Source organism: Leguminivora glycinivorella, chromosome 14 (assembly GCF_023078275.1).
Source record: "Leguminivora glycinivorella isolate SPB_JAAS2020 chromosome 14, LegGlyc_1.1, whole genome shotgun sequence".
NCBI classification, from domain to species: Eukaryota; Metazoa; Arthropoda; class Insecta; order Lepidoptera; family Tortricidae; genus Leguminivora; species Leguminivora glycinivorella.
The window spans coordinates 675,379-747,467 of NC_062984.1; the positions used below are offsets into that span (position 1 = coordinate 675,379).

General features: G+C 37.9%; 2 protein-coding genes and 1 long non-coding RNA gene across 3 annotated transcripts; all 3 read right to left on the reverse strand.

The window, feature by feature from the left end:
* Positions 1-14,396: 14,396 nt before the first annotated feature.
* On the reverse strand, positions 14,397-16,428 carry LOC125233479 (glutaconyl-CoA decarboxylase subunit gamma-like). The gene is made up of 2 exons (XM_048139518.1): positions 16,419-16,428; positions 14,397-14,797 (listed from the first exon to the last, which is right to left on the reverse strand). The coding sequence occupies exons 1-2, from the start codon at positions 16,426-16,428 to the stop codon at positions 14,397-14,399; spliced, it is 411 nt and encodes a 136-aa protein (XP_047995475.1).
* A 480-nt stretch (positions 16,429-16,908) lies between these two features.
* On the reverse strand, positions 16,909-18,030 carry LOC125233641. The gene is made up of 2 exons (XR_007177872.1): positions 17,617-18,030; positions 16,909-17,242 (listed from the first exon to the last, which is right to left on the reverse strand). It is a non-coding gene; the product is annotated as an uncharacterized LOC125233641 (long non-coding RNA).
* A 36,679-nt stretch (positions 18,031-54,709) lies between these two features.
* On the reverse strand, positions 54,710-56,060 carry LOC125233481. Its single transcript, XM_048139519.1, has 2 exons — positions 55,134-56,060; positions 54,710-54,745 (listed from the first exon to the last, which is right to left on the reverse strand). Exons 1-2 carry the CDS (start codon positions 56,058-56,060, stop codon positions 54,710-54,712), a joined length of 963 nt encoding a protein of 320 aa, XP_047995476.1.
* Positions 56,061-72,089: the final 16,029 nt, after the last annotated feature.

The following is a 72,089-nucleotide window of genomic DNA, read 5'->3' on the forward strand; positions in this document are numbered from 1 at the left end:
GTCTCGTTGAGCTCTGGCTGCCTTACTTACCGGCAGGAACACAACATTGAGTAAGGTCTAGTGCTACTTGACTGCGGTCTTTTGTAAAGCGGAGGTACTTCCCCAGTTAGACTCTGCTCTACCTTAGAGTATATTCAATTTAGTATTAGAGTTATCAGTCAAGAAATTCAAATGCAGCGCCATCTATTATTAGTTTCGACAACTTTTCATGTGACTTTCCATGCCTAAAGGTTCGCACAAGTTCAAGTCGCGTAAATTACTTAGTAAATTTTGCCGAGAGACGGCGCTAAATACAATAATGCTCATTAGAGTACCTATACTGCTAGCCAAAGACATATATAACTCCGTATAGACAGATAAAGTCTAAGAAAAAAACGTACCTCAGTACCACACAGAAGAAGGGCTCAGCTAGATGGCGCTAATATTAATATTTGATATTTTAAAACATATCAAGCTAAGAATATGGGCCAAATTGTCAAAACGGAGGTTCAAAAGTCTACGTCGAGAGATGGCAGTCTATGCACTGTGATTACACATTTTACTTTGAGTCTATTGGCTTCGTGCGAAGTGCATGGAGGGGGTAAGCAAAGCGATCGTAGTGCTTGCGGTGGTGAAAATCGACACTGATTGTGGTTGTCATCTTTCAAAACTCATAAAATATAATACAATGTGTAATGTTTGATATGGGGCACCAATGTTGTTTCGTTGTTAATTGTAAAAATAATGGCATAAATAGTCGTTGCACGTTCTATGCGTTTCTTAGAGCACACTGGAAATTGGATCAAAGAAGTAAATGGATAGCTACCGTAAAAAGAAAACGTAAGTGACATGTCAAAACAAAACATTATAATAAATTATATTTAAGCTTTGTTTACCTAATATTGTTCAATACGCTGTTAGTATTTTTCCTACCGTAAAAGATTATGCTTAAAGATTCAGGCCTAGCCTGGGAATAGGCCCGTGTCGGATATTTCTGCGGCCGCGGACATGACTAGGTACTTACGTTTAGATTTGTTTTACATGGCATTAACGGGACGGAGGTTTAGCGAATACCATATCACTCGCTCGTAGAACTTCTACCATTACTCCTATGTTCTTCAAGATTCCTTACATGCCCTGCCAGCACCAATTTATTGCCTCTTTCTGTGGTCTGGGGTTGGAAGTTTATACCGTGAGTAATGCTTTGGAAACTGATTTTTATTATTATATCCATGTCTTTATAATCTATCTACCTAAATTACACTTGAAATAGTTGCTCTTGTTATTCTATTTATTTAAAATTAACGAAAAATCGCTAAAATATATGTTTGTTTACATGTCATTTTTTGACATTTTCCACTTCAAGTTCACATGGTAGTGGGCGTAATTGTCGTGCACGTAGCCAATAATACGCGATCTTCTTTGCTTCTTAGCACACCTCGGACACTGGCGATCAAATATATTGAAAGAGGCGCATTCCTAGCACACAGTCTTAGCTCGTGTAGGTGAACGTACTATGCTTGTATGAGTGAAATATGACAGGTCGCATGTTCGTGTTATTGACAGGCGGTAACTGTGAGGTAACCGAGAGGGGGTTGGCGGCACTTTCAGCGGGGAGCGGGGGTGGCCATACTGTACGATAGTACTCTTTATTATTAGATCAGTCAATGAATGCTCAAAAGGGGGGTCTAGGTGGAATGGCCGAAAGCAGAAAGTTTCACTACGGGATGTTGTTAGGGGTAGTCAGGAGACATACATACTAAAAGTCCTCGGACTTTGGACGTGAGCTCGAAGAGGGGTGATGAAAAAGGTCCCATTTTTTGGTTTTTTGCTCATATTTCAAAAACTATGCGTCATACGAAATTTTGGTTTACTACACTTCGAAAGCTTATAAAATTGTCTATAACTTTGATCTAGAAACTTTTTTTCTATTCTTAACCATTATCTAGGTATGAGCTCCTAAAAACTGTTAATTTTTTAAAAATAGTTTTCCCCCCACTTTTTGCTTCATACATTGCTCCATATCTTGAAAAATATTTATCTTAGACAAATGTTTTCTTAAAAATCTTGTAGATCATTCAAATACCTTTCATAATATGTAGACATTATGCTTCTGTGTCATGTACTGTTGAACAATTATACGACTTTAAAACGAAATTAAACAACAAATGTATGTGATAAACGTGTAAAATATGTATTTCATGAACATGATTGTATTACGATGCTGTATAAATGCATTCACACAACAGGTAACAATACAATTAGCTGTACATAAAGGCCTTCTCACACCCACATCTACCACTACTATAATCTGTAGTGCACCGGCAAAATATTAACTTCAGTATTTCTTCCGAAGCAGCTGGTACCTACTTTGGTTTGCACAGGAATCAGTAAGTTGCTTTCGTTCCGTGCCCATCCCCATTCATCATCCTCCTTGCGTTATCCCGGCATTTGCCACGGCTCATGGGAACCTGGGGTCCACTTTGACAACTAATCCCAAGATTTGGCGTAGGCACTAGTTTTACGAAAGCGACTGCCTTCTGACTTTCCAACCCGAAACTAGGACTTATTGGAATTAGTCCGGTTTCCTCACGATGTTTTCCTTCACCGAACAGTGACTGGCAAATATCAAATGACATTTCGCACATAAGTTCAGAAAAAAGTCATTGGTAAGAGCCGGGTTTGAACCCGCTACCTCCGGACCGAAAGTCAACGACACCCCCAGGATAAAGGAAGACACTGATAATAACGGCGGGGAGGATATTGTCTAAGATACAGTTGTCACATCTGATCCAGATGAGATGGAAGAAACAGTTTCAATTTGTTTAATTTATTTGGGACAACAAACACAGTAACACACAAGGTTATAAATGTTATAATAGAGAATTGCAGAGTTGACAGTAGTAAGGTTTGAGACCAATTTCGCTTTCAGAAACGACCTGTAGGTACACACTCCGGCCAAAGAACTCTTTAAAAAATAAGAATCCTTACACTGCCTGCAATAACAAAATTTCGTAGGCGTTGCATCTTCTGCTTTAAAATTGGTTGTTAAAAAATGTCACTTTTGTATTTTACTTAAGTTGTATACATATGAATCATATGATATTATTATCTGCAGAAACAAATTATTTCTTTGCTATGGGTCTGGTTTTATATTAGCTCAGGAAATATCATTTCTTTATTTATTATCACAATACACTATTTCTTGCATATTAATACATTTCATACATAATAATGCAGCTTTGTTTGCGATTAAAGAGCTTTTTGTTCTAAGATCCAAATACATACGAAATATATTTATTAATTTTATCGTAAAATAATGCAAAGTAATATTAGTATTTATTACCAAAATGCACGGGGTTTAAGGTCAAAAACAATTGAATTTCTTCGCAACGTTCTAAGGTTTGACTACGATTTTGTTTGTATTACGGAAACCTGGCTCCTGCCAGGAATATTTAACTCTGAGCTTTTTGATTCCCGCTACTCGGTATACCGGACTGATCGTGATTATGACAGAGTAGGTATGACAAGGGGAGGCGGGACGCTCATAGCCGTACATCGTAAATTCAAAGCAGAATTATGCGATATTCGCCCATTTGTTGATTTACCAGACGCTGACGTAACCTGGATTGATGTGCTTGTCTCTCAAGGACCCACTAGTAAAAGAATGAGATTATTTAATTGTTATTTTCCTCAGAGTAAGAATCAGATAGAGTCCCAATTATCTTTTTTTGAGTTCTTATCTAACATTTACAGTGACTTTCCTAATGATTATTTCGTTGTTTTAGGCGATTTTAACATACCGGGGGCATCTTGGATACCAATTAATCCTAGCCAGGGAAAGCTCAAGTTAGAGTTTCCTAATTATGATATTTTAACGACTCAATTGTCTGCGTTTATGTGTTTTACAGACTGGTATCAATTTAACAATATTCCCAATCAGAATGACAGACAATTAGATTTAGTTTTATCAAATATTAACTGTAGTGTTTCAAACGTTGAAGCCCTGGTACCTGTAGACAATCATCACCCGGTCTTCTGTGTGAAGACTTGCATAGGGTCGAGTGATAACTACTTAAAACCTGCGAGTCGCATAGTACGGCGTTTCTTTGCAGCTGACTACGACATTGTTAACTCCGAATTGGATAAAGTGGATTGGGAACTCTGTCTTCCACGTGATAACATTGAAAAAGCCGTCGATAGTTTCTATGACATTCTTAATAGAATTATAGATGATTTGATCCCCACTAAAATAGTAACGTCTAGTCAAGATAAATTCCCCTTATGGTACTCCCGTCCTTTAATTAAAATGATTAAGAAAAAAAATAAGACTCATAAAAAATGGAAAATCTATGGACGAATCGCGGATTATGTAGCGTTTTCAAAATTACGTACAAAAATTAAATCTATGGAAACGTCATGCTATAAATTATTTATCTCACGTACTGAAAATAACATTCGCTATAACTCAAAATCGTTTTGGTCATATCTGAAGTCTAAAATGAATGTAAACGGGATTCCTGATACCCTTTCTTTAGATAACCGGGTTGGGAGTAGTGGCAAAGAAGTCGCTGATTTATTTAATACTTACTTTCAATCAGTTTTCGTGGAAAATGTTACTTCTCAGCCACTTTTCCAATCTGCTCAGATCGTCCCAAGTACTTCCTTTTCGGATTGTCTCATAAGTAACGTTACCATCACCACTTCTCTAATTGAAAGCTACCTTAAGAGGTTAGTGACCTCAAAAGGATGTGGACCAGATGGCATTCATCCACTATTTTTAAAGAACTGTCGGACAAGGTTAGCTTTTCCATTATGTCTCCTTTTTAATTTGTCTTTAAGAACCGGGACATTACCATGTTGTTGGAAGAGATCGATCGTAGTCCCAATTTATAAAAGTGGGAATAAACATGATATAAAAAACTACCGCGGTATCTCTAAGTTGTCGATTATTCCTAAACTTTTCGAGAAAATTATTTACGATTCACTTTATTACGCAGTCCGACCAATGTTGATAAATCAGCAACATGGTTTTATCAATAGACGTTCTACTGAATCCAATTTATGTCAGTTGGTCGATTTTGCGACTAATGCTATGGATAAGGGTTATCAAATAGATGTTATTTATACCGACTATTCCAAAGCATTCGATAAGATCTCGCATTCCATGCTTATTCAAAAATTACAAACTTTTGGAATACACGGCAATCTGTTGAGATGGCTTACTTCATACCTACGCGACAGAACCCAAGCAGTGGCTATAAAGGGACACATTTCTAGTTTTGTTCCAGTTTATTCCGGCGTCCCTCAGGGGTCCCATTTGGGCCCGCTATTGTTTAATATTTATATTAATGACGTTGTCGATTGCTTCAAATTTTCTAATTTATTATTATATGCCGACGATACTAAAATCTATTCTATTATAAAATCAAGAGATGACTGTAATAAACTACAAGCTGATCTGGACAGACTGAGTGCATACTGTAATATGAATGAATTGTATTTAAATCTAGATAAGTGCTGTGCTATTTCATTTTCGAGAAAACGCAATAAGATAAGTTATGATTATTCTTTAAACAAAAAAAATTTAAGGGTTGTATCCCAAGTAAAAGATCTGGGGTTACTTCTCGATAACGAACTACAGTTTATTTCTCATATTGACAACATTTCAGCGAAAGCTTATAGAATGATGGGATTTATTTTCCGGCAAAGCAAAGATTTTACGGACCCTAAAACTTTACAACTATTATATAACGCATTTGTTAGGTCGAACTTAGAATACGCCACTACAGTCTGGAATCCTCACTTCAATGTTCACATTAATACAATTGAAAAAATTCAAAATAAATTTATCAGGAGAATGAAATATAAATTTAAATCTTTTCGCACTGATGATTTAGAGTCCCTACAAACACGTCGTGAAATTCGTGATCAGATGTTCTTATACAAAGTTCTACATGGCCTTATTGATTCACCCGATCTTTTATCTAAAATTTCTATTCGATGTCCCGATAGGCGAACACGCTCCACTAACCTCTTTTCTATTAATTTTGGGCGTACTACATATGCAAGAAATAGATTCTTAGCTAGAGCTTGCAGTACTTATAATGAGAAATTTTCTGATATTGATATTTTCCATTTATCGTTACCACAGTTTGTTTCTGCAATAAAACGTAAAGTTAAAAATTAAAATTATGTCTTTAGTAAGTACTTATTTCCTAAAGTTAACAATATAATTTTCTATAATTTTGTTGTAGCTTGTACTTGAGTTTTGCATGTGCTAAATTTAAATTGTTACAATGTCAACTTCTGAGCAACATAACTGTTATTATTCATTAGTGGAAACTGTGTGGCTTGTGAATGTGTAATCTGATTTTACTAGATGTATTGTTTTGCCTGTTTGTTTCCCAAAGGTTTAAATAAATAAATAAATAAATAAATTACGGAACCCTCGGTGGGCGAGTCCGACTCGCACTTGGCCGGTTTTTATCAGTTCAACACACAAATAAATGCCCTTACCGGGATTAGAACCCAGGAGGACCATCGTCTTAGCAGGCAGGATCACTACCGACTAGGCCAGACCGTCCATTTTGGCATCGCCTGTTAATAATTACGTAAACATTTTGCTCAAATTGAGTTGTTGCCATTATATTTTATCAGGCGCTTCCCAAATCCACGCAGACAAAGTCATGTAAAAAGCGAGTATAAAATGGCAGAATTCTAGATGTTATTAATTATTAAATTCATATTAAAATAGCTGTAAGATGAAATTATTGGAATTTTATTATTAAACAGGCATAAGGTATTTGATTTTATCTAAATTAATGAATATTTGAAAGATTATTAAATATCTTGTATTGTGTTTATAATTATAATTATGTGTTGTGTGTCTGACTAAGTTAAATCAGTTGAAAGATTATTAAATATCTTGTATTGTGTTTATAATTATAATTATGTGTTGTGTGTTAATTTAAAAGGTCGTGTCGCTTTACTATGTATTTTTTCACTCATCATTATCCTCCTTGCGTTATCCCGGAATTTGTCACGGCTCATGGGAGCCTGGGGTCCGCTTTGACATCTAATCCCAAGATTTGGCTACTAGTTTTACGAAAACGACTGCCATATGACCTTCCAAACCGAAGGGTAACTAGGCCTTATAGGAATGAGGCCGGTTTCCTCACGATGTTTTCCTTTATCGAAAAGCGACTGGCAAATATCAAATGACATTTCGCACATAAGTTTCAAAAAACTCATTGGTACGAGCTGGGCTTCGAACCCGCGACCTCCGGATCGTAAGTCGCACGCTCTTACCATGTATTTTTTCAAGATCATTATTGTATTTTCTTTTTGTCCGCCGTGATTCTTTCAAATCTTATTTGATGGTTTCATCAGCGCTGGAAGTCACCAGCAACATCCTAAGTTGAGACCATTTCGTGGCACTTAATTCCTTCTATGTTTCTGTTAGAATGTAGCACGGAAAGCTGATAAGTACGTGCGACTTTCGTTCCGGAAGTCGTGGGTTCGAACCCCGGCTCGCACCAATGAGTTTTTCGGAATTTATGTGCGAAATGTCGTTTGATATTTGCCAGTCGCTTTTCGGTGAAGGAAAAAATCGTGAGGAAAACCGGGCTAACTCCAATAAGGTCGAGTTTACCCTTCGGGTTGGAAGCAGTCGCTTCCGTAAAAACTAGTGCCTTCGCCAAATCTTGGGATTAGTTATCAAAGCGGGCCCCAGGCTCCCATAACGCAAGGACGATGATAATGTTTCACGACCGGTCTGGCCTATCGTGTAGTGACCCTGCCTGCTAGCCGCGGTCCCGGGTTCGAATCCCGGTAAGGGCATTTATTTGTGTGATGAGCACAGATATTTATTCCTGACTCATGGATGTTTTCTATGTTTATAAGTATTTGTATATTATATATATCGTTGTCTGAGTACCCACAACGCAAGCCTTCTTGAGCTTACCGTGCGTGGGACTCGGTCAATCTGTGTAAGAACGTCCTATAATATTTATTTATTATTTATATTAAATATGTTTCTGTTAGAATATGAAAATCTTGTCTGTTTCCAAAAATAAATATATTCTATTTTATTCTAACTAATGGTAAGTACACAGTACGCGTGTTAATTAACTACCGAGTTAGCTAATAAGGAAACGGATGGACGGGCCCATAACCTGTAGCTAATGACGCCCTGCGCTTATTAGTTACGGGATTACCGTGAATCACGGAACGTAGCGACGGCTATACGTGGAGTAAATTATACTACATGCACATGTTCTTCACACTCCTTGCGTTATCTCGGGATTTTGCTCGATTCATAGTAGCCTGGGGCACACCTCGGACACTGGCGATCAAATATATTGAAAGAGGCTCATTATTAGCACACAGTCTTAGCTCGTGTAGTGAACGCGTACTACGAGTATGCTTGTATGAGTGAAATATGACAGGTCGACTGTTCGTGTTTTTGACTGGCGGTAACTGTGAGGTAACCGAGGGGGGGTGGACGGCACTTTCAGCGGGAAGCGGGAGTGGCCATACTGTACGATAGTACTCTTAATTATACTGTGCCTGGGGTCCGCTTTGACAACTAATATTAAGATTTGGTGTAGACACTAGTTTTTAAGCCCCGACGCAAAAACGATGGGGTGTTATAAGTTTGACGTGTCTGTCTGTCTGTGTATGTGTCTGTCTGGTACATCGTAGCTCCCAAACGGATGAACGGATTAAGATTTAGTTTATTTTTGTTTGAAAGATAAGTAAGTCTCTTAGCCATGTTTCATGAAAATCGATCCACTATGTCGGGATTTTTTTCAAAATTTTAATCAAATCAAATCAAATCAAATCGTTTATTTGCAAGAATACAGTCAAGTAGATGGTATCAAACAAATGTAAAGTGCAGTGTATTCAGCCAGCTAGAGGGCATGCAAAATCTTATAGAAAACTAGTTTCATACAGCGTTCCTTATAACTATGACTAGAATTTATGACTATCATGCAGCATGCATAATAGATAATCAAACGAACTTACCTGTAAGTGATGTTCGATGACTATTAAACGATGTGATTCGCCCGAGTGATTACACTATACTTTACATGTAGTAGCACGCGAATGTGCTGCCATCGTACACAATTTTAGAGTAACATTTTTAACAAAAAAATATCTCGCCTAAATTGGGGGTATTTCATACACGTTTCTTATAAAAAAGGCCATCAAATACGTGTGCTATTTCGTGACCAATTGGGTAGAATCTGGAGCTTGACCAGTTCGGGTCAGGGAGGGTTGTAATCACTCGGGCGAATCACATCGTTTAATAGTCATCGAACATCACTTACAGGTAAGTTCGTTTGATTATCTATTAAACTTCTGTGATTCGCCCTTCGTGATTACACTATACTTTACATGTAGATGTTTAGAGTTACACGAAATAGCAGATTAAATGAAACATGTATGTTTGAAAAATATAAATAAAACAAACGTTTACGTCAGTTTAACTGTAATCAACAGACACTAAGTGTCAATTATTATTACCATGTAATATTGTACGAGCAAATACTTCGGACGAGTCCGCCAGAACATCTCTATTATAGAACCTAGCGAACGTCAAGGAATTATCTGACCAACCGGCGGTCTTCTTAATCAGTTCTATATTAACCCCGAGCCGGTTGGCTGCTGACGTACTTGCGTGTCTCGTACTATGCGATTTGAAGATCGATGTATCAATACCACTCTCGAGCAAAGTGGTTTTGATCCATCGACTCAAGGTCTGTGAACACACTTTTCTAAATGGTTTTTTAAAACTTGTAAAAAGAAAATCACAATCGCTTGGGCGATTGGTAGATGAGACAACCAAATAACGTTCTAAAGTCCTTGCAGGACAAATTGACTGATTTTCATCGAAATAAGGCAGAATCAGTTTTGGCTGAATGCGATTAACTGCGGATGTCTTAATCTTATCTGTAATGTTGATAATATATTTCTTATTACATTTATGAATATTACTTAGCTTGATTAACGATAAGGTTTGCACACGGTGTGCCGTAACTAATGCCAAAATAGTTATTAACTTCCTAGAAAGATGCTCGTAAGAAAGGCTTTCATTTGGATACCAACAACTTAAATGATTAAGAACGATTGAAGGGTCCCAAGTAAAATCATATCGTGGATTTGGAGACCGCAGTTTGTATACTCCCGTCATAAAACGTTTCACAGTTGGATTATTTATAACATTATTATTCAATATTAATGACAAAACTGCTTTCGCAGTATTAATTGATCCAAATTGACAACCTTGATTAAAAAGTAATGTGAAATAATCTAATACTTCTGCTACGCCGACATCAAAAATATCATAACATTTTTCCTTACAAAATATATACCATTTCTTTAAATAACAATTATATTGCTTAAGTGTGGTTTCTGTAAGTGACGCTAGCATGATGTCTGCCGCTTCTGCAGGAGTGCCTTGCCTCATGAACGCCGCCCGGACAACACTCCGGCAACCAGGGTAAGGCTCCTGTGCAGCTTGTGTTCGACACTGTAAGGGGAGGACAATAAATTTGGTTTAGGTGGGAGTTCTATTCGTTCAGAAATCAATAATCTCTCAAAAAGAGGAAACCAGGGTTGTGTAGGCCATAGTGGCACAACAACAATGCCCTCCGCTTTATCTGTTATTATCTTTTGCAACATCCTAAGTATTAGACAAAATGGTGGAAAGGCGTAAAAGAAATACGACGACCAAGATATGGTAAACGCGTCGATATTGTACGCGTCAGGATCACGATGCCACGAAACAAATCTAGTACATTTTTTGTTTATTCGACTCGCAAAGAGGTCAATCTCTGGACTTTTGTTTAAAAAATTACAAATTTTCCGAAAGGCACTGTCGGCTAGCTCCCACTCAATGTCTGCATGTTTCCGGCGTGATTCTGCATCTGCTATATCGTTGTTTTCTGAACGAACGTACGAAGCAAATATATGTATATCGCGTTCCTCGCACCATTGCCATATCTGTCGGCTTAATTCACTCAGATGTGGGAATCGAACACCACCCATGTGATTGATATATGAAATCGCAGTGGTATTGTCTATCCTTAGCAAAATCTCACAATTTTTGTAATCTTTAGCAAATATTTTTAAACCAAAAAACGCGGCAGTTAACTCTAGACAATTAATGTGTTGCCCAAGCTCATGACTGGCCCACTGACCACTGGCTGTCATATCTGAGCAACTTGCTCCCCAGCCTGTTAGCGACGCATCAGAAAATATCTCTAACTAGCTTTTACCCGCGGCTTCGCCCGCGTAATAAAAGTATTCATTAAGATTTTCATTTGGATCCGTAGGGACCGTAGGTTTCTCTGTAGGTATATTTATCTGCGATTATTTCGATTGCACATAATACTTTTGCTTGCAATGATTGTAGAAATATTACACCACAGCGTAGGTAATTCTATATATACGCTGGGGAAACCTTTATAAACATCCCACATAGCCCGTATTTAGACACTATGATCGGTGGGTAAAAAGTACTTTTTTCTATTATCCCTTACAATTTTTTACATTTTGCTTATACTTATCGCAAACGTAATCTTCAAGCAAGCAAACAACGATCGTCTTAGAGCACATTGATTGTAAGAGACCGCCGACCGATTATCCGTATCCCTCTAACGATACCCATATTATCCGTATCCGTATCGCTATCGCTATCGCTATCGCTATCGCTATCGCTAACGCTATCGCTAACGCTATCGCTATCGCTATCGCTATCGCTATCCCTATCGCTATCCCTATCGCTATCCCTATCGCTATCCCTATCCCTATCCCTTATCAAGATGTTTAATGATATAACACTTTAAGTTCTCGCGCTTTGTACACATATTTAAAGTCACATACAGGTCGAACACGATTAATTAACATTATTTTTACCTTTTTTCCCAACGTTTCGGCCAGGTTGCACTGGCCGTGGTCGCGCGGAAGACTGACGTCCCAGCAAAATGTCACCGGAGATGTAAACAACACAAAACTACCCGATATTAATTTATATAAATGTTCGGGGTAGACAAATAAATATAATCTACCCGCTTTTAGTTAATGTTTATTTCCCACCATGTTTATTTTAAAGGTAAAAATAATGTTAATTAATCGCGTTCGACCTGTATGTGACTTTAAATATATGTTTAATGATTTCTTATCAAGTGCTAAAATATAAAGTTTCATGGTTTTATCATTTAAAATTAAGAAATCCCATACAAACTTTCAACCTCTTTTTCAACCCCTTCATCCCTTTTTTTCGAAATAAAAAGTAGCCTATGTTCTGTCTCAGGGTCTAAAGATTGTCTGTTCCAAATTTCATCAAAATCGGTTGCGTGGTTTAAGCGGGAAAGCGTAACAGACAGACAGACAGACAGACAGACAGACAGACAGACAGACAGACAGACAGACAGAGTTACTTTCGCATTTATAATATTAGTATGGATGGATTGATAATTTCCTGTCTTGATCGGATTACTACATGTTTCTATATTATATATCCACCAATCTAGATCATCATCTAAGCTACCCGGAATGCTAATGTATTGATCATAGTCATCATTTTTACTTAAATAAAGAAATTTGATTCTTTCCAATCTCTTAGTATACAACCAGCCGTATGGTACTGCCGGACAAACAGAAACTAATAATCCTATCAAATGTGCGAAATTACGAAGTTTACATCTTCGAATGGATTTAAAGTATAAAAGTTCGTCTTTAATCCTCTCTCGTTTTTCGCATGGAATATTAATTGTCAAATTTGCAGAATTGAAACTAAACCCAAGAAAATTTGCCGTTCGACTTGGTGTACCTATTGATTTATCAACATTTATTGTAAATCCTAATGATTCTAACAAGTCTTTCGTTACATTAAAGTTATGTAAGCAGTTAGAATACGTGTCACCGAAGAGTAACAAGTCGTCTAAGTAAACGACTGATAAAAAACCTTGATTGCGCAAGAACTGCACAACAGGACGCATTAACTTCGTGAATATGTACGGAGCAATATTTATGTATCAGCATCCGATGCTAGCGGCGCGAGGTCCGGGTGTGCGGCCGCGGCGGCGGCGCTCGGCGGTCGCTCGCGCGGCGGGACGGCGGCGGCGGTCTGCGCCCGCCACGCGTGTAGCTCGTCCTCGCTGGCGTCTGGCGACTCTGGCGAGGCGGCGGCCGCGACGCCGACGACGGCTGCCCCCTCCAGTTTAAAGCCCTCGATGTCGACGGTCCTGCTCCTGCCTGTTGGTGCTTGGGCGTCCATTTAGGCTTTGTGACAGTCGGTCTCAATTCTGCTCCGGTTTTAGTCATTGCTTTTATTGACTTCAGACTTTCTTGTAATTCTTTACCAAAAAGCAAACTATCGCGCTTTAAGTCCTTAATATTATCCTTGATCTCCTTATTTAAACTAGGCACCAAGAAATTACGCCTGCTCTGAGTCTCTGAAAAATGTAAGTGACATAATAGTCTACCTGTATCGCTCAGTGACTTTATGATCCCCTGTTTGTTGTTGTCTAAAGTTGAATCTGTTGTCAAGATATTCGACAATGTATTGGCAACTCCTGTTATAATAGTCGAGAGCAACTTTTGTTTGTCACTTAGAATATTATCCCGTTTTAAAACATTATCATTACACGCCACCTTAATCTCGGGATTGAGAATAGGAGCTTGCGCTAATTTTAAATTTTCTGGTATTTCGTAACGTTTTAAAATATCATTCTTAATATCGTCCTTCATACCATTAACTAGAATGTCGGACCATCTCGTCGAGATATCGTCGTGAATGCAAGGACCAAATGTTTCTTCTTTTACGGGCTCATCGCCCAACAAACATAATAAGAGCGTGCGCAGACAGAGAGCGGTCTGCGTTCTGTCAGAGTTCCGCGTTCTGGTGACCGTTGACCGCTCAAGAGCTCCAACGCACACAGGCGGCGTTCAAATTCTCGCGTTCTAGTTTCGTTTGTGTCTTTGTACATGCAACATGTCACAGGAAAGTTCGTTTTCCTATGAAGAATTATTGCTCAAAAATTCCACCTATTAAATTCTGCTTACAGATAAACAGCGATTCAATATTTTTATTCGCATGTCGATGAATAGTTTCATTAATTGAGAAAAATAAAGGCTGGCTGTATTTTTAGGACATTGTAATTATTTATTAAGGATAAAATAAACATAATCAGCATTACGTCGTGTACTATCCGTAGATTCGACCTCAGAAATCCTTCTTTTTCCTAACCAATTCATTATTTTTTCTGTGTTTGCAACCTCGGACATCCCCGCGTTCCGGCGTTCTCTGTCTCGGCGGGAAAAGAACGCTAGAACGCGGCGTTCCGCTTTGACCGCCGCGGGCAGACTGCCCGCTGTGTGCGTTGCTGCTACAGACTCGGTACATTCTAAAGAACGCTGAACGCTGAACGCGGAACGCAGAACTCCAGACCGCTCTCTGTCTGCGCACGCTCTAAACCGGGATCAAGCGCGGTCACAATCGGCGTAGATTCTTGTAAACCAATTTGTTCACCGGTCACCTGTGTGGTGGTAGCTGCGGATGTAGGCGCGGGAGCGGGCGCAGCCGGCGTGGTGGTCGCGGCCGCGGGCGCGCACGCCGGCGCGGCGGCGGCGGCGGGTGCGGGAGGGGGCGCGGGGGCCGGCGCGTCCACCGCGCGGGGCCCGGCGGCGCTTCTATTCTGTATGACCACCGATCGCAGCCCGCCAGCAGCAGGCAGCGCACCCGACGTTGAAGCACCGACCTCATCATCGGTTAAGTCGTATACAGTATTGTTGGTCAATCGGGATTCTGTAACAATACGGTCAAATACCCTTCACAATGCTGCTCTAATTTCAGCAACAAAAAATAAGTGTCCATTATCTTTGACCCTTATCTCTAGACATAATGTTTTCAATCAGAGACCAACGCTTATACTGGTCAGATATCATAAGCGGCTCGGTGATCTTTGTGAATTGCCCATTTGGTAGGGTAATAGGTAGTGTTTCTACCGCCTACTTCCTCGATGTTGGATGTTATACTATAACTACGTACGTATCTACATACGTATCTACATATCTATATACCTACGTATAGTACACATATAAGCCGTAATTAATGTTCTTAGACATAGGCAGTCGTGCTACAGTCTCGCGGACTGTAGTCTAGACTGATAGCATTGACAATTTGCCGCAACCAGGTATTTTACCTATAGTATTCCGGCATAGCCTCACGGACTGATGCTCTAGGAATATATGTGCTTCCCTTTTACACAGCGATCAACCTCTCGGATTGAACTGAAGGTATAAATTAGGGTCGGTAATAGCCTTACAGACTATACTCATTGCACAATGTATCTATTTAATAAAACAAAGCTGGCATGTACATAGGACACATTCTATCAAATGATTAGACGAAGATAACTGAAAATCTTACCTTCATATTGCGAATCCTCTAGCAAGGGATCGGGCTCACCGATATCTTGGTCCGCATACTCATATTCATTATCTGTATTGAGGACGTACTAGGGCTATAACTACGATGACGGCACCTGCGACGAATCTTCAATCTTTTCCTCTCGAGACTTCGGATTTTTCTTTCCAAGTAATCTTCCTCATCTTCCTCACGATGTTTGCGTTTTCCCATTTTATCCGCAAACACAAAACACTACACTAAACTTAGTAAAAACACAATTATTTCACTAACAAAGGAAAAGTACGTGCACGATGGCCGCCACACAAAACGTGTATGAAATACCCCCAATTTAGGCGAGATATTTTTTTGTTAAAAATGTTACTCTAAAATTGTGTACGATGGCAGCACATTCGCGTGCTACTACATGTAAAGTATAGTGTAATCACGAAGGGCGAATCACAGAAGTTTAATAAACATCCTACAATTACTTATACTTAATTAATACATGTGCGGCATATAGTTTAAATATTCTTTTATAGAGTAAAAAGCATTTTGCACCAAAAATTCCAATAAATATTTCCTAAATAGCGGCATTTCAGATTCCCTACCTGCCTGTTGTTACCTAGTTATACTCTCACTAAACATTCTGTATACTTATAACATGTAAAATGGTGCAATAAAGAATATTTACTTACTTACTTACTTACTTATTCCCTTATTGAGTTAGGTAACTTATTGTAAATTTTAGGCGCCATCCCGTAAACACTCTTTGCACGCAAGGCTGTTTTGGATTGCTGATATGCAATTTTATGTCGCTGCCGCGCACTATTGTAAGCAGGGAATTGATTTATATTTAATTTTACATACATTACTATTTCAAAAATATATAAACACGGTACAGTTAATATTTTCAAATTGACAAAATATTGTTTACATGAGTCAAGTATCTTTAGCCCACATGCAGAGCGCAAACATTTTTTCTGAGCCTTAAATACCAATTCCCTATCAGTTGAGTTACCCCAGAACATGATACCATAGCGCAGTGTAGATGTTACATATGCGTGATAAGCAGTAAGTACTTGAGTGCGATTTACGATTTTATTCAAATTATACAATGCATACGAAAAACTATTTAACTTCTTACAAATAATGTCAATTTGGGTTTCCCATGTCAACTTATTGTCTAGATTTAATCCTAAAAATTTTGCACAATCGGTTTCCTCAATTAAACGATTATTATATGTCACAGTAAGATTATTAATCATATCATTTTAATTTTTTTGTTAGATTATTACGAAAGCGACTGCCATTTGATTTTCTAAACTATAGGGTAACTAGACCTAGGTGGGGTCATACAGTTACACGGTTTTTATTTAGTTTCATTGTATCTTAATTTTCCTAGTATTTATTCGTTACCTTTGCCAAGTTTCTTAGGCTTTTCACTACCCTTGTATTGTCACGATTAGGGTCTGAATTACTAGCTAAAAGAGAGAAATGAGTAATCCAAATTCGTGCAAAAAATATTAATTTATTTAAATGACGGAAACGGAGACGAAGTTCGGAAACGAGAAATTTAATTATTAAATTTTGAGCTAATTTAGGTCGTAGGTTCTAGTTTTAATAAATTCACACAAAATCCTGTCTACACTGCGGTTAGGTACTCTCGCCTGGTTTGTGCCGTCGGTGGGGGGACGCTCCTCTGGAAATGCAGCCGACCGTAGGTACTCAGGGGCTGTCCGAGGGCTCGGCAAGGGTGGTCTGCTCTGCCTGGCGAGAGTAGCGATGGTGGTGATGTGGCTGAGGTGTGGTCTACACACCAAATGTCAGCCCGAACCTTGGACCCTGGAACGCGTCATCCAAAACCATGAGAAAACAGTCCGGCTGCATGATTTGTGAACATCCTCGGCAAGCGGAAGGAAGAGAAAGCACCTAATATGTAGCAGTGATGTCGTGGATGTTCACAATCAGAATCGGAGATTACATTTTGGAAGGATGATGCAGCAGTTTACATTTTTAAAATGAGGGTGGAAATAAATTCTGATGCAATACCGTTACAACGAAATGATTGTGCAAAATAGTTTACAGTATTTAGTATTTAATAGGTTGATGTTTGAGGAAGATATTTTAAGCACTAAAAATACTAAAATTACAACACAAAGTCTTTTAATCTAATAAGCAAAATTAACTACATCTGAGTTATTAAATGTACCACTTACCCAATTTGGGGTTTATTACACTCGCGTTACTATAAAAATATTAACGTTGAGCACTTCGACGAACGTTTAGAGACGACAAAATATTTAATTGGTTACATGTCGAAACGATACATGTATAAAGACCGATATTAATGTGCCGTGCGTTCTGTATCGAATGAAGATCGGAAATGGTCGCGCGGCTAAGCGCCGCTGTGATATATGTAGGTGTCACCAGATGTGACAAACAAAAGGACTAGTTGCCGGGGCGCTAAAATGTTGCACGCGATATTATTCTGGGAGCGCTAAAACGGCGCCGACGAACACTGTTGCACTTTGTTTAAAATAGATGTATATTGTAAATAGTTATAAGTATTAGCTTGTAAAATATATAGTTTTAAGAGGTACATTTATTTATGATTTTATTTATTTGAGTGATAATAGTTTCATGTAACGTATAACGTTACAGTATCCACCTTCATATTTACCACTCATTGCTTTCATCCCTCCGCATTACATGTCCATACCAAGATCGATTTAATACGGGACTGAGAAAGCCCATACAAAAAAGCGTACCCCTGAAATGTATGGGCCTTTTAGGCTTAAAACTAGATGGCGCTGTTCGCAGCCTGGAAGTGGCCAAAATAATATTTTCCCCAAATATTTTTGCGTGTTTTCTATGTTTTATAGGAACAAATGACATATCGTCACTACTTTGAAAAAATCTCGTATCTCACGCTGCTTCTCAAAGTTAAAACGCAGTTTATATGCATTCCATACATACTTACTACAATTTTCTTTTCATTGACAGACGAAGATACAAGTTTTTTTAAAGTAGTGACGATATTTCTTTTGCACACATTATTGAAAAAAAAATGTAGTCATCATCAGTGTCGTTATGGTGGCGCTAAAAGATCGAGGTAGGATTCTTAGTATGAAGCAAGGACCATTTAATACTAGACTGATATAGCCCATACAAAAAAGCGTACCCCTGAAAAAAGCTTAGGTTTTGCTTTAAAACTAGATGGCGTTGTTTCGTAACCCGGGAGTGGAAAAAAACATATTTTCACACATATTTTTACTTGTTTTTATATTATACTATGAATAATTATCAAAAAACTTTATTTTAATATCACAAAATATTGGCTCAAAACACAATTTTTACAAATTATATTTTTTGGTCGGCCTCGACGTAGTTGTGATCGCTTCGCTGGCTAAGTTTGTTCGCATGTTGTCTAATTATTGCCAAATAAAATGACTAGATGACGTTGGTGGACTAGGAAAATGTCACATCCGTTTCGTTGTTCATTAATATAATATACTTAGTGATAATAAACCTATATGTTGAGCTCAAATACGTTCAACAAAACGCAATCATTGTGCCAACAGATGTGACATCTGACATCCATGTCACATCACAAATGTCATTGTATGATTTATTGAATATTCATAATATATGGATATTAAATATTTTAGAATCGCAGCAGCAATGCGAGTAGAGATACAGAATTAATAACTGTATAAATTAATAATTGTATGACCAATGACCTCACATAAAATTACCAGTTTAGGTGACAGAAGGCGAATCCAATTTGTAAACATTAAATGTGCTAAGGAAAAGAATCTTTCCGATTTTCAACGGGACACGGCTGAAGGGGCGAGCTGGTTTCGACTGCGCCCATGCATCTCAATTGTCCAGAAAGTTCATTCGAAGATCATTTTGCTTATAATAATCTGAGTAATCACAGTGAATGGTTTGACAGTATTTCAGCTAACATGTAGAGAGACTTGCTAGCTTCGTCTTGGACACAACGCGGATAGTTAGGCCGCCAGGTGTGGCACTTTGGATTACGTTTTTATAATAAATTAATGATAGTTTGTATTGTTTTGGTAATATATTTTCTACTCGTATACTACTCGTTTGGTACTCGCATAAACCTAAACTGAGATAATAAATGAATAAAAGGAAATAATTAGTGAAACTCTGACATAAGTAATAATTAATGAGACTAAATGCGTTTTCACATTATCCGATCCGATATCGGATGTAGGACTGATACCCCATACATTACAGGCGCTATCTTGGATTTTTTCCATTTAAATCCTTCCGACATCCGATATCGGATCGGATAATGTGAAAACGGACTAAGACAATAGATACCTTGTTAGTGTTATATACCTATGCCTATGTATATCCAACCAAAAACATTCTGTAAATAATTCTGTTTATCTCTAAAAAGTAATGAAATCTACATAAAGTTCCTTACTGCGATTTCTTTATTATTATAGTTAACTACCCTTAAATTCGCGTTAAATTCGAAAATCTCTCCACAAACTTCCATCCTCCATTCTAAGGAAGTGGGGGGATATAAAAAGAGACAAAAAGTAGCCTATGTCACTTTCCATCCCTTCAACTATCTCCACTTAAAAAATCACGTCAATACGTCGCTCCGTTTTGCCGTGAAAGATGGACTAACAAACAGACACACACACTTTCCCATTTATAATATTAGTATGGATGTTGTGTGACTTGGCCGTTGAAGTGTAGCGGTGCTGGCGACAGATTGGTGCAATGGTGTCATGGAGCACCTGGTTATAAACTTCTTTATACCCTTGTGTATAAAGAAGTTTATAAGTTTCATATTCGATGGTCCGAGCTAAGGTTCGTAAAGCCATGAAGCCGAGCTGATAATCATTGTCGCTAAACGCCGATCGAAACGCAGTCTGAAGTGGGTGATAAACGTACGATACGAGCAGGGTGGCTAGCCGAATGGCACAATCGCTCACGAAACGCTCACGAAACGAAGCGCTAGTAGATATCTATCTCTATCGCGCTTGCGTATTGGCGCGACAGAGCCAGCGGCGTATCGCTTTCGTTTGGCGTCGGAGAAATGCCATTCGGCTACGGGGCCAGGTATGCGTACTTATGGCTCGACGACCTTTTTCGATTGTGTGTCACCGTAAGTACGCGTAAAAACCGCTGCGCATAGTAGTCGACCATCCAACGCGTACTTGCTCGTACGCCTATCACCCACTTGACGTCGCGCCAACACTTTATGGAAAAAGCGAGTTTTCGACAACTACCAATAAGATTTTAGAGATTCAAAAATCTTCAATAATACTCAACTGTTTCGGTCGCACTCGTTCAAATATAGGATAGGATTGGTATGAGCGAGACGGTCAGGAGATTGATTGTCAACATGATATCTATCATAAACACCGTTCGAAATGGCCTCATTAAAATCGTCGTCGAAATCACGGTGTCAGCGTGCATACGCTGACGTCACCGCCGGCCAGTCTACTGCAACTAGCCGGGTCAATGCACCAACTACAAAGGGATGTGAAGTACGGGCACCTGCCAAGGAAAATACTTCCCGCACCAATGTGGATGAAGAGGGCTTCACATTGGTGGAAAAGAAGAGCAAGGCGCGCAGAGCGGCTCGCAAGACTATGTGTGGCTCTGCGGAACCGGTGAATTCTGGTCTACGGATTGCCACACCGAGTAGGGCGCTCTACGTGTCTCGCCTGCATTACTCCGCCATGGCTGACGAGGTGGTGGACTACGTTCGTCGGAAGACTGGCTACACGCTGAGGGTGCAACAGCTGCAGTCGCGTCACTACGTGCACTTCAGCTCGTTCGTTGTGCGCGTGCCGCGGCCGCTGCAGGACACCATCGCGAGCGCAGACTTCTGGCCGAAAGGTGTGGTTTTTCGGCGGTTCCGGGGCAACCTGCCAAATCCCACACCGGGGCAAACGACGCAACGGAGCCACGCTGTGACGTCATCGCCCAAATCAATTGTTTAATTTTATTTTTAATTTTGTTCTATTTATTTTCTCTCTTTTTTGTTAAAATCTAAGTTTCGTGACGCATTGGTTTTACTGTAATGTCATGTAAACATGTTTTTACTAATAAATAAATAAATAAATAAATAAAATCTAAATTTTAAATATATTGAAAGTAATATTACTAATCATTGACGTCACGCTCAAAATGAAAGAGATAGAAAATTTGACAGTATGGTACTCTTTTGCATGATTGTCATAATTCAAAATGAGAACGATGGCTTGCGTTGTAAACAGGGACTGAAACATGACACGGGCCCCTAGCGTCATCTATATACTTTTCACTGTATCACTTGTAATGCCGTTGAACTACCGCGTGCGTATTTTTAAAAAAAAACGACATTTTTATTCAAATGACACTCTTAGTGACATCTAGTGACATAGATTTACGGCTGCCAATGGGGTACGGTATTTAGTATGGACTCTGCTGGTCCTTTATAATCGTCCTTGGTATGAAGTATGTAAATAATTCTTGCTCCTTGCCCATACCATGCCAATCTACATTTTCCCACCGTCTCTGTCACTGGCGCTACTCTCATAAGGTATATAATTATATACAATATCTGGGCGACCGAGCTTCGCTCGGTTCTATTTTATTATAACAAAAAAAAACTTATAAATACAAAAACAAAAAAAAAAACAAAAACTTAATTTCTGGCCGGGATTCGACACCCTGACACCTGCGATCTATCTGCGAACATTAGACCGACCTCGTACGACTGAGCTAAGCGGAATCGATGCGCGCGCGGCGAAATTAACGACCATATTTTACGTTTACTAACGCGAAAGAAAAGCTCATGAAAACTCGAAAATTCGCGTTTTCCGGGATCTAAGGCTACGCTAGATCGATTTTTCACCCCCGAAAACCCCCACATAACAAATTTCAGCGAAATCGTTAGAGCGGTTTCCGAGATCGTCGGTATATATATATATATATAAATAAATATACAAGAATTGCTCGTTTAAAAGTATAAGATATACGTAAAGAATATTCTCAGGTATAAAAAAGAAATAATGAACCTCTAACCGCTGGTAATCCTACCACGAGCCGGTAATGAAATAGCTTATATTTATTAAGTTTATTAACGTGGTAACGAGCTGTATAAGGTTTCCGTGCTGGTTGATGTTTATTACTGGTTCTCTTATTGTCTGTTAGCACGACGATAAGATGGCGACCTAATGTAATGCAAAATTGTATATCAAACACAGACACACGGCTACCAAAGATGATCAAGTATAAGTAAGTATGGGGATATTTGATTATTATGATTCTGGCCTGGACCTTTGAGTTGAATTAAAATAAATTATATGTTTTAATTTTAAGAAGAATAAGAAAATATTTATTGACACACAAATAATAACCTAACCACAAAATTAAAATTTTGAAAAACCCCCGACCGCGACATAGTGGACCGATTTTCATGAAACATGGCTAAGAACACTCCTGACTAAGTCAGCTTTCAGACAAAAAGAACTAAATCAAAATCGGTTCATCCGTTTGAGAGCTACGATGCCAGAGACAGACACACACACAGACAAACAGACACGTCAAACTTATAACACCCCGTCGTTTTTGCGTCGGGGGTTAATAAATTATATGTATTAATTTTAAGAAGACCTCAAAATTTTAGACTATTCTAACACTACTACAAAATCTAGGTCACAAAATGATCGGTGTAGACCTTCAATCACGACCGCACGTCAAGCGTTGTCCATCAATCAGCAGGATGGTCTGCGGTCGGTTTTACACGACACGACACGGATACGACACGACACCGAGTTTTACTCATCTACGAGTATGTTTTATAAATCACGACAGCACGCCAAGCGTTCTACGTTAATCAGTAACATGGTATGCGGTCGTTTTTACACGGCACGATACGGTCACGACACGACGCCGTGTTCTACTCGACTTTAGTACGACATATTTTTAACCGCCGCCCCCAAATCTCAAGGAAGGTGGTTCTCAATTTGTTGTTTTTTTTAAATGTTTGTTCTGCGATATCTCCGTCGTTACTGGACCGATTTTGATTTTTTTATTGAATGTATACGCATAAATACTGGTCCCATTTTTATCAGAACCCAGTTCTGATTATGGGATCCTGGAGAAATCGAGGGAACTCCTCAAATCTGAAAGGCAGACATATGTAGATTGCTTCCTGATATTTGTTATTGTTTTAATCCTAAGGCACACCAGAGGTGCAAAAGGGCCTTCACAAACTCGCGCCACGCCTTCCTATCTTCAGCAACCCTTCGTGGCCTCGCTCTAGCTCAAACCGGCCGCTCGAAGCTCATTGTCGATGGACCACTTCCATGAGTGAATACCCCACTAATCCCCTTATTCATAAACGATACAATTATATTATGAATGAGGGGGTAAATCAATAGGTATATCGATTATGAGCGATCGTGTCGTACTGTGTAATGAGTATCCAGCATTTATAAAGCGTAGCTCGGCAGTTGCGGTCCTGTAATTGATGACGTAACGCAAAGCCCAGACATCGATACAGGCGACATCTGTGAAGCAAATTAGACCTATTTGGAGCTGGCCGGGCGGATTCTCTTTGTCTGTTTTCAGTACAATATTGAGTGGTCTACCTATAACAGCTGTAACGTAGGTAGAATCAGAATTTCAGCAGGCCAAAGGTCATCATTTCTGCTGGGAAATATTTTATGACATAAAAACACCTCTCGGGGCAGAGGTAGGCCAAAGAAAAGATGGCGGGATGACCTCGACGCATTTTGCAGCGACTGGCCAGAGCAGGCGGCAAATCGTGATGAGTGGCGGAAGAAAGGGGAGGCCTTTGCCCAGCAGTGGGACACAATTATAGGCTAGGAAAAAAAAAAAACACCTCTTATCTAATGATAACACCGATAAATTCTTTGTCCGGTTTAATTTATCGCCCGAGTATGTCCGTTTTCACATTAGCCGATCCGATATCGGATGTTGGAAAGATTTCAATGGACATCCGATATCGGATCGGATTATGTGAAAACGCAATGTTTATAGAGATTGATGCAAAAATTGAATATTTCATTTTCAGAAACTTCACAACATAATTAATTGAATGATCCGTTAAACTATAAAATGGCTATGCGGCGTTGCGGTACCCCGTTCGGGTTAAATTGATTTACCGTGTAGCGATAAAACGGGTACGATGGGTCGGACATGGTTCCTTGGGTAGGCTAGTTGCTGTAATATCATTAATAAGGCGTTAATAGGGTTATCATTAATAGGGTTTAATGATAACCCTATTAACGCCTTATTAATGATTAATGATCTTAAGGCGCCTATACAAACGCTGGTAGCCTAGCGGTAAGTACGTATGACCTTCGTTCCGGAGGTCGCGGGTTTAAACCCCGGCTCGCACCAATGAGTTTTTCGGAATTCATGTGTGAAATGTCATGATATTTGCCTGTCGCTTTTCGGTGAAGGAAAACATCGTGAGGAAACCGGACTAATTCCAATAAGGTCTAGTTTACCCTTCGGGTTGGAAGATGGCAGTCGCTTTCGTAAAAACTAGTGCCTACGCCAAATCTTGGGATTAGTTGTCAGAGCGGACCCCAGGCTCCCATGAGCCGTGGCAAATGCCAGGATAACACAAGGAGGATGACGATGACAAACAATTGAGTGCACGCTCATATTGTGCGTGCCGCGGGGCGGGGCGTGCGGCGTGCATGTCAAACAATTGAAGCTCACACAAGTGTCCTGAGTCGACGCTGCATGGAGTGGACGCTCGCCCGCCCCGCCAAACGCTCCGCTCAGAGCATCCGCTCCGGCCTTCCATTTAGTTGTATGGAGATTCCCCTCGTCTATCCTACTCTAAATATTACCAATACCAAGGACCATTGTAACACGGGACAGACAAAGCCCATACAAAATAGCGTACCCCTGAAATGTATGGGCCTTTTAGGCTTAAAACTAGATGGCGCTGTTCGCAGCCTGGAAGTGGCCAAAATCATATTTTCCTCAAATATTTTTGCGTGTTTCTATTTTTTAGAAGAACAGATATGACATGCTTCTTTATTTTTAACCGCCTTCCAAATCTCAAGGGAAGGGGTTCTCAATTCGTCTGTATTTTTATTTTTTTATTTTTTTAAATGTTTGTTCCTCGATATCTTCGTCGTTACTGGACCGATTTTGAATATTTTTTTTTTATTGAATGTATATCCATACAGATTAGTCGCATTTTTCTCAGAACCCAGTTATGATAATGGGATCCTGGAGAAATCGAGGGAACTCCTCAAATCTGAAAGGCATACATATAGTGATTTTTGTGTTTTTAAAGGAACAGCATACATTTACGTACGGAACAGTGACATTTGGTGCAGTGGAACTCCTGATGATGGTCAGAATGGAACTCCTCAAATCTGAACGGCACACTTAATAGTGACTTTGGTATTTTTATAAGAACAGCATGCACTTACGTCCAGAACAGTGACATTTGGTGCAGTGGAACTGCTGATGATGGTCAGAACGGAACTCCTCAAATCTGAACGGCACACTTATAGTGACTTTGGTATTTTTATAAGAACAGCATGCACTTACGTCCAGAACAGTGACATTTGGTGCAGTGGAACTGCTGATGAAGAGTGAGCCGCCCCTGGTTAGAGTTCCGTTCTGATAATCATTCTCATCTGTAAGTACTTCAGAATCATCCAAATTTCAAAATTGGTTCAGAAATGACGGAGATATCGAATAACAAACATTAAAAAATATACAGACGAATTGATAACATAATCCAACATTTGAAAGTATTTATCACCAGAACCCCAAAGGAAGGCGGTTTTTTTTTCTTAAAAATTATAATATCATAATATTAACGTCAATACACATTTTGAAAAAATAAATTTGTAGGCATTATCAGTGTGGTTATGATAGTATTTAATAGGTGGCGCTAAAAATATGAGGTACGATACTTAGTATGGAAACTGTAAATCCTCTATAATAAAATTAATTATCCTTGCCAATACCATATGGACGTCCTCGCAGGTACCATGTCTGACTGACCCTTAATGATCCTTCTCTTTGACTACCTTTACCCAAGTGAACAAGCCTGTCTTGTCTTTCATTGTCCCAGAACAAAAATCGGCTGATGTACATTTAGGGTCAACGAAAATAAATCTTTAATACCCTAAATGGGCCATTTTTTTTGTAACATGGGTATTTTTTACACGATTCAAACTCAGAATCGCGAGGTCTTTCGATTCTGATAGGAAACAAAAAATATCCCTAGATTTTTTCAAACCTTCCATTAAAAATATATGAAAAAGTGGTAACGGAATAGGAAAAAACCTTGAGGCACTTTTTTTTGCTATTAGGATTGAAAGAGAGAAACCACATAAAATTTTCCAAATCAAAATGAAAGTAGGGACTTTAAAAAAAAATTGGGCAAAATGTATATTTAGGGTCAATGGGGCAAGGAGTATTCCTTCAGTCCAAAAAGGTCTTCATTTTCTGTGCTGGTAAATTAATCTCCATGTCCACGATGATAACCGAAAACTAAACATTCAGCGGTTTTAACGATTTATTTTGATTTACCATAAGAGAACGGATTGCCGGTCTAGTATCCCTGTAACCCTCGCGCATGGTCGGCTAACCCATTATTTCCGGGTTAGGCAGCAATTTCAATCATTTAATCCTCTCACATTGCTAAATCCTGGAAAATCCCAACATCCAATAGATTTGTAACCAAATACCGCAGAATTATTAATTGCTTGAAATTCTTCGTTTTACCTCAATTTAATAAATTCTCATCAAAGTTCGACGTTATTTGTTCCAAGTTTGGCATATTTTTGGAAGAACCGAACAACTTATGAATTCAAAGCGGTAAATGAGGAGAAATTTGAACCGCGCATTGAAAAGTAATTAAATGTACTTCGAGTTTTTGTCCAACATCTTTATGAGGTAAATGAATTTGTTAAGTATTTACGAGAAACAATAATCGATTTTGGAATTGTATACTACATACATTATAATATGCTATTACGTATATTATCTTCTTCAGTTACAAATCTATGGAAGTTCGAAAATACTAATATTATACAAAGGGATCTTGTAAGTACTTAGTCAAACTTTGCATAGTGACTGGTTGATCATAATTAACAACTTGTATTATGATACCAATGCTGAAATAGTGAAAAAAAAATTTATTGGCTGATCCATAGAAACTGTACAAAATATAAGTATGAATCATTAGATTCTCTTTTATACCTTCAATATTCATTAGGTATCCATAGAATAAACAACATTCGTCTGACTGGCACGTTCAAGCGTATGCACGTCTGAATTTACTGAATACGTCAATTGTTCCCGGTCGCTGTCGATTATACGGGATAAACAACATTTTCGGGATACGATGCCAATTATAGCGAACAATATCTGGGCAACCGAGCTTCGCTCGGTTCTGTTTCGTATCCTTGACATGTGTCGCCATCTAGTTCAAAAATGAATAGTACCTACATCGAGCGAAAGAATTCTCAGCCTTAACAACACAACTACTCCACACGAGATGGCGCGCATTTCGCCACAAAAACTCAAATAGTGTATTTTTCTATTCGTTTTAGCCTTGACCTGTGTCGCCATCTAGTGTTTGCAATAAATAGTACTTACATCGACCGAAAGAATTCTGTCTTAACAGTACAACTACTGCACACGAGATGGCGCGCGAAGAAAAACGCATGAAAACTCGAAAATTCGCGTTTTCCGGGACGTAAGGATAAGTTAGACCGATTTTTCACCCCCAAAAACCCCCACATAACAAATTTCTGCGAAATCGTTAGAGCGGTTTCCGAGATCGTCAGTGTAAATAAATATATATATAAATAAATAAATAAATATACAAGAATTGCTCGTTTAAAAGTATAAGATAATATACTCGTATACGATAGATACGTGGTAGCGTGTCAAGCCAAGTCCAAGTGACAGAACTGGCCCCGTAGCCGAATGGCATTTCTGCGACGCGAAACGAAAATGAAACGCCGCGAAAGGTAGTCTGGCTCTGTCGCGCCAACACGCAAGAGCGGTAGAGATAGATAGCTACGGAATAGATATTATCGTGAGCACAGGCGATTAAATATTATAAACATGTTAATTATGTAACTTAATTTCAAACCTAGCATTAAGCATTTATTTTATAATCAATGCACCAAAGGTGTAAAATGTTATTTTATCAATAAAGGATTGAATTGAATTGTTTTAATTGGATAGCTCTTAAATTACTTTGAATTTTATTATAAAATCCCAATTCGAATCGACACTGATTAATTGACTCATTGATACTTAATTACTTACTTTGTTGACACAAAATGAGTCTTGTCCGCCAACACATCGCTGGACACTAGACGCCGATTAAAACGCAGTCTGTCTCTGTCGCGCCAATGCGGATGAGCGATAGTTATACCAGGCCCCGCAGCCGAATGGCATTTCTCCGACGCCAAACGAAAGCGATACGCCGCTGGCTCTGTCGCGCCAATACGCAAGCGCGATAGAGATAGATATCTACTAGCGCTTCGTTTCGTGAGCGTTTCGTGAGCGATTGTGCCATTCGGCTAGCCACCCTGTACAGATGAAGTGCGAAAAGCTTTTCTTTCGTATTTTTACGGGAACGTTCGTATTTGTCATGCTAGTTAAAATAGTGTCAGTACGTGTTGTACAGGGACTGACTGATATAACACAACACGTTCGTACATTTCTGTAAAATACGAAGGATTATCTTTCCGCACTACATCTGTAGTTGAAATGGTACGTGTGGTAGTCACACAGTAACTGTAACCAAGTTATGCAAACTAACGTAACAGAGGCGTAACTTGCCTCTTCGCGGGTTATCGCAGAAGGCTGAACCTAACTTTTGCAAGTTATGTCAACGAGGTTCAGAAGTTGATTCCGATGTTCGCTGTATAATGTTGGGAGAACTGGGTACGTAGCACAGACGCTCACGAAACGCTCACGATAATATATCTCTTTCATAGCTATCTATCTCTATCGCTCTTGCGTATTGGCGCGACAGAGCCACACTACATTTCTGCGGCGTTTCGGTAGCGTTTCGCGTCGCAACAATGCCATTCGGCTACAGGGCCTGAACCGCTACCATGAGTTTTTAACCCCCGACGCAAAAACGACGGGGTGTTTTATGTTTAACGTGTCTGTCTGTCTCTCTCTGTGTGTCATCATAGCTCCCGAACGGATAAACTGAAATTAGTCGGGAGTGTTCGGGAGTGTCGGGGGTTCTCTCAAGATTTAATTTGTATTGTGTATATTGTAATTTTATAATAAGTACGTTAGGTAGTCGATAACGTTAACGCCCCGGAAAATGTATGTAAGTTTTGGCTCTAACAAAGAGGATCGAGTATTATAGAGAGTTACTGTCGAAGTAAAATGTGTAATCACAGTGCGTAGACTGCCATCTTTCGACACATGCTTAAACTTTAGATCCTCAATTTCGACAATTTTGCCCATATTGTTAGTTTGATATAATTATGTCAAAATGTCAAATATTAATATTAGCGCCATCTAGCCGAGCGCTCCCCAAATGTGTAATGCCATCTAGGCCACCGTACCTTTTTCTCTAGGGCTTTGAGGTACGTTTTTTTCTTAGACTTTATCCGTCTATACGGAGTTACATATGTGATGTGATTGGCTCTAATAAGTAGGTATCCATGAGTGTCCACTTTTGCTTTCTACCTATATGAGATAAGAGGCAAAGAAGCAGACCAAGGCTTAACTTTGTTTGACTTGTAGGAACGGTTATTTGTGCAATTATTGTAATTAGGATGATATGAACGACACTTTAAACGGCCTTTTTGAGCTTAATGCATGGAGTTCCAGAATAGATGTCCACATACAGGAAAAATATTTTTTTTTCTAACAAACTAAATAAATAAATATTATGGGACGTTCTTACACAGATTGACCGAGTCCCACGGTAAGCTCAAGAAGGCCTGTGTTGTGGGTACTCAGACAACGATATAAGTATATTATATAATATACATAGAAAACATCCATGACTCAGGAACAAATATCTGTGCTCAGGGTCTATATTAATTCGCATAACTGAATACTCCTAATATGAATTGGCATACCGTTTATTACGCATAACGTTTAATACGCATATCATTATTTCGCATAACAGATTTCGTATAATGCTAATGCGCATAATGTAAATTGTTATAACGATGAATTGGTATAAGTATAATAAGCATAACTTTGTTTCGTAGAATGTTTAAATGGCATACAAGAAAATTATATTTTCACCACACTAACGGGTAACGGCTTACTTTTCTGTTCGAAAACAGATAGCAAAATTGCATTTTATCCACAAGAGTGCAAAGTAATTTCATACAAATTTTAACTTGATGTCTTAAGCTAGCTGATAGAATTTTACCTATAAATGATGATTTTGAATCATAAATATTGAAGAAATCGATGGATTTGATTTAGTTTGATGTCTTATAATAGTCAGTATTTTGTTCGTGTTGGGGTGGTGAAAAATTTGGTTTTCAAACTCGGTGGCAATGTTTAACGTGCCGTACGAAGGTTAATGTGCCTTGAAACCCTCGCAACGCTCAAGATACCACTTTTTGAACCACTGGCTACGCTCGCGGTTCAATATTGGAATCTTCCGCTTGCTCGGGTATCAGTATCAGCACGTGCGATCAGTGAAAATCTGAACGATGAAATAATATTATTTAAATACTTTCAATTTCTTTAGTAAGGTACAGCGGGGCAAATCTAGACTAAAAGGCAATTGTAACTAATCCATTTTTTCCATTATTACACTATTTCCATTATTCCATTATTACATGTACCCACTGAACACGCTTACTACATAACTGGTAGACACTCTATTTTCTGAAAAACACTTATGAAAAACGAAAAACTTAATAAGTAATGTATAAATAAAATAAAGATTCCTTAACTCAAATAATCTTTTTAATTTAAGATTAGCAGATAAGTTCATAAATGCATGTATGTTTCTTAAAAATAAAGTTTTTTTTAATAATGCAAACATTGTAAAACATTGAAGAAATTGACCAGTTACATTTGCCCCCCACTAGAGATTTACCCCGCTGTACCTTACTTACCCCTATTTTTTTCATGCTTAATAAGTGAGACAGTATAAAATTAAACACTAAAAATCGAGCGCTCGAAATTGGAAAATCTGCCCCTGATTGATCCAATCGCTTGCTCCATACAGTTAGTAAGTATGGCAATTCATTTTAGGATAATTAAAGTTATACGAAATAATAGTATGCAAATTTCAATTATGCAGATTCATTGTTATGCGAAATAAGAATTATGCATTTTTAATATTATGCTTATTCAATATTATGAACAATTATGTTATGCCAAATCTGTTATGCGAATTCAAATTATGCGAATTAATGATAGGCGAAATAGAGGGCACCCCTGTGCTCATCACACAAATAAATGCCCTTACCGGGATTCGAACCCGGGACCGCGGCTTAGCAGGCAGGGTCACTACTGTACACGCTAGGACAGACCGGTCGACAAACTATTATTGATTGTAATTTTTCTTATAATTTTTTTCTGAACACAAACTCCAATTATTATACCATATATTTTTTTAACCGACTTCAAAAAAGGAGGAGGTTCTCAATTCGACTGAATGTTTTTTTTTTTTATTATTTTTTTGTATGTATGTTACTCGATATCTCCGAGAATCGTGGACCGATTTTCAAAATTTTTTTTTTGATCGAACCGGTATAACCCCGAGATGGTCCCATTGGCACCAAGTCAGGGTCTGATGATGGAATCCTGGAGAAATCGAGGGAACTCTTCAAATGTTATAGGCACATGTAATGTTTTTAGTCTATTTTTCAAAGGTACACCAGTATTTACGTCTGATGGTAATAATTTTATGTGGCTGAGCTGATGATGGAAGGTCAACTCCTCAATGGTTAGGAGTTTAAGGATAATTCTTTCACTACTGTATATGTATTCGGACTGATACATATAATATCACTAGGAACCACTAAAAATCAACTGAGCTGATGATGGAAGGTCAACTCCTCAATGGTTAGGAGTTAAAGGATAATTCTTTCACTACTGTACATGTATTCGGACTGATACATATAATAACACTAGGAACCACTAAAAATCAACTGAGCTGATGATGGAAGGTCAACTCCTCAATGGTTAGGAGTTTAAGGATAATTCTTTCACTACTGTACATGTATTCGGACTGATACATATAATATCACTAGGAACCACTAAAAATCAACTGAGCTGATGATGGAAGGTCAACTCCTCAATGGTTAGGAGTTAAAGGATAATTCTTTCACTACTGTACATGTATTCGGACTGATACATATAATATCACTAGGAACCACTAAAAATCAACAAATAAATAAACTTTTTAACAAAAAATAAAACCGCCTTCAAAAATAAGCGCGTTACAAAACACGGAGAAACTAAAAAGCCAAAAATAATAAACCTTTCAATTCAGATTTCTTATCGTATTGCAATAAGCTAAACATCCAAATTATAAACAAATCAATTATTTTTGGAGTCGGTACCAACCTGTGTATGGTTGGGTGGGGCAAACAGGCAATAGCAAGGCGACGAACAGGTCTGGTACCGACTACAAAAATAATTGATTTGTTTATAATTTGGATGTTTAGCTTATTGCAATACGATAAGAAATCTGAATTGAAAGGTTTATTATTTTTGGCTTTTTAGTTTCTCCGTGTTTTGTAACGCGCTTATTTTTACGCGAAAAAAGTCATGCTGTAGGGTTAAGGAATATCATTTTTAAAGACGTTTACGCTATCGAGTGTATTTTAAAATATCAATAACCTATGGTAGAGGGCAGCGGCTGTGGTAGAGCTGCATTCGGTACCACTAGAGACTTGCAAGCACGCGATGCGGCAAAACTAGCTGCAGCTAGAATATTTCCTTTTAATACTATGTCGATGGAAAACAGGAACATTATCCACTTAAAAGTAAACAATCAAATTACAAATCATTTATTCAGCAAATAGGCCACAGGGGCACTTTTACAAGTCAATATACAAGTTGAACTGAAATTACAATTGATAATACTAATTCTAAGTTCTAACAGTATTACGCTACTACAATGATTAGAGATGTATAAGATCTCTTAATGTTGATATTCAACTAAAAACTAAACATAATAATATAGAAAAGTACAAATACAAAAAAGAAGTCTAATCATCGTAGACTGCGGGCATCAGGAATACCAGAAATAACAAGGTTCTCATGAAATTGTTGTGGAATTACTTATGAGACATCAAAACCGTTGCCCACATAGCTTCAAGTCGGACTCTACCAAATTATCATCATCGTCGTCGTTTCGTTATTCTGGCATTTGCCATGGCTCATGGGAGCCTGGCGTCTGCTGTGACAACTAATCTCAAGATTTGGCGTAGGCACTAGTTTTACGAAAGCGACTGCCATCTGACCTTCCAACCCAAAGGGCAACTAGGCCTTATTGGAATTAGTCCGGTTTCCTCACAATGTTCTCCTTCATCAAAAAGCGACTGGCAAATATCATATCATTTTGATATTTGCCAGTCGCTTTTTGATTTCCAAAAAACTTATTGGTACAAGCCGGGGTTCGAACCCGAGACCTGCGGATTGAAAGTCGCACGCTCTTACCGCTAGGTCACCAGCGCTTCCCAGAGTCTACCAAATTATATAGCAACTACTTGATGTATACGTCTGTTGTACTCCGGCGACAATCCCAAGCTAAAAGATACCTAAACAAATGTTTCTGGACCTAAGAAAACGGGACTTAAACACGTCCAAGAAATGCAAATGGCGGAACAGACCCGACTGCATAATTATTCATTCCGAATACATTCTGTTTGGCGCTGATTAACCGACCTTAATTGAATAACCAACTCCGTCGTCGGCTAATCAGTAGAGCGCTGTTTGGAGCAAACTATCGACAGATGGCGTTATTTTCTTCTTCTCTTCTCAGTATATTCGCGTACACTGCTGAACAAGAACATATGCCTCTTTCATGGATTTCCATTCCTTACCAACACTTTTACTTGGTATAAATACAATAGGTATGAATATTTCAGTATCAATTATGTTTTGACTAGATGATTTCTGACAAAAAGGCGATAACCGGACTGTCTAGTTCTCCATCTTACTGAAATTAGATATTTTTTTACTTTATTTTGGACAATAATTTGCCAAGCGCTGGTGGCCTAGTGGTAAGAGCGTGCGACTTTCGATCCGGAGGTCGTGGGTTCAAACCCCGGCTCGTACCAATGAGTTTTTCGGAACTTAAGTGCGAAATGTCATTTGATATTCGCCAGTCGCTTTTCGGTGAAGGAAAACATCGTTAGGAAACCGGACTAATTCCAACAAGGCCTAGTTACCCTCCGGATTGGAAGGTCAGATATGGCAGTCGCTTTCGTAAAACTAGTGCCTACGCCTTGGCATTTGTTGTCAAAGCGGACCCCAGGCCCGTGGCAAATGTCGGGATAACGCAAGGAGGATGATGACTTTGCCCTTGAAACTTCGTTACACCACCGCTTGCCACTCGCGACTTGTCCCGCCCTCAGCAGTGCCTCACTAGTCGCAAGTCTGTGCAAATTCGTTATCACAGCTATTCTTGCTAAATACATCCAGCTAATTGTGATTATAATCCGCTAACTGACTCGTCTGTGTTTAAATAAAATAAAGCTTGGTTCAAATGGTCTTGACTGTAACTTTTTACTGTTTTTTTCATTTGTTTTTTTCTGAGTGAAATGTGCATATTATAAAGTAAAACCCACAATCCTACGGACTAAATTGACGAATGACTATACCTAGATATTTTTCTGCCACGAACGTCAAGTTGTTAGTGCTTGACAAAATAAAAACATCAACAATCCTTTTATCGATAAATAGCCTTACATACCTAAGGTCACACCTCGGACACTGGCGATCAAATATATTGAAAGAGGCGCAATCCTATCACACAGTCTTAGCCCGTGTAGGTGAACGCGTACTATGCTTGTATGAGTGAAATATGACAGGTCGACTGTTCGTGTTTTTGACAGGCGGTAACTGTGAGGTAACCGAGAGGGGGTGGGCGGCACTTTCAGCGGGGAGCGGGAGTGGCCATACTGTACGATAGTACTCTTTATTATACTGTGCTAAGGTTATTAATTACCCCTAATAATAATCTCTAAGATCATGAATAATCATGTAAACTATTAAAATCTGGTTCACTTTATTATTATTCTCCATTAATATGTGAAATGTGTATAAAACATAAATGTTACATACACATTAATTCAAGCCTATATTCCCTAAACGGGGTAGGCAGAACACATGAATCTACTCAAGATTCAGTGCCACGGCAATAATTAAAGACATAATTATAATAACATATAATGTACTAAATATCGGAAGGAAGTCACTAGTGTCACTTCGTTTGTGCCAGAAAAATATCTAGGTATACTAATGACTGACAGGTAAAGTGCTACCAGGAACAGCAAAATGTCGATAACAATATATCAACACGTTGTAAAGTACACATAACAGACTAGTTTAAATCAAGAATAAGTATATTAGTTTCAAATAAGACGTACATATTTTGGCTTGTTCGATTTTCAAGGTAGTGGATGGATAACCTGCGTTTTTACCCACTAGTTTTAAAGCATAAAAAGGTTTCCGAGCCTGTAGGTATAAAGTTTAAATAAATAAATAAACCGCACTGACATATTGTTTACTATAACTATTCACCTTGTTTTTATTGAATTCCGTTAACTTTAAGGGAAGGTTCTTCTTTAGATCAAATACAATTAAATTCTCTAAGAAACTAGCTTCTTAACTCTTACGGTTATCGAGTTATTAAAAAAATAAAGTTAATTACTGAAAACGTGTGTGACAGCCTTTACCAATTCCTAAATGTTATTTGTTTTGACATGTGCCGTCAATCACTTGACACTAATTTGAATGTTATTCTTGGGTCTCTCATACTAAAAATTCATTTATTATAATTATTATGTATGAAAATGATGAACATTTTTTTTGCGAATTTAACTAAAAGTGATATACAGGGTGGTTCCTGATAGTGAACCTAGCTACGTGTCGAATTTAACGGAAAACAAAAAAAACACGGTGTATGAGCGACCTCATACCAGTTGCCCACATTCATTCATCCGAATCCAATTCTGTCTCTAAACAAACACGAATCTCGTCACAATTTGCGGACACAGCTGTTTGTTTTAATATGCAGTAATTGCATTAGCGCTCGGCAATTATTGATGTGATACCACGAGTTGGGATACCTCACCGCAATCGCTAACATTAATTATTGTTAGAACAAGGACGATATAAACGGGACTGACAAAGCTCATACAAAAGAGCGTACCCCTGAAATGTACCTTTTCAGGATAAAACTAGATGGCGCTGTTTCGCGGCCTGGAAGTGGCAAAAAACATATTTTTGCGTGTTTTAATTTATCATAAGAACAAATGACGTATTTCTCTATTTTAATATCATGATATGAAGTCAATACACATTCTGAAAAAATAGTACTTTGCCGCCCGTGACATACAACAATGTATTTCATCACACTCGCGAAGTAATAACCAAATTTTGAACTAACTGTATTGAAATAGGTACCTACGCTGACATTTCGAACATTCGTCCGCCATCTTGTAATTTTTGACAGGTCGTGGAACGCCCCACCGCCCTAGGGCGGTAAAATAGCTCATTATGTATCAATATGCACTTGCAGGCATGTTATAACACCGTTTACGAGCGAGTGTGATGAAAAAAAATCTGTAGGCAAAGTGTAGTTATGATATTATTTCGAAACCGGGCTCTACGCGGCGCTACGACATTTTCGCTACATACGGGTTTCCCCATGTAATCGGCTACGCTTCTACGAGCGGTGTGCCCGACAGTCGGGTTCTTGGTAGCGAAAGTGTTAATAGGTGGCGCTAAAAAAATCAGGTACCTACGACTCTAAAGCTGAGTTTAGACCAGCAAGCTATTGCTGCAAGTTTTGAGACAGAATTATATGCAAGAAAGAGATGAAGATATTTGCCACTCACTCTTACCTATAGTTGCGTCTCAAGACTTGCACAGTCTAAACTCAGCTTTAGTATGAAGATTGACAGTCCTATACATATAATTCATCCTTGCTAATATTAATGTTGTTGTATTGTTTAGAATAACATTTGTGGCTTATGTAACGTGGCAGTGACTCGTGGGGAGGTGGGATCTAATTCACATCGATATTCTCTACACAGACATGATGAAATTAGTTTATAGGTCAACTAGCTCTTGCCCGCGGCTTCGCTGTCGTTAGAAAGAGACAAAAGTAGCCTATGACACTCTCCATCCCTACAACTATTTCCACTTAAAAAATCACGTCATTTCGTTCGTCCGTTTTGCCGTGAAAGGCGGACAAACAAACAGACACACACACTTTCTCATTTATAATATTAGTATGGATGCAAGTTGTATATCGTCAACTGAAACTGGGATTTCAGGCAAATAAAGAGTACACACATACACATACAATCTCGCCTGTTTCCCATAAAGGGGTAGACAGAGCACATGAAACTACGCAAGTTAGATAGAAAACAAAATTGTGACATTGTAGTGACAGGTTGCCAGACTCGCGCCTACGCCACAATTAAACCCATCCATAGTCGATTTCTGCGACACCCAAGGAAAAAAAGGGGGTGGGTGGTGAAATTCTTAATCCATCACCACACAGGCTACAGAATAAGTAACTTCGGATTTATAAACAGTTTCACTTGAGATGAATTCACCAATTACCTACCATCACCAAGAACCTTCATAAATCGGTTTGTTTGTAATAATACAATATGAATATCTTTTTTTAACTTCTGATTAGCAGAAACGTCTGCAATTGATGCCACTAGGCTTAGAATAAGTTTAAAAGTGGAAAATGTCTGCCTTGGGTGAGACTTGAACTCACGGCCTCTGGATCGATACTCCAGCGCTCTGCCAACTGAGCCACCGAGACTTCAACCAAGCCAGCGAAATTTTCCACTACTAAGGTCAATGGGACACATAGGGACATCTACCGTAAGAGTGTTAAACTTCTTAAACGGCAACCGGAGTTCCAAGTCATATTGGAAATTCACCAGTTACGATGCGCTAACCATGCTAAATTTTTTTTTAACTTCTGATTAGCAGAAACGTCTGCAATTGATGCCACTAGGCTTAGAATAAATTTAAAAGTGACTTGAACTCACGGCCTCTGGATCATTTTCCAGTTGGCAGAGTGCTGCAGTATCGATCCAGAGGCCGTGAGTTCAAGTCTCACCCAAGGCAGACATTTTCCACTTTTAAATTTATTCTAAGCCTAATATGAATATCTCTGAAAACATCCCTTATAATACGTCGTATATATCACGTCCAAAGCCCCAAAGGAGTCCATCACAGAAATGCCAAGTCAAAACGGTGTGTCATTGCACGTTGTCCAAACCGCATTCCCTCTGCTAGTCTTATAGAGAACTCACGCCTCACGGTGTCTGGTCCTATTAAATAAAATGGTTTTTTTGCTAAAGTAGGGTAAACTCGCCTCATTCGGTGACACGCCTAATTCGGTGATACAAGCTTTGAAGCACTATTCCGAAAGTAGATTTTTGGTTGTTTCACTGAATTAGGCGTGTCACCGAATGAGGCGAGTTTACCCTAACATATGTTTTGACTGCTATTTCTAGAAATATGTAGAGCATATTTTTTTAAGAACCGAAATAGTTTTTTTAGACGTGTAAAATAAAATGTGCCTGTGTGGTGACGGGTTAAGAATTTCACCACCCCCTTTCTTCCCGTGGGTGTCGTAGAAGGCGACTATGGGATATGGGTTAAATTGTGGTGTAGGCGAGAGGCTGGCAACCTGTCACTGCAATGCCACAGTTTCGTTTTATTTAACCCCTTATTTGCCAAGAGTGGCCCTGAAGCTTTAGTAGTTTCATGTGCTCTGCCTACCCCTTTATGGATTACAGGCGTGATTGTATGTATGTATGTATGTAAAATAAAATTATGGATACGAAGCGGAATGTGGATTGGATGCGCAGAGCGGAGCGTTTAGCGGGGCGTGCAGCGGTGCAGGCGAGCGTGCGTCCACCCTAGGGTCGACTCAGGACACTTGCATGAGCTTCAATATTTGACATGCATGCCCCGCCCAACTGCTGCCCTATTTCCCAATATGAGCGACCACTCAGGCATTACAAGTAATACTACAACATTTCCACCCTACGCGACAACATTTCCATCTCCATCATTTAGATGGCTGGCAGTCCTCTGCGTTTCTCCAGAAACTTCCTGCCTCGCACAGTTAAACTGTGGCATGAATTGTCGCCAGCAGTCTTTCCGGACCGATATGACCTTCAAGAAAAGGTTGTACACCCATCTTAAAGCCCGGCAACGCACCTCCAACACTTCTGGTGTTTCGGGTGTCCATGGGCGGCAGTGATCGCTTACCAGGCGACCTGTCTGCTCGTTTGCCTCCTAACCTATAAAAAAAACTTAAGTTAAAAAGTGTTAACAGTGTGTTAAGTTGTTCCATTACCCTGCGTTCGGTAAGCATCCACAATAGACCGGTAGATTTATGGCGAGGGTCACTCTTCGAGACGTGAGCCGTGGCCTGCAATACGACCCTCTGATTAGTGAGTCAGTCTAAGATGATTTAGCTAAGATTTTGTACTTTTTTTTTACGGTGCGAGAACTCCATGTAAATTGGCCCTAGTTTCAAGAAACTTAAGAATCCATACTAATATTATAAATGGGAAAGTGTGTGTCTGTTGTTTGTCCGTCTTTCACGGCGAAACAGAGCGACGAATAGACGTGATTTTTTAAGTGGAGATAGTTGAAGGGATGGAGAGTGACATAGGCGACTTTTTGTCTCTTTCTAATCCCCCACTTCCCTACAATGGGGGCTTGAAATTAGTATGAAGTATTCCGCAATTTTAGAAATTAACGCGAGCGAAGCCGCGGGCAAAAGCTAGTAATACATTTTGTACAGTTAAATTAATGATTCACTTCTTTAGTAGAGGAGATATAGCCTTGGGGGTCATAATAATTACCACAGAACCGAAGTTTGGTTTTTTTAGTTCTTTGTGTGTGTCTTTTTGACATACTAAAAATATAGTAAAATATATTTATGCAAAATGCGTTTTTTCGACCGCCAAAAGTTGTATGAAAAATTACTATGGAAAAAAAATCCTAAAATTTAAAAATCGTCTCTGGTATCAACTTATGGGGAATTAGGCGGCAAATTTTTTTATAGCGTTGATGTTTAGCAAAAATATAAATATTTTTCACTATTTTGGTAAAATAAAAAATGATAAAAATCATAAATTTGATCAAAGGAAGTAATTAAAACATAAATTTCAGCAATGTAATTTTTTTCATATGTCCCACACCATGGTAAATACGGGTACGATGCGCCTGGTGATTAGCAGTTATGGTAGCCTATGATGCCTGCCAATCTAGAGCCTTCACATGCGCGTTGCTGGCCCTTTAGGGTACCTTTCCACTAGAGATGCGCAACGTGATAGTGTTTGATATCCATCAATCATGTTCACTGTTCACAAAGCGTAGCGCTAGTAGGAACGGGTTCGACTAAGCTGATTGTGGATATCAGAAGCATCCATAACACATTTCTGGTGGAAAGGCACCCTTAACAGTCCTCAGCTAGCTCGTAGGATAACGCGCGTCCGCGGGAGAAAAATCCTCCTATTGGGTAACCGTATTTACCACAAACTTGTATTTTGGTGGGGTTCAATATAAGTATATAAATTGTCGCATCCCATAAAAAAACTGTCGATAAAGCATTATATCGAACACGAGAGAAAACCAAAACCTAATAATCATCGGTTTTTCTAGTCATAAATCTGCGCATCCACACACCCTGGACCCGTACGAGTATATGGTCGCACACTGCGGCTTCTTCTTCTTTAACCTAGCGTTTTCCCGGCCTAGCGCCAGGGTCCGCTTTCCTACTCAGTCTTCTCCACTTTGCCCGGTCTTCAGCATACTTAGACGTGAGATTGTTCTCTTGTATGTCCGCTCCCACGACGTCCAGCCAGCGCTTCTTTGGGCTACCGGGGCCGCGTGACTTAGAGCCTTGGACAGCGAGATTAAGGCATCTGTTTTCGATGTAGGCTTAGGAGGATTTTTCTCCCGCGGACGCGCGTTATCCTGCGAGCTAGCTGAGGACTGTTAAGGGTGCCTTTCCACCAGAGATGTGTTATGGATGCTTCTGATATCCACAATCAGCTTAGTCGAACCCGTTCCTACTAGCGCTACGCTTTGTGAACAGTGAACATGATTGGTGGATATCAAACACTATCACGTTGCGCATCTCTAGTGGAAAGGTACCCTAAAGGGCCAGCAACGCGCATGTGAAGGCTCTAGATTGGCAGGCGTCATAGGCTACCATAACTGCTAATCACCAGGCGCATCGTACCCGTATTTACCATGGTGTGGGGCATATGAAAAAAATTACATTGCTGAAATTTATGTTTTAATTACTTCCTTTCATCAAATTTATGATTTTTATAATTTTTTATTTTACCAAAATAGTGGAAAATATTTATATTTTTGCTAAACATCAACGCTATAAAAAAATTTGCCGCCTAATTCCCCATAAGTTGATACCAGAGACGATTTTTAAATTTTAGGATTTTTTTTCCATAGTAATTTTTCATACAACTTTTGGCGGTCGAAAAAACGCATTTTGCATAAATATATTTTACTATATTTTTAGTATGTCAAAAAGACACACACAAAGAACTAAAAAAACCAAACTTCGGTTCTGTGGGAATTATTATGACCCCCCCCCCCCCATACAAATTCTCATTCCACTCCTCTACTACTTTGTCTGATGAAGTTGACATAAAAATGCCAACTATATTAATAAAGTCTATGAGCAATTTTAGAAGTATTCATTAAAAAAAAAATAACTACCGAACTAAAACTGAAAAACTGACACGATTCCCATTCACATTATTTATTCATTTCATTCATACTAACATGATAATTCATTAAATTAACATGGACTCTGCCTGTAATGTCACGTCCGAAAAGTCAGGCCAAATGACAATGCCTATTTCTGGGTTGTTAACCCCTCGTATGCTTAGACACGGATCCGTGCGTGGGAATATTAATCTGTGTTAAATGTCAAGGTCACTATTTCAATGATCAAAATTGACAGGCCGCATACGAGGGGTTAAGTAACATTGTTACCCAGCGTCAGTTTCCTTGTTCAAGTTTGAACAGGCAATGAACGGCGAAGTACAGTTGTGCCGTTCTCGAGAACGTTCTCATTTTACTATGGAGAATATTCTCTTGAGAGAACATTTCCCATAAAAACTAGAGAACGTTCTCGGGAATGGCACAACTCTCGAAGAGTCACTGTCGGGCGATAATTGTCACTATTACGTAATAGGCCACTGGTAATAGGTGAGCAATTCCCGTTAAGTTTGTACATTTGGATCACGTCTCCGATTTTGATAAAAATTGGTATTGGTACGATGCTGATCAAGATCGACTACATTTCCCAAAATGTCCTAGGTTGATTGTATGAAACTTTCCTTTTTTGTTACCGAAAATGTATAGAAATCTGGTAACAAAAAAGGAAGGTTTCATGCAAACTACATAGGACATTTTGGGAAATCTAGTGGATCTTGCTCAGCATCATGGACTCTATCAGCCTACCAATTTTTATCAAAATCGGAGACGTGCTCTAAATGTACAAACTTAACGGGAATGGCTCAGGTATGCAAAAATCCGATGAACGGTGAGACATTTAGAGATTTCCATGTAATCGAGTGTACGTGATCGCTAAAACTTGTCCATCTGCTACCGTTCTGGCCATTCGTCATTACGCCCCAGATATTGTCATGCAAATGACTCTCGCATAGTGCTTTAGGTACTAGTTATAAATAAATGCATAGGATATTTTTCCCGTTTGGTGACGGATTAAGAATTTCACCACCCCCTTTCTTCCCGTGCATGGGTGTCGTAGTAAGTCAACTGTGGCGTGGCGAGAGGCTGACAACCTGTCACTGCAATGTCACAATTTCGTATTATTTTCAACACCATTGCCAAGGGCGTCACTGAAACTTTGAGTAGTTTCATGTGCTCTGCCTACCCTTTTATAGGATACAGGCGTGATTGTATGTATGTATGCATAGAATATTTTATAATTCGTAACATTCGTAAGTGAGTAATTCCCGAAAAGTTTGTACATTTGGATCACGTCTCCGATTTTGATAAAAATTGGTAGGCTGATAAAGTCCATGATGCTGAGCAAGATCCACTAGGTTTCCCAAAATGTCCCAGTTAGTTTGTATGAAAACTTCCTTTTCTATGCATTTTCGGTAACAAAAAAGGAAGGTTTCATAGAAACTAACTGGGACATTTTGGGAAACCTAGTGGATCTTGCACAGCATCATGGACTATCAGCCTAGCAATTTTTATCAAAATCCGGGACGTGTTCCAAATGTACAAACTTTTCGGGAATTGCTGAAGTAAATTTTTTTTTTTTTTAATTTATTTCTAATAACACTATAAAGATGCTTACTGCTACAATTTCGCCAAACCAAAGTTTAACGGCGAGGTTATGCACTCTTATATTAAATACTTATAACTATTCATTACCATGCACCATCAGTTAATACAAAACTAACCACTAACAGTTGAATTTGGAGGACACGTAACATGTCAACAGATCTGATCCAGTCATATCCTATGCTACAATCTACATTAGGTATGTATGCACGTAGGTTGTTTACATCTTACGCCGCCTCCCAAGAGCATAGTATACTAAAGCTACTTATTGATAAATGTATCTATGTTCTTTAAACTAACACTGAAATGATCTAAATGAGAGTATCTAATAGGAACTTTTTTACTCTGTTTTTAAAGACTACTTTACTACTACTGTTGTTACATGATTCTTCAAGGAAAACATTGTTAAAAATTCGGGGTGTCAGGTAACTGCGCGTTCTCTTCCCGTAATAGTTACTAGCCAAAGGTTCAACATACTTTTGAATAGTCGTATCTCTTAAACTACGGGTATATAATTTAGGCTTTTTAAAATCAGTTTTTTTAAATTGGTCCGTTGCTATTAGGTACTTTATTTTTTCATGCACCGGCAAGATTTCCATTTTTTGGTATAAGACTTTATAGTTTCGGTTGCACTGTTCTAATATTTTCTTATCTGATATGGTTTTTAATATCCTAGTTTGTAACTGTAGTATTCTGTCAAGATAAGTATTAAAAGTACGCCCGTAAGCTATAGCTCCATAACCTATAACTGCGTCTGCCAGTGCATGATATATCATACATAGGATTTTCTTACTAGCTATGTTTTTCAAATTAATAAATTTACATAATATTGAACGCAATTTGTTACAAAGTGTGTCTACATGATTTTTCCAGCTGAAATGTTTATCTATAGTTAGGCCAAGATATTTAAATGATTCTACGACTTCTAAACTTTTACAATTGCACTCTTTTTCTCTTCTATGCAGGCAATCATAGGTGTGTCCAACTACACTAATAGATTGAACATTCGCTTTCAAATAGGGAGAACTTATGATCATGCACTTAGTTTTTGCTACGTTTAATATAATCCCATTTATCATGCGACCATTTAATAATATTTGTAAAATCCTCCTGTATACATTGTTCAATCTTATCCATGTCTTTATCCGCATACAAAAGGCATGTATCGTCGGCATACATATATATTGAACAGTTGCGGACCACATTAGTTATGCTATTTACATGCATTATGTACCCGACCGGGCCATATACCGATCCAGTCGGAACACCAGTCAGTACCTCTGCGTCTTCGCCTTCGACACCGTCGATAGCGGCGCGCAGTGTCCTTCTTGAGAGGTATGTTCGGAACCATTTCAACATTGGACCACGAACACCACATTCATCCATCGCCTGCAGCAGCTGTTCGTGATCCAATGTATCAAATGCTTTTTTAAAATCAATGAAAAGTATACCTACATACCTCTTCTTATCTAAGTTACTATTTACTTCATCTGTAAAATCTGCCAAGGCTGTAGAGGTACTACGACCGGTTCTAAAACCATACTGCTTGTCATTGATAATTTTGTTTTTCTCTATAAAAGCACTTATCTGTTTTATTAAATTTTTTTCCGTTATTTTATTAATTATAGACAAAATCGCTATAGGCCTGTAATTACCATAATCTAAGTGGTCTCCTTGCTTAAATATAGGCCGTATAAGGGCTTGTTTTAGTTCATCCGGGTATTTTCCCGTAGATATACACATATTAACAAAGTTTGCTAAAATGGGACTAATTTCCTTTGAAACATATTTTAAATCTTGCAATCTGATCCTATCCCGCCCAGGCGATTTTGTACTCATAGTATTAAAAACTTTCTCGACTTCGATGTGATTTATTTTTTGGAATCTAAAACTAATATTACATTGGTTAACATAACTTTGGCGGTCTAAGAACTTAATGTTACAGTTATGTTTAATATTAACTATTTCTTGAGTAAACGTGTTAGCAAATTTTGTGCATATGTTTTTTACTGAATCAGTCTTTCCTAGGTATTTCAAAACAACGGAGTCGACCGTCGGTCTGGGGGCCCCTAGCCAAGAGTTTATTGTAGCCCAAATTTTTCTAATATTATTTTCGCATCTTTTTATTTCACTCTGTTTATATTTTTGTTTACATGTATATATATATTTATTAGTCAAATTTCTAAAGTTGGTATAATTTAATCTATTAGTGGAATTTTTTGGATTACTCTTCCATATTCTAAAAAGTTCATCTCTTCTTTGTAAGGTAACGGCGGCTATCAACGCGGGTATCGAAATCGACGTCCATTACCGCCGCATTTGCAAATACGCATTTTATAGGCAAACCGACCAATTTCTTAAAAAAAGTTACTCACACAAAGGAAGCCTGTTTAGTTGACTAACGCACATATAGACGATAGAGAGTGTGAATGAAAGAAGACGCTCGCTATTTGACAGTTTTTACCACGGGGCCGCGAGAAGAGGTTGTGTCATACTGACGTGTGACGCTAAACCTAAGTGAACTCCAATCTCATTTAGTAGTTTACGTAATAATTATGGCAAACAGGTGAAAGTTATGCATTTCAAATTATTGTTTATAGTTTTCTACATGACTTCTGAGTACTTTTTACGTATTGTTTAGCCTGGAAATGTGTTTAAAGTGGAAATTAAAAGACAGCGGTGAAAGGCGCCATTTCGTGAGTAGATTCTATTACTGTGGTATACGACAGTAATAGTTAAAGTAGTGATATTAGTTCTTTTTGCTTTATTTTAAGTATATGTGATCAGTTATATAATGTCTTACAGTTGTTTCAATCTTGATCTATTCACGCTATCAAAGAACTATTTACGCGGTATGAAAATTATTCAACAAAACCTTAATTTTTAGCAAAAACTTCATGACTGATTTCGTAGTTTCTATGAAAACCGTTAATTTGTTAATTTTTTTAAACATTGACATAAAGTCTGATGCTTACTTACCAGTTATGTAAACTTGGTTTTAATATAAGGTTGCAATATTTTATTTTGATTTGTAATGAAAATACATCTGTATGACTTTGTTTTTATGGGTCGGAGTTAGATTTTATAATACTCCAATTTATGCCTATTACCGATGGTACGATCAGATAACCCTCGGTAATAGAATATATAAGAATCTATTACCGATCCATGCAATATTTGTTTGGGTCGGTAATGGGTTCCTATAGAAGTATCTATTACCGAGCGACATATTAGTCTTGTATCAAAATATGACATTTAGTGTACCGTAAGTACAGATTTCTTAGGTGAAACTGAGTTTTCTGTGGTATTCATAAAGGAGGATAGTATTGGTATATGTATTTGTCATAATTTGTATATTCAACCGTCGGTATTAAGCTCCGAATTTTGAGATGGGTTTCTATTTACCGATGGCAGAAAAACACTGTCATTCATACCCTCGGTAATGAAATCTCAATTCGCGTTAATAGAACTGCAGCCTGTTCATTACCACGGTAATAGAAAATTTAGGTATGTTGGCTTCAATAATCATTTTATGACATATAATAAACTAAAATGATCCTAAAACTCTTCAAAACTAATAGTTCAATAAATACTCTTCCATAAAAAAAATATTTGTGGTCGTTAATGAGCTTTGATACCCTTAATTTTTTGGTATCTTTTGAAATCTTCCTTAATACCACGTTAATAGGCGCCATTACCTTATCATGTTACTAACAACACTGTCCATCCACGGCTCCCGTTTTTTTCTCTTCTTGTTGTTAATAGTAGTTTTTGATTGGTCATAAATAGAATTAAAAAGATTAAACAATTTTTTATATAATATAATAGGACATGTAATGCATTTAAATTCACTCCAGTTCACTTCGTCCAACTTTTCCTTAATTATATTAGAGTTCAACACACATACCGATGACCCTCCATTGTTTTGTTTACTCGAACAGCTGTTCCCGGTCGCTACGGTTGCACCCACAACATAATGGTCGGATAGTTTATATGTGAGGATGTGTGCGGCGAGGCGGTGCGCCGGCGCACGCACCCACACATGGTCGATGCACGACGTTACTAGCCGGCCAGCCGTTATCTCCTCCCGTGTGCACTGGTTTATCAGACAGCGTAGGCCGCGTCCACATAAGGTACTTGTATAGGCCTCGGTCGCGTTGTTAGATGTCATTAGGTCGATGTTTGTGTCACCCGTTAATATTATATGATCCTTTTCTGGTATATCCTTTATTATGCTATCTATTTCTTGAATAAAACATAACCTATTTGTGTTAGGTGGTCTGTAGATTCCTATTATATTATAATAATTTTGTTTTACTGTAAGTAGATCGGAGTTATGGTTAACCATGGCCAAGGTTGAGTTGACTGTTAAAATGACATCATGATCTAAGAACTTGCGCCCACAGCGACTTTTTATAGCGATGCGTCTAGTAAACACGCGATTGCATCGATAAAAAAAGACGCCGTGGGTGAGGGCCCCCGCTGCATGCCATGTGCATACATAATTTGTTTTTGTCATGCATAAACGTCTTCGAGCGATATTACATATTTTTAAAATAAAAGAAAAAAATTACACCTCCGCCAGGCCTCGGACTTGCGACTTCGGGCTTTGCCTGAGTCTTCGCGCGCCCAACTGCGCCACGGAGGTCTGCTTGATATGTGCGAATTTATCCATGCATCGCCTCAATTCTTTTTTCCCTTTAATTTAAAAATATGAGCCTACAAAGCCAATAAATAGTAAATATTTTTTAAATTCGAATCTACCTTTCAGATTAGTATTGAAATAATCGTTTCAAATAAGCCTCGCAGACAAATCGATATACGCGTTGATTTGACGAGTTTAACTCGAGGGTTATGTCCATTCCATTTCTGTATAACATTTTGATTTAGATTGAATATTGGAGGATTCTGGGTTTGTAATCTTGCATGTCGTTTATTTAGAAAATTTATTGAATATTGAAAAGGACATAACAAATTTATCTTTACAAAAAAGGTTGTTGTTTTACGTAGTAGTTGATGACCTGTCTAGCCCAGTGGGTAGGCTGTGTCGAGGCCTAATATCCGAAACAGTAGTTTCCCATCTCTAGTATTTAGTAGCGCCTATTACCTGACTCCAACTATTCGAGCCCCGGCGAAGCAGGCTGGATCATTCGCTGCGATCAGTTGCCAGATAATAAACCTATTGGAGAGGATTTTCTGGCCTTTGGGCAGGCCCATTTATTAGGTAAAAAACATAGGCCCCCTTTCCACAAATTTTTGGCCACTTCCCTAAAATGGGGGTTGAAAGTTTTTGTGGAGCATTTTGAATTTAACGCGATCGAAGCCGCGGGCAAAAACTAGTCGTGTACAAGTCTGTTCAGTTAATATTACCTACGTCTTCCCAATATTTCAACCATGTTCCAGTAACAACCTTGATTAACTGAAAATTGAATGAAACGAGCTGTTTTTGAACATGAACTTCAGTTCAAATACAATATTTACACATTTTTGAATGTCACTAATATACCACAGTAATGAAATTTAACTTGGAAGTCACTGCTTGCCATCAGATGGGGTTTATGCTTGTTTGACAAATTGCCATAATTAAATAAATCTAACAATTTTTTTACAATAATTTCTGGCAATCTAATACCGGATATAAACAAGTGTCAAAAAATCCGACCCGCCCCCTGTTCTGTCATGTTTTTTAATGAAACTCAGTCCAAATACTATAACACAAACCCTTTGTCTTGACACAAGCTAGACGCCGTATAACGAGACGCTATGGAAGTAACCATAATAAACGAAGCGTATTGTGAACCCCCGGAGCGTCTATAAAGTGACCATACTATCAATGCTTCTAGGAATTACCCCGGCGACCACTAGTTAGACGCTTGGACTGTCTCAATCAGTGCTTGGCTTCCTTTTAAGTATTGAGAGGTAGCGATTTTCACAAACTTTTATATCCCTAAACCGGGTCACTTATGTGTAAATGTCGAGAGATTTTCAACTATGTACACGTGAGTGACTCGGTCAATATGTTTAACATTAGATAGGAACAAAATATGATATTTATTCCACATTCAACTTTCCAGTGTTTTTTCGGTGAAGGAAAACATCGTGAAAAACCGGATTAATTCCGCTAAAGGTTTTATTGGGCCACGTTGAGATTTCGGATTGGAAGGTTAGACGATGGCAGATGAGAAAGATCAAGTTGGTGCAGTAAAATGGAAAATATTTTAGGTAACACAAAAACTACATACCTACTTACGTCGGTAGTCGGTAGCTAATTCATCTCTTTGCGTTATCCCGGCATACTCTATGGCTCGTGAGAGCCTGGGGTCCGCTTTGACAAGTAATCCCTATATTTGTCGTAGACACTACTTTTACATACGTAGCTAATATTGTACATAAATAGTAATTAAATGCATACATGCATAATATAATCAAATAATACATACATGCATCTATACTAATATTATAAATGGGAAAGTGTGTGTGTCTGTTTTTGTCCGTCTTTCACGGCAAAACGGAGCGACGTAAGATAGTTGAAAGGATGGAGAGTGACATAGGCTAATTTTTGTATCTTTCTAACGCGAGTGAAGCCGCGGGCAAAAGCTAGTATATAATTAAAAAAATGTGAGTTATACCAGCTACCACACGACTAGGCTCGATGAAAATTTCTAAGCGTTAAAAAGGTTAAGTTTTCAGTTTTTTTGTGACTTAGACCACAAGTATCTGTACCGCACATTAATTACCAAGACGGAATGCCCGCTTACTTTGTGCTCTTGTCTTAAGTGTGTATGTATATATTTACGCCCTTATTCATAAACGTACTCTAAAGTTATCAAGCCGATAAAGTCCCTTTTTTCAAACATGCAATGAAATATTGTCTTTACGTTCCTTAAAATGGGCTGGGAAGTATCGCTTTTTGGGCGCAACAACTCGAGAGGACTGTAAAGGGATTTCATATTATTTTTTAGGCCTAGGCCTGCAAAGTAACTTTTTTTTATAAAATATTGTCCTTTAGAGCATTTTTTTTTATTTCATTGTATGTTTGAGAAAAGCACTATACATGCCTCGGCGTGAAAACGGATTCCCGGCCTCGTATCCCTATCCGGCCTCGCTCGCACGCTCGCTCGGCCGTATATACCCACTTGGCCGGAAATCCTCATTTTCCCGGCCTCTGATGTAATGTACTATTCCTACGTATTGGTGTGATAGAAAAGGACAAAAAAACTTTATCTGCTTGATAATTAACCCCCGACGCAAAAACGAAGGGGTGTTATAAGTTTGACGTGTCTGTCTGTCTGTCTGTTTGTCTGTTTGTCTGTTTGTCTGTCTGTCTGTGTGTGTGTGTCTGTCTGTGGCATCGTAGCTCCCGAACGGATGAACCGATTTGACGTGTCTGTCTGTCTGTCTGTCTGTCTGTCTGTCTGTCTGTTTGTCTGTTTGTCTGTCTGTCTGTGTGTGTGTCTGTCTGTGGCATCGTAGCTCCCGAACGGATGAACCGATTTAGAGTACGTTTATGAATAAGGGGGTTATTGGTTATTATAATATCTACTTGTAGCATCTAAGTTGTCCACAGAAATCACGAGGAGGCGTCTGGTTGAGGTAACGTTGACCGAAGAGCTGGCGACTTCCTCGCACAACGTATCAGTATTGCGATACAGATAGGAAATGTCGCCAGTATTACTATTTTAGACATTAGCCAGCTTTTAAGTTTAGTATTAGTTTTTATATAATTATGTAAATATTTTCATGTAAATAAAGGATTATAAAAAAAAACTCGTACTATTTATTACCTTTTTTTCAGCCGAAGAAAAAACGTGTCCCTACTTTAAGCCTCTTATAACTTATTTATAGCGGAGTAGCTTCATGCTTTTAAAGTAAAATTTAAACATCAATATTTTTTTTTTCATTTGGCCAAATAAGGCAAATATATAATTTTCCTTGTACTTTATTAGGGTTATACAACTTATTTAGAAATCGTATTTTTTTTTACGTTACTGCCGCGATTGGTAATATTAAATAATAATATAAATATTAAAAGCGAAATCTTCTGTTGCAAAATGAAATATCACAATCAGTGGCGGTGTTTGTTGGTTCAAAATGCAAATGCAATAACCTAACCACAAAATTAAAATTTTGAAAAAACCCCCGACCGCGACCTAGTGAATCGATTTTCATGAAACATGGCTAAGAACACTCCCGACTAACTCAGCTTTCAGACAAAAAAAAACTAAATCAAAATCGGTTCATCCGTTCGAGAGCTACGATGCCACAGACAGACAGACAGACAGACAGACAGACAGACAAACAGACAAACAGACAAACAGACAAACAGTCAGACAGACAGACAGACAGAGACATACACACAGACAGACACGTCAAACTTATAACACCCTTTCGTTTTTGCGTCGGGGGTTAAAAATCAGAAAATGCAAATTTATAGAAAAATTTAAAACTTAACAATTTTCTTAAAAGCCCATCTTCATTCCTTCGAGTATATTTGTAAAAGTTGTCTATACAACACAGCGGCAGCGCAAACACAATATTAAAAACTAGTTTCTACTCAAATTGGGAATTGCACTTTGGAAAAACTAACAGATGAATAAAATTTCACGGCATTGCTGGATGGAAAACAACTGGCGCAAACTGCGGAAAAACTGGAACCCGATTGTGATATTGCAATTATTATGGTTTTGGTTTATTGTTTGCACTAATTATAGTCTGGGTCTTTAGATGCTTAAGTAAATGTTTACAAAATCTACCTTCAAAGGGCCACGGAGGTAAATGTTTTACACGAATCTACTCCACTACTAACTTCACTAGGTTTTCTATTAGTTGGTTGACCGAAGAATGACGTAACTTCCCGAAAATTTAAATTATTTGTTCACGGTTTTTAAGTACCTAAATATATGAGAGTGTTGTTCTTTACGGGATAAGGTTCAATTTTGCTTGGGAGCAAGTAGTAAGTCAAACGCGTCTGGATATTAAACTTGATTTATTGCAACTAAACGAGAGGGTAAAAATGCATAAGTATAGCTACGCAGATAGGTAGGTATAGGTATAGTACGGGGACGGAAATCGACACAACATACCGCCCACCAAAAACAACAGTTTTTAACTTAACTAGGAAAAAAAACTTAACCTAAAACTTACGGACATACTTAGTTGCTTGAACAATATCATATTATCCAAAATGCATTCCAAATTCCAACACATCTTAGGTATCACAAGCACTAACATCACTATCGTATGTTTTAAGTTCAACACTAATTAACGAAACTAATGATTTTGATACATTTCACTTTCTTATCACTAAATAACGAATTATAATCCGAGCGACGCTGGCAGGAGCCAAAGCAAGAGGATAACTGATAAACAAGTTCAATTTCTTGAAGTAAACAACAAACTGCCTGCGTTGCGTAGGTAATAATCGAGTGCCCGCGTAGGGTATCTTTATCAACATTTTAGTACCTAATATAATGCTTACTTTCTAAGTACTAAATTTATAGTAAATGGGTCAACCATAACAACAAAATATGTGTACATACATACATAGCATAGGTACATTTTAGTGGACTGTATAACTAAAAATATTTTATTTAACTAACGTCATAGAAATGAGGTTCTATGTTTGTAGGTATATGTATGTTCGCTCGTTTTTATGGATGACTTAAAACATAATAACTTTATAACTAGATAATGTTTTAACTAACACATCTTCTATTTTAAAGATAAACAAGATGAATAGGTAAGTAAACAAGGAAAACTTAATAATATCTAAACAAATTAAGGATTTACATACCTATTTATTTATATGTAGGTTAGCATTTAATTACATTTGCAGAGGTAATGAGTTACAATCGTATGTTTAAGTACCTACTAACTATAGGAAATTTGGGATCCGCTCGGTGACCCAATAATAGGAAGTGACTATGATTTACATTTAACATCTACAAAATTGTAATCGATGCATTTACCTATAAATTACATACTTAAGAGTTTTTATACACTTAGCATAAATTACATAAGACAAAGTAGGTATATTTACTTAGCGTTTTGGAATAAAGAGTAACAACAATTTTCTCGCAAACCTTTGTGCTTATGTATTGAGTAGGTATTACAAATTATAACTACAGTCGGCCAGAATAATTACCTAAAATTAACACGCGAAATAAATTTAACCGCCCACCATAGCTCATTATTTTTTACCTTTGATGTATGTTATTTATTCATCGGCAGGCATTTTAGGTAACAATATCAATTTAGATAACGGTCTTTTTAGAATATGATCGCCCTTGCATTGGACCGTTGCAACACGAACTAAATTGTCAGGCCCTGCGTGCAGTGCCGTGATTCTACCTAACAGCCACTTGGCTGGTGGTAACTCCTGCTCCTTTATAATAACAACATCTCCTATACAGGGTGCCTTTACAGCGTCATACCACTTATGTTTTTGCTGGAGTGTGTTTAAATAATCTGCTTGCCATTTCTTCCAGAAATCTTGCATTTGTTTTTGTACGAGCTGCCAACGTGTTAGCAGATGTAACTTCTTGGTTTCGTAACTTGTATCTGGAACGTTCTTCAGAGCCTCGCCTACCAGAAAGCGTCCTGGCGTGTGCATGATTGTGCCATGTAAAGTTTTGGCGTGTGCATCCGCTATTATTAATCTTGCAGCATGTTGCTTGCTTGGTACGATAATCGGGTGTTTAGCGTCTTCTGGCAAATCTGCTTCACTCAGCCGGCCTCCAACTCGCAGTAGTTCGCGTTCATCTACGTACGGGGTAAGTTTAATTAGTGAACTTTTGTTTCTAACCTTTCCTTTCTTTTTCAGGTCTTCAAACTCTTGGCTGTATACTGCTTTCTGATAATATCTCAAGCAGCAGATTTCAACGTCCTCTAATTCTTCGGCACTCAAGATTTCTTCATTTCTTTTGTTTTTATAGTTTATAAATCTCTTACAATGAGCTATCACTCTCTTCATCCTGACCATAGACGAAAATCTTTCCCATATGGGCGTGTCTTGTACTGATGTATGAAATGTTTTCTTGCATTCTAGGTCTGTTGTTGGAATTGTAATGGCCCGTAACACCTCAGTGTTTGTATTCTTTAACCATGCGGGTCCACTCCACCAAAGGTCATTGTTTGGAAGTTCACTTGCCTTGATACCTCTTGAGGCAAGATCAGCTGGATTGTGTTCCGTCGAGACGTGTCTCCACCTGTCGTTATCTATATGCTGGATGATCTCCGATACTCTGTTGCCAACGAACACCTGCCATCGGCTGGGCGGGGACTGCAACCACGAAAGCACCACCATCGAGTCTGTCCACGCGTACATTCTATGCATAGGTATGTTCAATAGTCCTGAAATTTCATATAACAGCTTTGCTAATAATACCGCAGCACACAGTTCAAGTCTCGGGACCGTTAATTGTTTCAGGGGAGCTACCTTTGTCTTTGAAGCTAGCATCGTGACATGAACAACATCGTGCTCGTCTACCACTCTTGCATACACAACGGCTGCAAGTGCAAGTGTCGAGGCATCAGAGAACCCGTGAAGATCAACTTCTTTGCAGCGAGACGACATCTTGATCCATCTTGGAATCTCAATCGTCTCCAGCTCTTGTAGTTCGTCTCTGAAGCTCGTCCATTCGTCAACTAACTCTGAAGATAGCTCATCATCCCAACCACAATGACAAAGCCATAATTTTTGGATCATGATCTTCGCTGTAATTACAACAGGTGAGAGCCAGCCAAAAGGATCAAATAAGCTAGCGACATCAGATAAAATTACTCTTTTTGTTACAGGTGTCCTGATCGCTGGTAAGTTTACTGAAACGTGAAAAGTGTCATCCTTTCTATCCCAGGTAAGTCCCAGTATCTTTATTATTTTATCTAATTTAATTTCTTTCTTGTCTTTTACAGGTTCCGGAGTCTTCGAGTCATCAGTCAAGTCCTTCAGGAGTTCTTCAGAGTTGCTAGACCACTTCTGCATCTCGAAACCACCTGCCTTTAGTAATGCCTTAATTTCTTTACAGGTTTCTTTCATTTCGTCGAGATCTTCGTGTCCTGTCATAAGGTCATCCATGTAGAATGAGTTTCTTACTACCGCCGCTCCTCGAGGGTAGTTGACTTGTTCATCATCAGCCAAACGTTGAAGAGTACGTACAGCCAGATGAGGTGTCGCTGCTGTACCGAATGTAACTGTAAGTAGCTTATAACTATCTATTCTTTCAGATGTGTTATCCCGCCATACAATGCGTTGTAAGTCTGTGTGTTTGTCATCCATTCTTACCTGACGATACATCTTTATAATATCGCCAACAACACAGATTTTGTGAGTTCTCCATCTAAATACCAGACTACGTAAGTCTGGCTGTATTGTAGGTCCTACCATCATGCTGCTGTTTAAAGAACATCCGTTTGGGGCCTTTGCTGACGCGTCAAAAACTACGCACAGCTTCGATGTCTCTTTATCTTCTCTTATTACAGCACAATGAGCTAGATATACTGCATTATCTTCGTCTTCTGGGTCGACCTTCTTCATGTGGCCCAGCTGTAAGTATTCGTGTATTACCTTAGTGTATTCAGCTTTCAGATTCTCGTTCCTTGCGAACTTTCTTTCCAGCTGCTGTAGCCTCACTACTGCCTGATGCTTTGTATCTCCACACGATTTTACAGTGTCTTCAAAGTTTGTCTTTAAAGGAAGTTGTACTACGTACCTCCCTGTGTCGTCTCTCCTTGTTGTTTGTTGATATATTTCCTCGCACCGTTCTTCCTCCTTTGTCCACATGCTCTGCTTCGTGTATAGTTCAGATTCAACCTCCCAAAACTTCTTCAGGAGATTATTATCCTCTTCAATTTGTCCAGTAACATGTAGACTTGTAATGTGCTGTGAAACAGTAAATGATGTATTATTATTACCCCTGACAAAATCCAGCCCAGGTGTGTTTTTTGTGCAATAAAGTTTCCTGGTCCCTTCATTAAACCTGCTTCTAGGATTTTGCTGTAAACTTTCGCACCAAGGAGAATATCAATCCTACCGGGTGAGCCAAAGGTGGGGTCAGCTAAATCTATTTCGTAAACTTGTGGCCAATTAAGATTTCTAATTTCCCTAGATGGTAGCTGACGGGTTATAGTTTTCAATACATAAGCATCTACATTTAAACAATAGGAAATATCGTACCTTGATTGAATGTTCAACGTTACCCTATGTTTGATTGTCGTCTCACACTCTTCAACGGCAGAGATCACTCCGCTGACCTTGGTTTTCTTCAAACCCAGCAAATCGACCGCCCTTGCAGTCGCGAAGGACTCCTCCGAGCCCTGGTCGACGAGAGCCCGCAGCACGTGTGACTGCCCCGACTCCGCTGTGACGTGCACCAATGCTGTCGTCAGCAAGGTGCCTAGACCAGGTTGTAGACCTCGTGATGCGCTCGATGACGTGTGCGCAACAACGACGGTTTGTATCTTCTCTTTGTTGTTGTTATTTGTTTCTCCAGACGTATGCGACTCTCCACTTGCTTGTTTCTCTCGGTGCAATAACGAATGATGTTTTCTTTTACAAATCTGGCAAGTTGTCTTCTGTTTACACTTGAATACATTGTGATTCGGTATCAAACAATTAAAACAGAGATTATTCTTCTGTACAAAACTGTATCTATCTTCAATCGATTGCTTAGAAAACTGTTTGCATTGATATATATAATGATCTTCATTGCAGAATGTGCACTTCACTTCGCTCGTTGCAGTTACATGAAACATCTTTGTTTTCACAGGTTTGTATACTTTACTTGCAGGTTCAACCATCTCCAGGGTACGAAATCTGTTTTCCAGGAACGATTTTAATTTATCAAAACTAGGTAAGTCGTCAGACTCATCTCTGCTAATTAACTCTTCCCATTCCTTGTGAGTGCTCGAGTCCAGTTTTGATACTATAGAATAGTTAACGATTGCGTCCCAATGATTTGTAGGTAAGCCTAGATGTTTCAGTGCACTCATACATTCTACCGAAGTGTCTAACAGTTGTCTTAAAGCTGTAGCTGATTCTTGTGTTAACGTTTTTTGTATAAAGAATTTCTTAAAAACACAGTTCGCTATATATCTCTTATTTGCATAACGTTTCTTCAGTACTAACCAAGCTTCCTTATAATTTTCAGCAGTTATAGAAAATTGTCGTAACAATGCTTCCGCTTCTCCCGCTAAACTGCTCTTTAGATAATGTAGCTTCTGAACATCTTGTAAAGATTCATTGTTATGCACTAATGCCATAAATAAGTCATGGAAAGACTGCCATTCAGTGTAGTTGCCATTAAAAGAAGGTAGCGAAATTCTTGGCAATTTAACTTCACTACTATTCGATGTACTAGGTGTACTAGGTGTAGTAGGTGTGTGTTTAGACTCACTTTTTGTCGGCTCCATACTTTCTAACTTAGACATCATTTCGCCTTTGTAAGTGTAATACACTTCTTCAAAATCCTCACACATGTTGTCAGCGAAATAATTTGTAGCTTGACGCTGTTCCATAGCGACCGACAAAATTAACATTTCATGTACGGCTTTAAACTCCTTCCAGTACGTTTCCAGTGTATCTATTCTTCCCTTCACATAACCAGCTGTTAATCTCTCCCTGGGAGATTTCTTGTAGTTAACGTACGCCTTTTTCACCTTTTCTAAAGTATCGGCCTGAATAACTATGTGTTTTTCAATGTTTTCCATTGTAGTAAATGTCTATCACAACATACAGTCAAAAAAAACACCACGAAAAGTACGTAACCACTGTAGGAAAGTTCCAGTCCTTTGTTAACTTTTTATGAGTAGGGTAAGCGAGCGCCGCACAAAATTGTCCAACGATTTCACCCAAATCACGGCGGCTCACTACTGTAATACACGGCACAGTACTGTCTTATTTGTAGTTAAGAACCACAAAACGTTTGTATGCACAATACACCTTGTCCTTAGTTCGATTATAGCACTTAATTAATATGCAAAACTGTTTTGTTAGAAACACCGAATTGTCTTAATCCTTATCGTTCTTTTTGCTTAATTCACTTGAGTTGCATATTTGTCCAACGAATTAAACACATTTCAACTGGATGCTGATAAGCAACAATGTGTCAACCCACACGCCAACCATTTTGAGAAAATGGCGTCTAAAGATTTTTTCTCATTTTTTTGTGTTTCTCTTAAAAAAAATTGTTTTTATATAGATTGTTGTGTTTTTCAGCTATAATACGTTCAGTAGTAGTGATTATTGATGTCTGTGAAGTTGGCATATCAAAGTCTAGCAAATCAAGTTTTTATTGGAGTTCTATTAGCATGCACAATAGTTCTAGAGTTCCTGATACTTTATAACAATAGTTCTGGCATATTTAGACAAAAAATCGTTACTATGGATTTTGACAAATTGATATGCTAACTTCCCACTCCAGCATATCATTTGTTCCCGAATGGATTAAAATTTAGTACACAGCTCCGCCACACGAAAACCAGGAGTTCCTGACAAAAATAAACCAAAGCACTGACCATCACCAGGATTTGGCAGTTATTTTCAAATAAATTGATATGCTAACTTCACACATGCTCTGCTGGTGTAATTTATAAACACACAAACGTAATTTTGGACCCAAATAAAAGATATAGCTCCATCGTTTACAGAACTCACGAGTTCTAGGCTCTTACTCAAGTAACAAATCCAAAAAAAAACAAAACATTAATAATATATAATTTTTCAAACATAATACAGTGCTATGCTCAAATATTTCATGGAGTTCCAGGCCGTAATTAGGTCTTAAATGATAGCTGTGGCCCTAGACTGTACAGAACAAAAGAGTTCTAGGTATTCAGGAACCTTTTAGAATTTTTTTTAAATCAAGTTTGAAATTTCGATTTTGTCAAGTTACAGGTGTGATCTGCTGAAAGATTTTCACGAGTTCCAGGAAAGAACTAGGTCCTAAATGATAGCTGTGGCCCTAGACTGTACAAAACAAAAGAGTTCTAGGCATTCAGGATGCTTTTAGATTTTTTTAAAATCAAGTTTGAAAAATCGATTTTGTCAAGTTACAGGTGTGATCTGCTGAAAGATTTTCACGAGTTCCAGGAGATAACTAGGTCTTAAATGATAGCTGTGGCCCTAGACTGTACAGAACCAAAGAGTTCTAGGCATTCAGGTAGCTTTTAGATTTTTTTTTAACTTAGCTTTTAAATTTAGATTTTGTCAAGTTACAGGTGTGATCTGCTGAAAGATTTTCACGAGTTCCAGGAGAGAACTAGGTTTTAAATGATAGCTGTGGCCCTACACTGTACAGAACAAAAGAGTTCTAGGTATTCAGGACCCTTTTAGAATTTTTTTTAATCAAGTTTGAAATTTCGATTTTGTCAAGTTACAGGTGTGATTTGCTGAAAGATTTTCACGAGTTCCAGGAAAGAACTAGGTCTTAAATGATAGCTGTGGCCCTAGACTGTACAAAACAAAAGAGTTCTAGGTATTCAGGACCCTTTTAGATTTTTTTTTAAATCAAGTTTGAAATTTCGATTTTGTCAAGTAACAGATGTGATCTGCTGAAAGATTTTCACGAGTTCCAGGAGAGAACTAGGTTTTAAATGATAGCTATGGCCCTAGACTGTACAAAACAAAAGAGTTCTAGGCATTCAGGATGCTTTTAGTTTTTTTTTTAATCATGTTTGAAATTTCGATTTTGTCAAGTTACAGGTGTGATCTGCTGAAAGATTTTCAGGAGTTCCAGGAGAGCACTAGGTCTTAAATGATAGCTGTGGCCCTAGACTGTACAAAACAAAAGAGTTCTAGGCATTCAGGTAGCTTTTAGAATTTTTTTTAACTTAGCTTTTAAATTTCGATTTTGTCAAGTTACAGATGTGATCTGCTGAAAGATTTTCACGAGTTCCAGGAGAGAACTAGGTTTTAAATGATAGCTATGGCCCTAAACTGTACAAAACAAAAGAGTTCTAGGCATTCAGGATGCTTTTAGATTTTTTTAAAATCAAGTTTGAAAAATCGATTTTGTCAAGTTACAGGTGTGATCTGCTGAAAGATTTTCACGAGTTCCAGGAGATAACTAGGTCTTAAATGATAGCTGTGGCCCTAGACTGTACAGAACCAAAGAGTTCTAGGCATTCAGGTAGCTTTTAGATTTTTTTTTAACTTAGCTTTTAAATTTAGATTTTGTCAAGTTACAGGTGTGATCTGCTGAAAGATTTTCACGAGTTCCAGGAAATAGCTAGGTCTTAAATGATAGCTGTGGCCCTAGACTGTACAGAACAAAAGAGTTCTAGGTATTCACGACCCTTTTAGAATTTTTTTAAAATCAAGTTTGAAATTTCGATTTTGTCAAGTTACAGGTGTGATCTGCTGAAAGATTTTCACGAGTTACAGGAGAGAACTAGGTCTTAAATGATAGCTGTGGCCCTAGACTGTACAGAACAAAAGAGTTCTAGGTATTCAGGACCCTTTTAGAATTTTTTTTAATCAAGTTTGAAATTTCGATTTTGTCAAGTTACAGGTGTGATTTGCTGAAAGATTTTCACGAGTTCCAGGAAAGAACTAGGTCTTAAATGATAGCTGTGGCCCTAGACTGTACAAAACAAAAGAGTTCTAGGTATTCAGGACCCTTTTAGATTTTTTTTTAAATCAAGTTTGAAATTTCGATTTTGTCAAGTAACAGATGTGATCTGCTGAAAGATTTTCACGAGTTCCAGGAGAGAACTAGGTTTTAAATGATAGCTATGGCCCTAGACTGTACAAAACAAAAGAGTTCTAGGCATTCAGGATGCTTTTAGATTTTTTTTTTAATCAAGTTTTTAAATTTCGATTTTGTCAAGTTACAGGTGTGATCTGCTGAAAGATTTTCACGAGTTCCAGGAGAGAACTAGGTCTTAAATGATAGCTGTGGCCCTAGACTGTACAAAACAAAAGATTTCTAGGCATTCAGGATGTTTTTAGTTTTTTTTTTTAAATCATGTTTGAAATTTCGATTTTGTCAAGATACAGGTGTGATCTGCTGAAAGATTTTCACGAGTTCCAGGAGAGAACTAGGTCTTAAATGATAGCTGTGGCCCTATACTGTACAAAAGAAAAGAGTTCTAGGCATTCAGGATGCTTTTAGATTTTTTTTAAAGTCATGTTTGAAATTTCGATTTTGTCAAGTTATAGGTGTGATCTGCTGAAAGATTTTCACGAGTTCCAGGAGAGAACTAGGTCTTAAATGATAGCTGTGGCCCTAGACTATACAGAACAAAAGAGTTCTAGGTATTAAGGACTCTTTTAGATATTTTTTTAAATCAAGTTTGAAATTTCGATTTAGTCAAGTAACAGGTGTGATCTGCTGAAAGATTTTCACGAGTTCCAGGAGAGAACTAGGTCTTAAATGATAGCTGTGGCCCTAGACTGTACAAAACAAAAGAGTTCTAGGAATTCAGGATGCTTTTAGATTTGTTTTTAACTTAGGTATGAAATTTCGATTTTGTCAAGTTACAGGTGTGATCTGCTGAAAGATTTTCACGAGATCCAGGAGAGATCTAGGTCTTAAATGATAGCTGTGGCCCTAGAATATATAAAACAAAAGAGTTCTAGGCATTCAGGATGCTTTAAGATTTTTTATAAAATCATGTTTGAAATTTCGATTTTGTCAAGTTACGGGTGTGATCTGCTGAAAGATTTTCACGAGATCTAAGATAGAAATAGGCCTTAAATGATATCTGTGGCCCTAGACTGTACAGAACAAAAGAGTTCTAGGCATTCAGGACCCTTTTAGATTTTTTTTTAAATCAAGTTTGAAATTTCGATTTTGTCAAGTTACAGGTGTGATCTGCTGAAAGATTTTTACGAGTTCCAGGAGAGAACTAGGTCTTAAATGATAGCTGTGGCCCTAGACTGTACAAAACAAAAGAGTTCTAGGCATTCAGGATGCTTTTAGATTTCTATTTAACTTAGGTATGAAATTTCGATTTTGTCAAGTTACAGGTGTGATCTGCTGAAAGATTTTCACGAGATCCAGGAGAGAACTAGGTCTTAAATGATAGCTGTGGCCCTAGAATATACAAAACAAAAGAGTTCTAGGCATTCAGGATGCTTTAAGATTTTTTTTAAAATCATGTTTGAAATTTCGATTTTGTCAAGTTACGGGTGTGATCTGCTGAAAGATTTTCACGAGTTCTAGGATACAACTAGGTCTTAAATGATAGCTGTGGCCCTAGAATGTACAGAACAAAAGAGTTCTAGGTATTCAGGACCCTTTTAAAATTTTTTGAAATCAAGTTTGAAATTTCGATTTTGTCAAGTTACAGGTGTGATCTGCTGTAAGATTTTCACGAGTTCTAGGAGAGAACTAGGTCTTAAATGATAGCTGTGGCCCTAGACTGTACAGAACAAAAGAGTTCTAGGTATTCAGGACCCTTTTAGATTTTTTTTTAAATCAAGTTTGAAATTTCGATTTTGTCAAGTTACAGGTGTGATCTGCTGAAAGATTTTCACGAGTTCCAGGAGAGAACTAGGTCTTAAATGATAGCTGTGGCCCTAGACTGTACAAAACAAAAGAGTTCTAGGCATTCAGGATGTTTTTAGTTTTTTTTTTTTAAATCATGTTTGAAATTTCGATTTTGTCAAGTTACAGGTGTGATCTGCTGAAAGATTTTCACGAGTTCCAGGAAGGAACTAGATCTTAAATGATAGCTGTGGCGCTAGACTGTACAAAACAAAAGAGTTCTAGGCATTCAGGATGCTTTTAGATTTTTTTTAAAGTCATGTTTGAAATTTCGATTTTGTCAAGTTATAGGTGTGATCTGCTGAAAGATTTTCACGAGTTCCAGGAGAGAATTAGGTCTAAAATGATAGCTGTGGCCCTAGAATATACAAAACAAAAGAGTTCTAGGCATTCAGGATGCTTTAAGATTTTTTTTTAACCCATTAACGGCTGATTTTTTTTCATGTCGCCCATTTTGATATTTTTTAAATATATTACTATATTTCTCTCCAGGATCAGAGACCGAAAGTTAAAATTTAAATCGGACCAATAGTTTTGGAGAAAAATACTGATGCCATATGGCACCTCTAGCCTTGTACCGTGTCAACAATTACAAGTTGTTATTTTTTAAATATTTATGTAACTTGTAAGTTTTACGTACATTAAGGATAAAGGCCTAAATCGTACTGGCAACTACGTTATCTGGATTGTTTTTTACACTATTATAAGACCCATCTAGGAGGTACACCCTCAGCGCATGGTACCAGAAAATGACTGATTGTTTAGGTAGATTCCAGACATAGCCAACTGCTTTATATTGATCTCACTAATTTTGTTCTAAACCGTTTGTGAAACAGTCTGAATATTATTAGTAACCACTAAGTGACCAAAATCTTCATCACAATGTAGCATTGACATCCTAATTGTTCTATAATGGCTAAAAACGAGGTATATGAAGCTCCGGTGTAAGGTTATACTATATGAAGCTTTTAATTAAATTGATACCGGTATTGAGATTTCTTAGCTGTAAAAAGCATCATCCTACCACGTCATCATCCTATCTTAATCTCAACCAGTGTTGTTAGAAATTAATTTATAACCAAGTGGGTTAAACCTTGATATACTGTATGGGAAAGAGGACCAACATAGATGTTATAACTCAAAACCTTACTTTTCTTGAAGCAATTTCACTAGATATGTTGAAATAGGACAATAATAGTCTAAAACTAATCAAAACGCTAAAACATAAGAGGAATTAAAACATAATACACGTAATATTATATCATTTGAAAAGACAACATACTCGGCTACTGATGCCGTACGGCATCGGCAAATTTTGCCGTGCTATACACGGAAAGTGAAATTAAAATTTAATAGTTTTTGAGTACCATCGGATCAATAATATATACCAAAATAGAATAAAATGCATTTAATTTATACTTTACTAGAAATAAAACCATTTTTGACCATTTTCCTCAGACCGAACATGAAGAATTTGCCCATTTTTAGATACTATATTTTTGGGTACTCGAAATTAGTAGATATAATCCAAATTGCTACAACATATGTGGTTATAGTGATAACTGGACCCTTAGGTATCTAATTCATCAAAAATCTGTTTAGTTTTTCAATAATTGTAACCTTAGACAACGAAATACTAAGCACAGGAAAAGCGATGCCGTATGGCACCGCTAGCCGTTAATGGGTTAAATCATGTTTGAAATTTCGATTTTGTCAAGTTACGGGTGTGATCTGCTGAAAGATTTTCACGAGTTCTAAGATAGAACTAGGTCTTTAATGATAGCTGTGGCCCTAGAATATACAAAACAAAAGAGTTGTAGGCATTCAGGATGCTTTAAGATTTTTTTTAAAGTCATGTTTGAAATTTCGATTTTGTCAAGTTATAGGTGTGATCTGCTGAAAGATTTTCACGAGTTCCAGGAGATAACTAGGTTTTAAATGATAGCTGTGGCCCTAGACTGTACAGAACAAAAGAGTTCTAGGTATTCACGACCCTTTTAGAATTTTTTTAAAATCAAGTTTTGAAATTTCGATTTTGTCAAGTTACAGGTGTGATCTGCTGAAAGATTTTCACGAGTTGCAGGAGAGAACTAGGTCTTAAATGATAGCTGTGGCCCTAGACTGTACAGAACAAAAGAGTTCTAGGTATTCAGGACCCTTTTAGATTTTTTTTAAAATCAAGTTTGAAATTTCGATTTAGTAAGTTACAGGTGTGATCTGCTGAAAGATTTTCACGAGTTCCAGGAGAGAACTAGGTCTTAAATGATAGCTGTGGCCCTAGACTGTACAAAACAAAAGAGTTCTAGGCATTCAGGATGCTTTTAGATTTGTTTTTAACTTAGGTATGAAATTTCGATTTTGTCAAGTTACAGGTGTGATCTGCTGAAAGATTTTCACGAGTTCCAGGAGAGAACTAGGTCTTAAATGATAGCTGTGGCCCTAGACTGTACAAAACAAAAGAGTTCTAGGAATTCAGGATGCTTTTAGATTTGTTTATAACTTAGGTATGAAATTTCGATTTTGTCAAGTTACAGGTGTGATCTGCTGAAAGATTTTCACGAGATCCAGGAGAGATCTAGGTCTTAAATGATAGCTGTGGCCCTAGAATATATAAAACAAAAGAGTTCTAGGCATTCAGGATGCTTTAAGATTTTTTATAAAATCATGTTTGAAATTTCGATTTTGTCAAGTTACGGGTGTGATCTGCTGAAAGATTTTCACGAGTTCTAAGATATCTGTGGCCCTAGACTGTACAGAACAAAAGAGTTCTAGGCATTCAGGACCCTTTTAGATTTTTTTTTAAATCAAGTTTGAAATTTCGATTTTGTCAAGTTACAGGTGTGATCTGCTGAAAGATTTTTACGAGTTCCAGGAGAGAACTAGGTCTTAAATGATAGCTGTGGCCCTAGACTGTACAAAACAAAAGAGTTCTAGGCATTCAGGATGCTTTTAGATTTCTATTTAACTTAGGTATGAAATTTCGATTTTGTCAAGTTACAGGTGTGATCTGCTGAAAGATTTTCACGAGATCCAGGAGAGAACTAGGTCTTAAATGATAGCTGTGGCCCTAGAATATACAAAACAAAAGAGTTCTAGGCATTCAGGATGCTTTAAGATTTTTTTTAAAATCATGTTTGAAATTTCGATTTTGTCAAGTTACAGGTGTGATCTGCTGAAAGATTTTCACGAGTTCCAGGAAGGAACTAGATCTTAAATGATAGCTGTGGCGCTAGACTGTACAAAACAAAAGAGTTCTAGGCATTCAGGATGCTTTTAGATTTTTTTTAAAGTCATGTTTGAAATTTCGATTTTGTCAAGTTATAGGTGTGATCTGCTGAAAGATTTTCACGAGTTCCAGGAGAGAACTAGGTCTAAAATGATAGCTGTGGCCCTAGAATATACAAAACAAAAGAGTTCTAGGCATTCAGGATGCTTTAAGATTTTTTTTTAAATCATGTTTGAAATTTCGATTTTGTCAAGTTACGGGTGTGATCTGCTGAAAGATTTTCACGAGTTCTAAGATAGAACTAGGTCTTTAATGATAGCTGTGGCCCTAGAATATACAAAACAAAAGAGTTGTAGGCATTCAGGATGCTTTAAGATTTTTTTTAAAGTCATGTTTGAAATTTCGATTTTGTCAAGTTATAGGTGTGATCTGCTGAAAGATTTTCACGAGTTCCAGGAGATAACTAGGTTTTAAATGATAGCTGTGGCCCTAGACTGTACAGAACAAAAGAGTTCTAGGTATTCACGACCCTTTTAGAATTTTTTTAAAATCAAGTTTTGAAATTTCGATTTTGTCAAGTTACAGGTGTGATCTGCTGAAAGATTTTCACGAGTTGCAGGAGAGAACTAGGTCTTAAATGATAGCTGTGGCCCTAGACTGTACAGAACAAAAGAGTTCTAGGTATTCAGGACCCTTTTAGATTTTTTTTAAAATCAAGTTTGAAATTTCGATTTAGTAAGTTACAGGTGTGATCTGCTGAAAGATTTTCACGAGTTCCAGGAGAGAACTAGGTCTTAAATGATAGCTGTGGCCCTAGACTGTACAAAACAAAAGAGTTCTAGGCATTCAGGATGCTTTTAGATTTTTTTTAAAGTCATGTTTGAAATTTCGATTTTGTCAAGCTATAGGTGTGATCTGCTGAAAGATTTTCACGAGTTCCAGGAGAGAACTAGGTCTTAAATGATATCTGTGGCCCTAGACTATACAGAACAAAAGAGTTCTAGGTATTAAGGACTCTTTTAGATATTTTTTTAAATGAAGTTTGAAATTTCGATTTTGTCAAGTTACAGGTGTGATCTGCTGAAAGATTTTCACGAGTTCCAGGAGAGAACTAGGTCTTAAATGATAGCTGTGGCCCTAGACTGTACAAAACAAAAGAGTTCTAGGCATTCAGGATGCTTTTAGATTTGTTTTTAACTTAGGTATAAAATTTCGATTTTGTCAAGTTACAGGTGTGATCTGCTGAAAGATTTTCACGAGTTCCAGGAGAGAACTAAGTCTTAAATGATAGCTGTGGCCCTAGACTGTACAAAACAAAAGAGTTCTAGGAATTCAGGATGCTTTTAGATTTGTTTTTAACTTAGGTATGAAATTTCGATTTTGTCAAGTTACAGGTGTGATCTGCTGAAAGATTTTCACGAGATCCAGGAGAGATCTAGGTCTTAAATGATAGCTGTGGCCCTAGAATATATAAAACAAAAGAGTTCTAGGCATTCAGGATGCTTTAAGATTTTTTATAAAATCATGTTTGAAATTTCGACTTTGTCAAGTTACGGGTGTGATCTGCTGAAAGATTTTCACGAGTTCTAAGATAGACCTAGGCCTTAAATGATATCTGTGGCCCTAGACTGTACAGAACAAAAGAGTTCTAGGCATTCAGGACCCTTTTAGATTTTTTTTTAAATCAAGTTTGAAATTTCGATTTTGTCAAGTTACAGGTGTGATCTGCTGAAAGATTTTTACGAGTTCCAGGAGAGAACTAGGTCTTAAATGATAGCTGTGGCCCTAGACTGTACAAAACAAAAGAGTTCTAGGCATTCAGGATGCTTTTAGATTTCTATTTAACTTAGGTATGAAATTTCGATTTTGTCAAGTTACAGGTGTGATCTGCTGAAAGATTTTCACGAGATCCAGGAGAGAACTAGGTCTTAAATGATAGCTGTGGCCCTAGAATATACAAAACAAAAGAGTTCTAGGCATTCAGGATGCTTTAAGATTTTTTTTAAAATCATGTTTGAAATTTCGATTTTGTCAAGTTACGGGTGTGATCTGCTGAAAGATTTTCACGAGTTCTAGGATACAACTAGGTCTTAAATGATAGCTGTGGCCCTAGAATGTACAGAACAAAAGAGTTCTAGGTATTCAGGACCCTTTTAAAATTTTTTGAAATCAAGTTTGAAATTTCGATTTTGTCAAGTTACAGGTGTGATCTGCTGAAAGATTTTCACGAGTTCCAGGAGAGAACTAGGTCTTAAATGATAGCTGTGGCCCTAGACTGTACAAAACAAAAGAGTTCTAGGCATTCAGGATGTTTTTAGTTTTTTTTTTTAAATCAAATTTGAAATTTCGATTTTGTCAAGTTACAGGTGTGATCTGCTAAAAGATTTTCACGAGTTCCAGGAGAGAACTAGGTCTTAAATGATAGCTGTGGCCCTAGACTATACAGAACAAAAGAGTTCTAGGTATTCAAGACTCTTTTAGATATTTTTTTAAATCAAGTTTGAAATTTCGATTTTGTCAAGTTACAGGTGTGATCTGCTGAAAGATTTTCACGAGTTCCAGGAGAGAACTAGGTCTTAAATGATAGCTGTGGCCCTAGACTGTACAAAACAAAAGAGTTCTAGGCATTCAGGATGTTTTTAGTTTTTTTTTTTTAAATCATGTTTGAAATTTCGATTTTGTCAAGTTACAGGTGTGATCTGCTGAAAGATTTTCACGAGTTCCAGGAGAGAACTAGGTCTTAAATGATAGCTGTGGCCCTAGAATATACAAAACAAAAGAGTTCTAGGCATTCAAGATGCTTTAAAAATTTTTTATAAATCATGTTTGAAATTTCGATTTTGTCAAGTTACGGGTGTGATCTGCTGAAAGATTTTCACGAGTTCCAGGAGAGAACTAGGTCTTAAATGATAGATGTGGCCCTAGACTGTACAAAACAAAAAAGTTGTAGGCATTCAGGATGCTTTTAGATTTTTTTTTAAGTCATGTTTGAAATTTCGATTTTGTCAAAATACGGGTGTGATCTGCTGAAAGATTTTCACGAGTTCTAGGATAGAACTAGGTCTTAAATGATAGCTGTGGCCCTAGACTGTACAAAACAAAAGAGTTCTAGGCATTCAGGATGCTTTTAGATTTTTTTAAAGTCATGTTTGAAATTTCGATTTTGTCAAGTTATAGGTGTGATCTGCTGAAAGATTTTCACGAGTTCCAGGAGAGAACTAGGTCTTAAATGATAGCTGTGGTCCTAAAATATACAAAACAAAAGAGTTCTAGGCATTCAGGATGCTTTAAGATTTTTTTTAAAATCATGTTTGAAATTTCGATTTTGTCAAGTTACGGGTGTGATCTGCTGAAAGATTTTCACGAGTTCTAGGATAGAACTAGGTCTTAAATGATAGCTGTGGCCCTAGACTGTACAAAACAAAAGAGTTCTAGGCATTCAGGATGCTTTTAGATATTTTTTAAATCAAGTTTGAAATTTCGATTTTGTCAAGTTACAGGTGTGATCTGCTGAAAGATTTTCACGAGTTCCAGGAGAGAACTAGGTCTTAAATGATAGTTGTGGCCCTAGGCTATACAGAACAAAAGAGTTCTAGGTATTCTGGACACTTATAGATTTTTTTTTAAATCAAGTTTGAAATTTCTATTTTGTCAAGTTACAGGTGTGATCTGCTTAAAGATTTTCACGAGTTCCAGGAGAAAACTAGGTCTTAAATGATAGCTGTGGCCCTAAACTGTGCAGAACAAAAGAGTTCTAGGTATTCAGGACCGTTTTAGATTTTTTTAAAATCAATTTTGAAATTTCGATTTTGTCAAGTTACAGGTGTGATCTGCTGAAAGATTTTCACGAGTTCCAGGAGAGAACTAGGTCTTAAATGATAGCTGTGGCCCTAGAATATACAAAACAAAAGAGTTCTAGGCATTCAGGATGCTTTAAAATTTTTTTTTAAAATCATGTTTGAAATTTCGATTTTGTCAAGTTACGGGTGTGATCTGCTGAAAGATTTTCACGAGTTCCAGGAGAGAACTATGTCTTAAATGATAGCTGTGGCCCTAGACTGTACAAAACAAAAAAGTTGTAGGCATTCAGGATGCTTTTAGATTTTTTTTTAAGTCATGTTTGAAATTTCGATTTTGTCAAGTTACGGGTCTGATCTGCTGAAAGATTTTCACGAGTTCTAGGATAGAACTAGATCTTAAATGATAGCTGTGGCCCTAGACTGTACAAAACAAAAGAGTTCTAGGCATTCAGGATGCTTAAAGATTTTTTTAAAGTCATGTTTGAAATTTCGATTTTGTCAAGTTACAGGTGTGATCTGCTGAAAGATTTTCACGAGATCCAGGAGAGAACTAGGTCTTAAATGATAGCTGTGGCCCTATAATATACAAAACAAAAGAGTTCTAGGCATTCAGGATGCTTTAAGATTTTTTTAAAAATCATGTTTGAAATTTCGATTTTGTCAAGTTACGGGTGTGATCTGCTGAAAGATTTTCACGAGTTCTAAGATAGAACTAGGCCTTAAATGATAGCTGTGGCCCTAGACTGTACAAAACAAAAGAGTTCTAGGCATTCAGGATGCTTTTAGATTTTTTTTAAAGTCAGGTTTGAAATTTCGATTTTGTCAAGTTATAGGTGTGATCTGCTGAAAGATTTTCACGAGATCCAGGAGAGAACTAGGTCTTAAATGATAGCTGTGGTCCTAAAATATACAAAACAAAAGAGTTCTAGGCATTCAGGATGCTTTAAGATTTTTTTAAAATCATGTTTGAAATTTCGATTTTGTCAAGTTACGGGTGTGATCTGCTGAAAGATTTTCACGAGTTCTAGGATAGAACTAGGTCTTAAATGATAGCTGTGGCCCTAGACTGTACAAAACAAAAGAGTTCTAGGCATTCAGGATGCTTTTAGATTTTTTTAAAGTCATGTTTGAAATTTCGATTTTGTCAAGTTATAGGTGTGATCTGCTGAAAGATTTTCACGAGTTCCAGGAGAGAACTAGGTCTTAAATGATAGCTGTGGCCCTAGACTGTACAGAACAAAAGAGTTCTAGGTATTCAGGACCCTTTTAGATTTTTTTTAAATCAAGTTTGAAATTTCGATTTTATCAAGTTACAGGTGTGATCTGCTGAAAGATTTTCACGAGTTCCAGGAGAGAACTAGGTCTTAAATGATAGCTGTGGCCCTAGACTGTACAAAACAAAAGAGTTCTAGGCATTCAGGATGCTTTTAGATTTTTTTTTAACTTAGGTATGAAATTTCGATTTTGTCAAGTTACAGGTGTGATCTGCTGAAAGATTTTCACGAGATCCAGGAGAGAACTAGGTCTTAAATGATAGCTGTGGTCCTAAAATATACAAAACAAAAGAGTTCTAGGCATTCAGGATGCTTTAA

What these genes read in the sequence shown, in the direction of transcription:
- LOC125233481 (XM_048139519.1), bottom strand. Translation starts at nt 56,060, where the DNA reads ATGGATGACCTTATGACAGGACACGAAGATCTCGACGAAATGAAAGAA. An exon ending in TTGCCTCAAGAGGTATCAAG is followed by an intron (nt 54,746 to 55,133) that starts GCAAGTGAACTT and finishes CCCCGTACGTAG; the next exon opens with ATGAACGCGAACTACTGCGA.